The following is a 71,805-nucleotide window of genomic DNA, read 5'->3' on the forward strand; positions in this document are numbered from 1 at the left end:
TTACGTTACTCAATGACAGTAACGTATTCTGAATACTTTGGATTACTTAATATATTATCATGCTTTTTACAACAACGTGAATGTACTAATGCTGTGTGATTTATTACTATTACTGAAGGTCCGCGTCTCCGAACTGTAGTAAAGGGACCTCTGACTAATACGGCGGGGTCTCTGTCGGCTCGTAGCCGAAAAATAGCTTTACTTTGTTGTGTGGGTCAACTTTTCTTGCGAGAGACAGAGAGAGGCGTTGAAAGACTGCTCCAATTGTTTTCGGAGGAAAACACGAACACGGTGTACAGTCGAGTCTTAATAGTTTACTTACAACTGGGCTCGTCAGGCACTCTTCTTGGCTGAAGTGGTTGTTATTATATTTACATGCTTCCAGCTCCCGTTTTTCCTCGATGACAACTCGTACCTTTCCACTCCCCTTTTTCTCCCTCCTCGCTCACAGACCCATAACGTGTATGGCAGTCCATTCTCCCTGCAGCACGGACTACACTGCCCATGATGCTACATTCTTTAGAGCTATGCTTGTAGCATTCTGCCTATTAGCTTAGCACAACAACAACAACAACAACGAAAAGGCGCTCTCTCACCCAGGAAACACACAGTCGCAGAGAGAGAGAGAGAGCGTCGCCCTGTAACCATGGCAACCGTAACGCTGCCGCCTGGAACAACAGAACGCAGCTGTCAAACAAAACCCAAACAGTCCTGACCCGCGACAATATGAAACAGGAAAGTACCGCAGTGTAATCCATTTATTTCAACAAAGTAACTGTATTCTGAATACCACCTTTTTAAACGGTAACTGTAACGGAATACAGTTACTCATATTTTGTATTTTAAATACGTAACGGCGGTACATGTATTCCGTTACTCCCCAACACTGTGTGTACGCGATAGTCAATATTATGGGTTATCAAATTAATAAGACATAAAGAAAATATGGCTGAACTAATCTACCGATCCGCAGTAACTCGTTAACAGATTTGCCGCATTATGGCGTTAATGTCATTTTAAGGAGATTAACGCTGACAGCACTAGTGGGAATCCAATGAATATGACTGCACATTTACACCGACATCATCCTAGTGCAAAGGCAAATGGAAGCAGACAAAAACTACGGAGCCCCGCAGGGGACATGGGAGAAAAAAAAATTAAGACGGACTTTTGCGAGATCTCGCAAAACTACGGCGCCCCGCAGGGGACATGGGAGAAAAAAAATTAGGGAGAAAAAAAAAAATTAGGGAGAAAAAAAAAAATTAAGACGGACTTTTGCGAGATCTCGCAAAAGTATTGCGAGAGCTCGCAAAAGTATTGCGAGATCCCGAGTTTGTTTTGCGAGATCTCGCAAAACTCCAACAATGGCGGCAGCTACTTAGTTGTAATATTACTCTTTCTGGGTCACAAAATACACTTTTAAGATATTTTGAGGCGTGAATGTAGTTGTGTAAACGTCAGATACCTGCTCGGTTTACAAGACATCACATACTTGCAAAAGTGCTCCAACGTTTTTGGAGATCTGACACCCACTAGCTCGAAGCTAACGGGAGGTCGAGACCTACTACAGCCCGGAGGAACACCGCTTTCCCGGCACATCGTGCCTCGACCTCCCGGTCGGCTTCGAGCTGGCGGCCTCCGAAGAATGCGGCTAAAACTTTTGCGATACTTTTGCGAGCTCTCGCAATACTTTTGTGAGATCTCGCAAAAGTCCGTCTTAATTTTTTTTTTCTCCCTAATTTTTTTTTTCTCCCTAATTTTTTTTTCTCCCATGTCCCCTGCGGGGCTCCGTACAAAACAAACTCGGGATCTCGCAAAACTTTTGCGAGATCTCGCAAAACAAACTCGGGATCACGCAAAAGATCCTGCTCCTTTTTGATAGCGTTTCAGTTGAAGGGTGCGGTGCTACGGTACGGGGCTCCATACGGTGCGGACATGGAGGAGGATTTAGAACATTTCTTGCGGTCAAGAGAGGTCCCACACGACGACATCATGCACATGCAACAAGACAAAGTACGTATAAACAACAAAGCATTAAACACCGCGGTTCAAAAGGCGAGTAACTTGTTGAAAAACCGAGGTCATATATGCAGGCCTTTAATGTTAATTCTTGTAAATATTGTAACGTTCACAAGAACCAGACGGTTGGGGTCTCAGTTTGTCCGTTTATTCGGCACATAAGCCAGCGGGTTGTTAACTCAGGGGGAAGCGCTCTCGAACTACACCTCTCTTCAGCCTGGCACACACACAGAACAACCAGGTCCCCCCACCCCTTCCTGTACACCACCCTCACTACTTCCTGCAGCCCAACCAAACATGAATCTTAAAGGAACAACAACAGTGTGCAGAGAAAACCAACATGTCACTGTCCAGTAACACTTAACCATCGTTACACTGCCCCCCCAGCAATAAGTTCCTCGTCCCCGAGGGAACGACACAGTCTCTGAGGCGGGGCGGTAGCCTACGTTCCCTCCTTGACCTCCTGAGCCCCTGAGGAGGACGCGGAGCTTCGGGGCTTTGGGGTGAAGAGTCCGAGGGGGGGGAACGCAGCCCCGGTCGGGGGCCCCTCTGAGCAGGGTCATGGACGCTCTGTACACGTCCCTCTGGAAAGGAGGGGAGGGACTGTCCTCTGTAGGGGGCCATCCGGTCTCTGTGCAGCGCTACTATCCTCCCCCTAGGAGGCAACTGCACCCTGTAAACAACCTCCCCCACTCGCTCTAGGACGCTGCAAGGCCCCACCCAGCTGCTATCCAGTTTAGGACACCGTCCCTTCTTCCTCTTTGGGCTGTAGACCCACACCAGCTCCCCAGCACGGAAGTGCCTCCCTTTAGTGGTGATGTCGTAATTCCTCTTTTGGCGCAGGCCTGCCTTCGCCAGCTGCTCTCGGGCGTAGGAATGTGCAGAATCCAGCCGGTCCTGCAGCTTCCTTGCGTAGTCCCGGCCCGGTGGTGCCTCTGGCGCGTCCGGGGGTTTCCCAAAAGCCAACTCTGCAGGAGTTCTCAGCTCTCTCCCTAACATGAGCAGGGCAGGCGTACACTGGGTGGAGTCCTGCACTGCCGACCTGTAGGCCATGAGGGTAAGGGGAAGATGGTAATCCCAGTCCCGTTGGTGTTCTGAGGTAAGGATGGCTAGCTGCTGGGCCAGCGTCCTGTTAAACCTTTCCACCAGCCCATCGCTTTGGGGGTGAAGTGGGGTGGTGCGGGTTTTCTTAGTCCCAAGGCGTTCACACATGGCAGCAAATACCTTGGACTCAAAGTTACGCCCCTGGTCACTGTGGAGGGTCTCTGCTGTTCCAAAGCGGCTGAACATCCCCTCCACTAATACATCAGCGACCGTCTCAGCCTCCTGATCTGGGATGGCGTATGCTTCCGGCCACTTGGTAAAATAGTCCATGGCCACAAGAACATAGCGGTTTCCTCTGTCTGTGCGAGGAAATGGGCCCATGACGTCCACAGCTACTCGCTCCATTGGGGCTCCTGCTGGTTGCTGCTGAAGCTGAGCCCGGGACTGGTCTTGTGGCCCTTTGTGTGAGGAACATGCATCACAGCTGCGGCAAAAGTCCTCCACATCCCTCCACTGTTGACCCCAGTAATAGCCCTGGCGGAGGCGGCGAAGAGTCTTGGAGACCCCAAAGTGGCCAGAGCCAGTGCTCCCATGGCAGGCTCCCAGCACAGCTGACCTCAGCGACCTTGGCACCACAACCTGCCACCTCTCCTCCCCCGTGGCAGGATCCTTCCAGGCACGCTCCAACACCCCCTCCTTCAGCCTGAGAGCTGCAAACTTGGCCCACAGCCCCCTGGTACAGATGGAAAACCCAGTGACCTCATCCCAAAGGGGTTGCTCCCCCTTCTCCAGCCACTGCAGGACCGGCAGCAGGTCTGTGTCTTGTTCCTGCCGTGCCCTCCACTCCGCTGCATCCACCACCAGAAGAACCCTGCAGGCGAGCTGTGCTGCTCCGTCTATTGTCGTGAGTTCCCGCTCTATTTCCTCTCGCTTCTCACAGTAACGGCAGCCAGCTGCAGCACATGGGCGGCGAGAGAGGGCGTCTGCGTTAGAATGGTGCGTCCCTGCTCTGTGCTCCACGGTGAAATTGAAGGCTTGGAGCTCCTCCAGCCAGCGAGCCACCTGTCCCTCTGGCTCCCTGAAAGACATCAGCCACTGAAGGGCAGCATGATCAGTTCTGACAACAAATGCTGTGCCGCACAGGTAGTATTTAAAGTGTCTCACCCCCGCCACCACAGCCAACAGCTCTCGTCGTGTGACACAGTAGCGCCGCTCGCTCCTGTTCAGGACCCGGCTGAAGTACGCCACCACCTTCTCCCCTTCCGGTCCAACCTGCGACAACACCGCTCCCAGCCCCACATTACTTGCGTCAGTGTCCAGGACAAAAGGCAGGGCGGGGTCAGGGGGGGCAAGGACTGGGGACTCTGTCAGCGATCTGCGGAGGGTGTCGAACGCCTGCTGACAGTCCTGGGTCCAGATGAAGTCACGGTCCTTCTGCAGCAGGTGGAAGAGTGGTGCAGCTATGGAGGAAAAGCCCTTCACAAACCTCCTGTAATAAGACGCCAGTCCTAGGAAGCTTTTGAGCTGTTTCTGGTCTGCTGGTGTGGGCCACTCGGTAATGGTGTGAATTTTTTCCTCCAAAGTGCTGATGCCCTCACGACCCAGCTTGTGGCCCAGAAACTCCACCTCCCTCCTCATGAAGTGGCACTTGTCGGGATGCAGCTTCAGGCCTGCAGCCGCCACCCTCTCCAACACTTGTCTCAGGGCATCCAGGGCAGCATCAAAGGAGCTCCCGTGCACTAGAAGATCATCCAGGTAAACCAGACACCGTTGCCGTGGGACGCCAGCCAGCACACTGTCCATGAGCCTCTCGAAGGTCGCAGGAGCGTTGCAAAGGCCAAAACTCAGGACTTTGAACTGCCATAGTCCCCTGTTAGTGCAGAAGGCTGTCTTCGGTCTGGATTCCGGGGACAGTGGCACCTGCCAGTAGCCACTCCGCAGGTCCAGGGTGGAAAACCAGGAGGACCCGGCTACTAAGTCGAGGGACTCATCAATCCTGGGAAGGGGGTAAGAGTCTTTCTTCGTCACTTTGTTGAGTGGTCTGTAGTCCACACAGAAACGCATCCTAGGACTTTTTTTCTTAGGCACCATCACCACCGCGGAGGCCCACGGGCTATCAGATGGTTCTATGATGCCCGCCTTCATCATTTCACACAGCTCCCTGTCTGCAGCCTCCTGATGAGCCAGGGGCAGGCGGCGGGGGCGCACTTTAATAGGCTGGGCATCCCCGGTCTCAATGACGTGCTCTACCAAGTGTGTCAAGCCAACATCACTTTCTTTCAGGGCAAAAATGTCACTAAACTCTTTTAGTACCTGCCATAGACTCTCTTGCTGCTGTGGAGTCAGCCCCTCACAGTTCTTTGACCAGATACTCCTCACTGCTGAGAGCCTCTCCTCCTCCTCCTCCTCCGCTCGCTGTTCTGCTGGCGGGTCTGCAGGGGTCTCTGCGGTGGAGGTGGACGCCGCGGCAGATGCTGTGCAGACCGGGGGAGGAATAAGCGGCACCTTCTTCCCATCAGGGAGTACGAGGAGGCCTTTGCCTAAGTCCAGTACACCACCAATGGCTCGTAAAAAATCCAGCCCAAGGATGCAGGCGTCCTGCACGTCAGCCACCCAGGCAGCATAAGACACACCGAGGTCCCCCACCTTGAACTGGAACACTCCCTTCCCTCTCATTGGGGCCAGATCACCGGTCACAGTCTTAAGTTGCACGTTAGTCGGTTGTACAGCAGCTCCGGTTGGGACAATATCGGGTCGGACCAGCGTTGCATTGGATCCCGTGTCCAGCAGGGCCGTACAGGACACCCCCGCAATCGTCACTGGAACATGGCAAAAGCCGCCAACCTGGGTCCAGCCCACAGTGATGGCCGCACCGGGTGGAGGTGGCGGTGGTGTGGGGATGTCGTTCTCCCAGGCCCGTGTACTCCCGCCTACACGGGCCCGTGGGCGTTTCCCTGAACCGCTGCAAGCTTGGGGCACTGCCTGATGAGGTGTCCGACTTGTCCACATCCCCAGCAGCTCTGAGGTCGGCGGTGTGGGCCAGCCCGAGGGGAAGGCGACTGCAGCGAAGCTGTCTGCACCAAACTGCACAGGCCCGCTGGCGTCTCCATCTGTTCCACAGGTGCTGACACAGCCCTCACCACGTGTGCGTCGTCAGCGCCCCCAGAGGATCCTGCAAGCATCTCCCTCTCCAACGCTAGCTCCAGGGCTGCACTGAGTGTGGCCGGCCGAGCAAGCTGAGTTTGCATGCGGAGCTCTTTAGGGCTCAGGGCCTGCAGGAACTGGTCCCGAGCTAACTCCGCCTGCACTGATGGTGGCATGCTGTCATACGCCCTCCGGCAAAGGCACTCGACTTCATGGGCCAAAATGCGGAGGGGCTCACCTGGCAATCTGCGTCTGTTGTGGAACTCCGACCTCAGCAGCACTGGTTGGTTATACTGCCCGAAGCGCCTCTGAAGTGCTCCGACCAGAGCATTATAATCTCCCCTCTGCTCCTCGGTCAGCAGCAGCAGGCATGCAGCTGCATCCTCACACAGGCACAAAGCCAATTGGAGAGCTTTATGTTCCTCAGACCAGCCAGCTGCAACAGCTAACAGCTCGAACTGTGCGATAAACACTTCCCATGGCGTCTTGCCGCTGAACTTAGGCGTTTTTATATTTGCTGCAGCTTGCTGGGCGCCGCCATGTTTGTTTACATCACGTGACGGCGCGCCAAGCGAGGTCGACTCCTTCCCGCCGGAATCGCGGCCGCTGTGCGAACAGTTCCCGAGCCTAGTCAAACCTGGAGAAAATCCAGCCTCTGCAGACAGCCGCAGCGCCGTTTCCCTCACTCCATGGGCGGGCGAGCGCGGACGAACCTCCCTCTCCTCCCTCTCCTCCGTCTCCTTCTTAATCCTGCCCGGCAACATCCTCGTCTCGTAACGGCAAGCGTCGCCGGCAACAGGGTCTCGGGCGTTCTGGGGTTCTTTTTTCTTTCTTCACTTCTGACACCAATGTAACGTTCACAAGAACCAGACGGTTGGGGTCTCAGTTTGTCCGTTTATTCGGCACATAAGCCAGCGGGTTGTTAACTCAGGGGGAAGCGCTCTCGAACTACACCTCTCTTCAGCCTGGCACACACACAGAACAACCAGGTCCCCCCACCCCTTCCTGTACACCACCCTCACTACTTCCTGCAGCCCAACCAAACATGAATCTTAAAGGAACAACAACAGTGTGCAGAGAAAACCAACATGTCACTGTCCAGTAACACTTAACCATCGTTACAATATGTTCAGGTTCATTAAACATAACTCGTTAAGTGCACATATGTTTTGAAATTTCAAATCGTGTCCAAATTCATGGGCTGCATCCTCCCGAGGACTCGGGCTTCGTGGTCTACGTGGGCTGGGTCCTCAGAAGGTCGGGTAGGCCGGAAGTAAATGGCTGGGGAAATTGGACGGTCTAGCCTTCTGATTAGCGTCACCGCTGTCTCGGTGGAGTGTAATAAGCTCGTCCGTCTGCTCCTTTCTATCTAAAATATAAGACGACACTGGAGTAAATTCTCGACCATCTCACACTTCTGTTTAATCAGTTTTCTGTTTGACGTTGATTAAGCGGTGTAAAACCAAGGTGGAACCCACCTGGGGGATTAATAAAGTTTTATTTTATCGAATTTAATCTAATAACTTTAATCTCAGCCAAACCGTTTTACTCACGAACAAATGAAACACTGAAAAAAGCCAAACATTAACATTTTTAGGTTGTCTAAGTGTTTTATATATTACGTTTAGCCTGAGTAGCAAAAGTCCGTGGTGATCTGAAAATAATATGCCGGGAGTTGTGCCGTTCTCGGCGGCTTTAGTGACCCTTGAGCTCTTGGCTACCTATCGAGCTGGTGGGTAACAGACATCAAGGAAAACGTCGAAGCACTTTTGTAAATATGCGATATCTTGATAAACCGAGCAGATATTTCAAGTTTATATACCCACGTTCTCCCCTGAAATATGTTAAAAGTTTATTTTGTGACCCAGAAAGATTAATAACGGTCATTTTAAAACTTATTAACGGCTGCCATTACCGGAAACTGGAGTTTGGCTGGGCCGCACTTTGAATTCTGGGATATGGTGGGCCACGAAGCACACACCCGACCCATCCTTCAAATTCGGTGAAAAGTGAATGTTTGTAATTCTTTGTATTACACCCCCTGGCATATGTTAATTTTGTTCTGGTTGTATACATGTTCTGTATACTGTTTCTTAATAAAGTTCAATAATTAAAAAAAAAAAAAAATCGGTGAAAAGGAGGACGCATTTGTCCGCTGCATTCGGAGGAGTTTACGAATTTAAAATAGAATCTTTGTAGAGATTGCCATAATTGTTGTACATTTCTGTGCAAATTTTAAAAAAAAGGAGTCTATGAATTTGGATCGCATCGCTGTGACATAATCGGTCTACAAAAGCGTCCTCAGGAGGATGCAGCCCATGAATTTGGACAATGTGATAAATAAAGTTAAAAAAAAAGAGGTTGCAGCCCATGAATTTGGATGTTGTTATCTGGCTGTGCCATTACCATGGTAACATGGACACCATGGCACCAAATACTTGGTGGAACTTACCTTACTTATACCTTACTAGCAAAATATTTTTTAGTAACGTAGTATATAAATATCTACTACTATTACTATACTAATACTAACACAGCAACAGTAAAGTAATAAGACAGAAGTTGACAGAGTAACTTTTGATAATGATCATGAACAGTGATTAAGAACTCTATTCTAATACAGTTAGTATTCCATGTGTGCTAGTGTGGCTTCCTAGAGTAAAAGTATATTAATAGCATTTCTCTAATGTTTTATGTCTGCAGGTGGATAAGGCAGTGCTGTTCGTCATGACTGATGGACAAATGGCAAAATACATAAGGACATATGGTGACAGAGTAGCTGTCCAGTCCTTCTGTCAACAAACTAAGTACAGCACAGATAAAGAGACTCTTCTGCAGAACCTAAGAGATAAAATTGCGACACGGAAAGTAAGATCAAAAACCAAAGGAATGCTGTGTGGTTCATCAGGTGTGTTCCACAAGCAAAGTGAAGGGATGGCAAGACAGAGAAATAAAATACTGCAGGAGAGAAGACCTGCAGAAAAATTGAAATCGGATGGCTTCATTTAAGCAGTAATGAATACCGTCAAGTGAGAACCAGAAATGGTGGAGGAACAAGACATGCAAGAAAGATGAAACACTGTTAACAGTTCAGTCCTCATCTGAAGAGGATTTTTCTGTCAGCATAACTGAAGAAGATTCACCGGTGACATTACTTGGATTTGACAGTGAGACAGATGATTTTGTCCCAGATCTACTTGAACATGGGGATTCATCTGACAGTGACACTGGCAAACAGGTTTGTTAAAATAAGAAAGTTATTATTACAAATAATGATCACTTTAAAGTTACTGTATTTTGTCGTGTTTAGTAGTGCTCGGTGGTAACATGCGACATTTTCTAATTTTGTTGTACTATTGTACTAGGTATGACTGTGCAACTGCAATAAAGAGTTGTCTTATTCAAGTGCTTTATGTACATCTACGAATATTTGCACTTCTGTAGGATGAAATTATTCCAGGAATTTGTTGTTGACTTGTGTGGTAAGGTACATTTAATACATCTGTGAAAGACTTACAGCTTTGTATTCATTGACATGTACAAAATGACTGGCTGCTGAAAAAATAATTGAATTATTTTCGTTTGTGTCTTGTGTTTGTTTTCTGGTTCACAGATTCACAATTTCCAGATGGAACACAATCCAAAAAAACTGAAATCACTCTGTGAGGCAGTGACAACACAAAGTCCAGGAAAATCCCATCATATGCATTCAACCCCAACAGACATTAAAAACACTGTCGTGGGACAGCGGCAGCAGACTGACTCAAGTGATCATGATTTCCCTGACCACTGCTCTGAAATTATTGATCTGACCAGTATAGTTCCTAACAAATCCTTCAAACTAGAGTCCCGGGACAAACTTCCAAAAGATTTGGAATTTTGTTTTCCACACATAGACGAAGCGGATACGGTTGTATGGAATCCTGAAGAGGATCTTGTCAGAGCAGATGGTGATGACACAGTCGTGATAACCCTGAATTATGTCAACAGTGAGGATCTCAGACGGGTAAGACCATGGACAGTTGTGGTTGATATGGTTTAAGTGTGACAAAATATGGAAATTTATTAATAATCAAATTCAGTAACTTGCATAGTTCTGATTTTAAAAAAAGCTGATCATGCATTCCTGCTTGGACAAAATTTAAGTATGTGTGTTATTTTCTGTAATATTCTTTTAAAAGAAATAACTTACAGTACTGTGAAACAATTGCTCGATTTCTATTAATCAGAATTCATCTCTTGTTTGTTTAAAACTTGATTTTTTTTTGCAGCAATAATACAACATTTTAAGTAGTAAGAAGTACATCAAGATCTGATAAAAACCTGTGGAATTCCACTGTAATATGTCTTTTTACTCTTGTAAGTGAGACATGTAGGCTGAAAATAAAGAGGTGTATTTTTGTTCTATTTCTTAAGACCTATTGACATATTTTGCAGACTTTTTAAGAACATTCATGATTTAGAATAAGCCAAGGTAGAAGATTGAAGAAGAGTCTTCTAATCTTGAAGGGTTAAGGTGTCTGTTGTCAATTAATGCAATATATCCTTCTCAGAATGCTGACACAAATGGATTACCTATGGATGGTTTCCTGCTACCATTGTCTTCAGCTAATGGCTTGCCCACACCCCATATGCAGTCAATACAGGAGGAAGCACCCCAGATTGCACAGGTAAGATGGATCAATTCAGGCAACCATAAACACCTACCTTTACATACTGTAGAGATGCCAAAATGTCATGCTATTTTCTGAGGATATGGCAGTTTGTGGGTCCATTTGAATTAAAAGGATATTGTCAGTTGAGAGACAATTCCAGTGTTTTACATTAAGATAAGATTAAACAGGAAATTTAGTCTTGAAATCAAATTATTTACATAACACAGCAGTGAGACATTGTTTTGGTGTCACTATTGTGTTCTCTACCTATTTTGCACAGAAGTGAGTCTTCTCATACATGTAAAGAACACTTGTATAATTTTCTGTGAGGCATACAAGGACATCCATCAGGCCACAATGTTAATGTTATATATAAATTGTCAGTGCAACCATGGTTTGGGAATGTACAGCCCACTAAAATTAGACAAATAAATTTCAAACTTTTTCAGAACATTGATATTGTGTAATCTGTACAATTCATTTGCATTTCTTATGGAATGTGCATGTTTTGTCTTTTACTCAGGACCATGGACTGAATTTCATCGCACAAGGTTTGCCTTTAGATTCAAGCAACCAACTTTCCCCATCAAATTCAGGAGACCCACAGAGCCCCCTACATGTATCAATTCGCAGGATAAAAGTTGTTGATGATCTTTTGGCTGTATTTATGGACAGTCGCATTCTGAATGAGACTTTAAAGATGAACTTTGTAAATGAAAATGCTGTTGATGATGCTGGGGTGTCAAGGGAGGTTTACACTGCATTTTGGGAGCAATTTTTGGAACAGTGTGAAGGTGAAAATGAACGAGTTCCAAGGCTGAGGCCAGACTTTAGTGAGGCTGAATGGCAAGCTGTTGGGCAGATATGGGTGAAAGGCTTACTAGACCATGGTGTCTTTCCAGTGAGGCTGTCAAGGGCTTTCATTTTAGCTTGCATCCACGGAATGGACTCAGTTGATGTAGACATTCTGATTGCATTGTTTCTCAACTATCTCCCTCCTGTTGAGAGATCAGCTGTTGAGAAGGCGCTCCAAGGCACAATGGATGAAAATGATGAAGAGGACCTGCTTGACCTCTTTACAAGGATGGGTTCCCACTTCCTACCACCTAAGAACAACATGCAGCCTGCCATTGAAACAATGGCTCATAAGGCCATTCTCCAAGAGCCAAAGTATATAATGGATTGCTTCTCCACACCCATGGCACATCTGCAGCTAAAACTGGCAGACAAGGAAAGTGTGTTGTCTCTGTATGAGACAAAGAAGGCCACAGGCAAAAGACTAGTGCAGCTATTTCAAACAACAAAATTGATGCTGCCTCACGGAGAACAAATAACATTTAACCATCTTCAGCGTTATGTTAAAAACGCTGATGAAACCAAAGCTGAAAAAATCCTGCACTTCTGCACAGGATCTTCTGTGATATGTGTTGACAAAATTTTGGTGTGCTTTAATGCTGAAACTGGGCTCAACAGAAGGCCTGTTGCTCACACCTGTGGAGCTACCCTTGAAGTGCCATGCACTTACAGTTCTTATCCTGAATTTCGCACAGAGTTCAAGGTTCTTTATTTGTCACATGCATAGTTATACAAGTATAACACACAGTGAAATGTAGCCTGACATATATATATATATATATATATATATATATATATATATATATATATATATATATGTAGTATATACATTGGGTGAATGTGCAGTAGTAGCAGCAAGCAGGTGAATTCTGTACATTAATATGAATAGACATCTGACTATTTTACAGGATAGACAATATAAACATATTTAAAATTAAAGGAATTGAAATGTACATTGTGCCTTGGTTTAGTGTCTGGAAGAGTCCTGTCTCAGTCAATTATAGATGATGTGAGCGGGCGGGTGTGTGTGTTTAGGGCACGGATGGCTTGGGGATAGAAGCTCCTCTTGAGTCTCTCTGTCCTTGCCCAGAAGATGCGGAACCTTCTACCAGATTGCAGAAGTTGGAACAGTTTGTTGCCAGGATGGGACGGGTCCTTCAGTATCTGCGCTGCTCTAGTCCGGCATCTCCTGGTGTAGGTGTCCTGAAGCGGGGGGAGAGCAATCCTGCAGCAGCAGCAGAGTTCGACAATGTCCTTTCCAGCAATTACTTTGAAATGGACATCATTTGAACTTGATGAGTGTACTAATGGTTACAGCTGTAATTGTTATTTGTATGATTATCCTTGAGTTCATAAATTCTGTCTTGTTTCATTTTGTCATTGAAGCATTTGATATATTCAGCCGTATAACAAGCAGTCACAAATTTAATTTTCTGATGGTTTAGTTGTATGTTAGGTCAGATTTCACAAGGACTCTTTATTGTTTAAAATTCTTTGAAAATGACCGCATCTTTAACTTCTGTTGAAAACAAGGTTTGTGTTTAGCGTTAGAGAGACATATCACATCAAAATTTGCTGTACACATTGTCATTGTTTTCTTTTACTCCTGCCATCAGCCAGAATAAAGGCTCTCTTTTGTTTTAAGTTCATTGTCCTCTCTCTCTCCTTGTCTGCTTTTGGGTACGTTCTGTCAACACACCTGCATACCCCACAGTGACACACATTGGCTTGCTGTTTATCCATCTAGAATGTTTTGTTGTGAGTTGCCTAGTTTTGGGAGATATTAGCTGTAGAGATCTCTTCCTTGTTGAAAAACAACATGAAGCTACATAAGGTCTACATAAAGACATTGCTACTAAGCATTAAGTACCATGTGAAACAAGAGAAGGGTAGGCTTGTACAGTCAATATCTCTAAAATTGGGCAACTCACACTAAAGCAATGTGGATTAAGGAATACTACAGCTAGCGAACAGAAAAATGTGTAAATTTGATTTTAGGGTGAAAAGTCCATTAATATTAGTAAAGAATGTCACTATGGTTGCGAAAGAAGTTATTGAAAGTTAATGATAAGATCCTGTTTACAAATTCTTAAAGCTGATGTGGCCTATAAACATCTTGTAACAATAAGTCCTATTTTCCCTTGATTAGCTTCCAAAATGTTTACTAGTTGTTTTGTTAAAAATCATATTGCCATCACAAGTTATTTTTTTTGAAAGGACTTTGCCATAATGTGACATACAGATGATTCACAATTCTTTATACCGTCTTATATAATTACAAATTAACAAGCAATGATAATCAGATTTAACAGTTTCTTGGATAAACAAGATTGTAGGCCAGGATTTCTAATTAGATTAAATAGTATATATTGTTAATTATAAAATATTGCTACATTTTTGACAGATTATGCACTTCTGACTACCCTTCTCTGAAATTAAAGTGCCTGGGAACACAGGCAGTCAATACACAGATGTTGTCGATATGCTTTTGTCATTTGCAATTTTTTAGTTGTCTGTACTACATAGTCCAAAAAAAAATTAGAAATTGATTAGATTTCAGTTTATTTGTCCGGTAGTTCAACAACACATATCATCCTTTCAGAAGTGGTGAGTTTTGCAAAAATAGCATTCGAATGTAACAGAACAGGTGGGTGCAAAGAATTTGTTATTCAGCTGATAAAATAAGCTTCAGATAAATTCAGTGACCAAAAAAGAATGTTTATATCTATTAGAAATTCTAAGAGTTCAAAAGGTCTCAATTTAGTTCTTTATTTTTTCAGTTTTGTTTAACCAACATTAAAAAAACTAAAGCTCTTCTGGAATCAGAATAAATAGTTAAAAAAAAAGAAGCAAAAATGACATAAAATAATTATATTTTTAGCCAGAGAAACTTAGTTCAGAAAAATGCCAAGGTGTCCCCTCTCAGATTATGATGCCCCTTAGTACCATTTCATGTAGCCTGCCAATGTGACAGTTGGCGTTATAATATATATAAAGCAACAAGGCATAATAGCATATCTCTTCGATTTTAAACAGTATTCTAGCCAACATCAACAACTAAACATTCCCATCATTAACAAATAGAGATGGTGTAAATAAAAACTCAACTCAATTATTACAAAATACTCAACATAAACCACCATTATCTGAGTAAACACTGTACATTAAAACTCCTAACACATTAAATTAAGATGTGTCTTATGTTTTGATCCATGTATCAAGCCAAATACACAGTTAAAGTAATTCGAAGTAATACACATAGACATGGAACTTGATAACATTTGACAGAACATTACAATGTTTTTGTGCTAAAGAACACTCAGAATATCATTAACAGGCAGAGACTTCCCTTTATACTTTAGTTCACTGACCCTCCTGGAACACAACAATAAATATTTCTATATAAGATATTCTCATAAATGACTGTGTACTAGAAAGCTTACAGTTTACAGTCTGTTTAACATCCAGAAGTTAGCTTTCTCACATATAGCACAGGTCAATTTTGAGAAATGTTCTCTGCTGCAGTGTATGCAATTTACACTAATGCCATGATGTTCTCTCTTAAATGCATGTACAAGTTCACAGCCTGATATGGGTCTGTTGGTGGAGTCAGATGGGACTCAGTCATGATGATGTTGCACAGTTCATATACATCGGGGTCACATGGTTTGGTCAGTTGAAAAACACACTCAGTTTTACACATTTCAACATGTTCTTCTTCAGTGGGGCAAAGGAAGTCTCTTGTCCCGTAGAGCTCAGGTAATGTATACATTACATTAGGTCGACCACTGGGGATATTGATGTTTGTTGATGGCCTGATGGAGTGTGTATTCCAAACCTGTGCAGTGTCATCCAGCTCATCTGTTAAAAAGAATACAGAAATTTAAGAAATGCGATCGCATGTACGTATATACATATACGCGAATCACGATGAGACAACTCACTCACTGAGAGGAAGGTTTCTTATATTTATGCAATTTATTATTTTTAAACAATCGTGTGCATTTTTGTAATCATGTACTTTACCTAATGCCATCTGTACAAGTGTTTCACACACTAACTACGGTTACTGTTATGCTGTGATATCTTACATTAGTACTATTAGTCTTATTACTACCTGCTTGGCTCATCTACTCACCTCATAATAATCAATTTGTTTTATGTCACTGATCATTGTATTTTGTATTTGTAAGTTATTTTGATATCCCAATCAAAATAATTCCAAATTGTAAATAGTTAATATTATAGATAAGAAATTTTCATATGCCATGTCAACATAAACAACATAGATGTTAGGTCTGTGAAGGTTCTCAGTCATCCAGGTCATCGTAGTCAAAGGAGCTTGCAAAGAAAAGCATCTGGACTTCTATAAGTTGCTTGAAGACGTTTCACCTCTCATCCGAGAAGCTTCTTCAGTTCTAAGGTCAAATGGTGGAGAGTCCCAGATATAAACCTAGTGGGAGTAACCCCCCACAGAGGGACAAAAGGACCCCCTGATGATCCTCTAATCGCCTGAGCCAAGGTGTGAAACTGGGCCTGGGTCCCAATCAGCCAGTTTCGGGTGTGTTCATTGTGAAACCTGGCCCCACCTTATCATGCGAATTCCTGAGGTCAGATGGCCCAGGATGTGAGTGGGCGTTAAGGCGTCTGGGAAGGGATCTCAAAACTGGATTATAGATGGCAGAGAGTTGGTGTCGTAAACCCCCGCCTCTGTTCAAAGATGGTCGCTCACAGTGGACATAGATGGCTTCTTTCACTCCTCTTTCAAACCATCTGTCCTCTCTGTCCAAAATGTGAACATTGGCATCCTTGAAAGAGTGTCCTTTATCCTTAAGATGCAGATGGACTGCTGAGTCTTGTCCTGTGGAGGTGGCTCTTCTGTGTTGTGCCATGCGCTTGTGAAGTGGCTGTTTGGTCTCTCCAATGTAGAGGTCTGAGCATTCCTCGCTGCACTGTACAGCATACACCACATTGTTAAGTTTGTGTTTTGGCGTTTTGTCTTTCGGGTGAACCAGTTTCTGTCTGAGTGTGTTGCTGGGTCTGAAATACACTGGGATGTCATGCTTGGAGAAAACTCTCCTGAGTTTCTCTGATACACCGGCTACATAGGGGATGACAATGTTGTTGCGTCTGTCCTTCTTATCCTCCCTCGCTGGTGTCTGGTCTTCTTTTCTGTGCCTCTTTGCTGACTTTAAGAATGCCCATTTAGGATAGCCGCACGTTTTGAGTGCTTCTTTACATGTGTGTGTTCCTTCTTTTTTCCTTCAGGCTTAGAGGGAACATGTTCTGCCCGGTGGTGTAGGGTCCTAATTACTCCAAGTTTGTGTTCCAAAGGGTGATGGGAGTCAAAGAGGAGGTACTGGTCCGTGTGTGTGGGCTTCTGGTAAACTTCGATGTTGAGTTTGCCGTTCTCTTCAATGTGCACGGCGCAGTCCAGGAAAGGCAAACAGTTGTCCTTTGTGTCTTCCCTGGTGGACTTGATGTTTTTATCCACAGCGTTAATGTGCGCAGTGAAGGATTCCACTTCTTGTGTCTTGATTTTGACCCAGGTGTCGTCCACATATCTGTACCAGTGGCTGGGTACTCTTCCTTTGAAAGAGCCAAGAGCCTTCCTTTCCACTTCCTCCATGTAAAGGTTGGCTACAATAGGTGACACGGGGGAGCCCATGGCACAGCCATGTTTTTGTCTGTAAAAACCTTCGTTGTACTTGAAATATGTAGTGGTGAGGCAGAGGTCTAACAGTGTGCAGATCTGATCGGGTGTGAAGTTGGTCCTGTCCTCCAAGGAGCCGTCTTCTTGTCCTCCCTCTAAGCCTGAAGGAAAAAAGAAGGAACACACACATGTAAAGGAACTGAAGAAGCTTCTCGGATGAGAGGTGAAACGTCTTCAAGCAACTTAAAGAAGTCCAGACGCTTTTCTTTGCAAGCTCCTTTGACAACATAGATGTTACTGTAGTCTTGGTTGTTGAGCTCTTCCTTAAGGCGGCCGATTGCTTAAACCTAAATTATAGTATTTACACAATTTTTCATTTCATTTACTCCCTGCTCCTCTCAACCGCTTCTTCCTGTCTTGTCTCTTTCTTCCTGCAAGTCTCTCCATTCCCTAAACCTGGCACAGGTCTCATCTCTCACAATACTTCGTGTATTACCTCTCTATCACTTCCTCAGTTTCCTTTATCTCTCACTCACACACACATGCATCCATACACGCAACAAAACATATTTTATTAACTCACCTGGATGAGTCCCATGCAACAAAACTGAAGGAGGTTTTTGTCCAGAAACCCACCATCAAAGTACCCGTTGTCTCTGATGTCTGCAAATAAGGATAACCAGAACTCCAGACACTGGCTGCGAAGAAAACGCCACCAGTATTCAATCCTTTGATTGGCGGTACTTGCTCCCTCCAAGTAACTCTCAAGGGTGTCGTTAGGAGCCACGGGCACAAGGAAACGCTGAAAGCCTCTAACATGGCCATTTTCAGTTCCAAGATCGCCCCTCACAACTCTAGGGCAGCCTTTAAACGCTGCACCGCTTCTATGTAATACCCCCCGATCACTTTCGGATTACTATTTGTTGTGTATGCATTAAGCCAGATTATTTTTCTCGAGAAACCGTCAATACTACCATTGATACAGATACCATATGGCTTCAGTTTGTCGTAGGAGTCCATGTGCCAGATGAAATTCGGCCCTTTTGAAAAATAGTTCCTTCGCCTGAAACGTCTTGCTTGCCTCAGTGCGACGCCTCGGGGATCCAGCTCCTTCAAAACCAAGCGCACATCCTCTTTCCTCACGCGTAGTCCATGTTCCCTGCATTTAGCGTACATCCATCGGTATCCGTGAAGCTGCCCAGAGTACTGCAATTGGTTGTCTATAAATTCAACCAAGACGGCCAGGTCAGAGTACGCTTTGTGGCGAGTGTGTCCCCTTGCGCTAAGAACTCTCTTCAGATGTCTTTCGCTTATATGAAAACTGTGTCTACTGCAAAGCACAGTTTTAATGTCTTTATAGTTTAGTCCAAGCTCAAAGTAAAAATCTATGAATCGCTCAAATGGGTGTGTGTCCTCCATCGCTGTGGTTGTTTCTAAGGTTTCAGTGCTGATTTGGAGGTCCATGGTACAGACTTTTGCGAGATCTCGCAAAAGTTTTGCGAGATCCCGAGTTTGTTTTGCGAGATCTCGCAAAAGTTTTGCGAGATCCCGAGTTTGTTTTGCGAGATCTCGCAAAAGTTTTGCGAGATCCCGAGTTTGTTTTGCGAGATCTTGCAAAACTTTTGCGAGATCTCGCAAAAGTCCGTCTTAATTTTTTTTCTCCCATGTCCCCTGCGGGGCTCCGTAAAAAACAACAAGCACGCATGCTACAAACTTTACCCAAGTCATTTAGACAGCCGTTAGCACATGATTCTCCTTATGGGGACCTGATATGTTTAATATGTTGCTGAGAATATAGCCCAGAAGAAGCGTATAGTATAGCTTTTATTTTGGAAAGAACCATTTCTCTGTAATAAACTCTCTTTTCCAAAGATGAGTGATTCCTCAATCAGATAGATTTACTTTTTTTTATTATTATTTTTGTTGTTTCAGCAACATTAAATTTAAAAACTGTACTTTTGAGTTAAAATATATATTTATAATTTTAATAAATGACAAGTTAAAAAGGCATGAACATTTTTTGTATCGATAAAATATAAAACCGTGACACCAAAGTATCAAACCGAACCGAACTGTGAATTTTGTGTATCGTTGCACCCCTAGTATTCACATAGTGCATAAATAGAAAAGCCACAAAAAAACTATAAAGTGTAATTTGTACTATATACAAATGTACATGCTTGTATGTGTGTTTTAGAAGGTATTTATTGTGTGTATTGTTACGTGGTCAGTCACGTTTGTTTCCGTCATGGTCCAGGTGAGTTGGCTGTTTTTTTCATGTTCTCACTTCTGAGCAGAGCCTCTTCCCTGCCCCTGTTTGCTCAGGGGCTAACAACAGGCAGTATTTAGGACCCGTGTCCTTATCTATTTCTCAATAGTTTGTCAGCTTACAGGCTTGGTAACAGGCCACCTTTGCCCTTTGTAATTTATGTCTATGATTAACTTACATCCTTCTCCTTGTGCTCACAGTAGTTCCACAGTTTAGTATTTATTTATTTATTGTCATTGTCAAGAACAATGAAATTGCGTTTGGGGCTTCCATACAACCCAAAAAAAAGAAGAAAATAATAAATACCCCTTAAAACCCAAGTGTACATATTTAACCCAGTGTGACTCCAATGCAATAAGACAATCCTTAGCAATAATGTTCGTAGAAATTCAGACAAAGACCTGAGAAACATGACAAAATACAACAATGCAACCCATTCAATATTATTGTACTGTGAGATATGATATCAGATATGATAGTTATCTATTTAAGAAAGAGGGGGGGGGCAGGAGGGGGAAGAGAATAAAGATATGATGCACCAATGCAGACCAGTTCATTGCTATTAAGAAGTTGGATATGGTTATTGTCCGTGAGAGGGGGGCAGAGAGTTCAGGAGCCTCACAGCCTGTGGATACAGGCTGTTGGCCAGTCTGGATGTTCTGGCCTGTATAGACCTGTACCTTCTCCCTGAGGGCAGCAGATGGAAAAGGTGGCGCGCAGGGTGATGTTGGTCCCGCAGGATACTGTGCACCCTCCTCAGACAGCGAGTGGGGAAGATATTACTGATCTCTGGCAGACTTGTTCCAATAATTCTGCCAGCTTCTTTCACCACCCGCTGGAGTGCTTGCTGATCGGCCTTGGTGCAGCTGGGGAACCACACTAGAAATCCATACGTCAGAACGCTGCTGATGGCACAGTTGTAGAAGTTCAACATCAGAGATCTGGGAATGTGTGCGCTCCGCAGTCTCCTCAGGTAGTAGAGGCGCTGTTGGGCCTTCCGTACAACTGAGGTGATATGGTTGCCCCAGGACAGGTCCTCGGTCACAGTTACCCCCAAGAATTTAAAACTGCTCACCCTCTCCACCGCCTCACTGCCAATGAAGAGATGTAGATGGTTGTTATGACCCCTCTTCCGGAAATCTACAATGATCTCCTTGGTCTTTTTGGTGTTTAAGACCAAGTTATTGTCGTGGCACCATGACTCTAGTTGTTGCACCTCTGTCCTATAGTTTGTCTCATCATTGTTGGATATAAGTCCGAGCACTGTAGTGTCATCTGCAAACTTAACAATGAGATTGGACGCGCAGGAGGAAATACAGTCATGGGTGAAGAGAGTGTATAGCAGAGGGCTCAGAACACACCCCTGAGGGGCACCGGTGTTGACCACAAGGGTGGAAGAGGTGTTCTTACCCACTCTGACACTCTGTCTACGGTTAGTGAGGAAGTCCACAATCCAGTTGCACAGAGAGGAGTTAAGTCCCAGTTGGTGGAGTTTGGGACGGAGTTTGGGACGGAGTTTGTATGGCCGGATGGTATTAAAAGCCGAGCTGTAGTCTACAAAGAGGAGCCGTGCATAGGTGTTCCTGTGTTCCAAGTGCTTCAGTAATGTGTGCAGCACTGTGGCGATCGCATCCTCGGTTGACCGGTTCTCCCTGTATGCAAACTGGTGCGAGTCCAGGGATGGTGGAAAAGCAGCTCTGCCACTGTTCAGAACTGCCACTGTCTCCCCAGCCTTCTCCTTGCTGCACCTCCTCTAATATCTCTCTCCCTCTGTTCACAGTGCCACCTGTTTGAGACCTCCACACTCAGTAACTTCTCTAGTGTGCCCTTGTTTAAACTTCCACGCCATGCAACCTCTCCTTATGGCAATGTTTCATTTGACGTTTTTGCAGTAAAGCTTGTGTGAGAACAGTAACCTTGGCACTCATGATTGAATCTGCGTGTGGGTCCACGTTTGGCCTCCGGGCCCCGTTGTAACAGTTTCTCCTATAACAGAATCAGTCTGGGTTTTCACTTCGGGCTTAAACTGGACAACTGCACATTGATTTATTGAGAATCACCACACAAACTGATTGCATGGTTAGAGCATATTTTGCTGACATTTTAAACAGTGATCACTCATCTAAGAAAATCATTTACAAGTCTATTCATAAAAATCCAATTATTTGAAGTCCACCAATGATTCAGTGGTGGAATAATACAGTCTTGCCGAGGTGTCTGTCAACTATCTGATATCAAAATAAATGAAACATTTTAGTCAAGCTAGAACTGTTGCAGTGACTTAGCTGACAAGAACAGCACCTGGTGTGGTTTTCTGCTGCTGTAGCCTGCTCAATATCTGTTGTCAAGTGCCTCAAAAAGAACTAAACATATGAGATAGATATTAGTATCTTAACATGCTTATGCCTTAATACAACTTTCAGCATTCATTGGTGCTATCAGACCATATCATCACCATAAAAACTTCAATTAAAGTAATTATCTTGATAAATATGTAGTTCAATTTACTGATAGTTGACCTGTTTTATGAGGTGCAAATACAGATTTCTGGTTTTGTATTATCCTTGTAAAAAGAGTAGGGTAAATATGAAAGTGAAAAATATACCACTGAAAACTGGTGCCTGGTTTTTATTGATATATGCTGTAAGATAAAACATATGTGGCAATAACGGTTAAATAAATTTTGAGGGGTCGGTAGTATGAAGAGTTGGACAGCACCAGGCCCCAACATTGTTCACGCCTACTGGCTGAAGAAGCTGACTGCAATCCACGAGCAGCACAAATGAACCAACTGCTAGTTGACGAGAGACACCCAGATTGGCTTATCGAATGCCGGCCAGTCCTGATCCTCAAGGACCCCCAGAAGTGGCCGATCCCCTACCGACCATAACCTGCCTAAGCACCACATGGAAGCTCCTGTCAGGCATAGCGGCTAAGATGAACAGGCACATGGTTCAATGCATGAATGGGATGGGCAAGAATACCCGAAGCGCAAAGTGCTAAAGTGAATTGTTAAATGTTGTCATTTTTATGCTTACCATCTCTACATTGTTTTAACTCTGTGATGAAAGAAATTCCGTTGTCTCTGACCACTGGCTGGAGAGGCTTTTATTGCAGATACATTCTATCTGGAAGATCTGTTTCTTGTGATGTTGCTTCCTGCTTTTATGACCCTTTTGGTCAGCAGGAGGTCACACACACACACACACACACACACACATTCTTACCTGCATACACACACACACACACACACATATACATACAGTGCCTTGTCTTTGTAACCAAGGGGGGTTTATGAGGGGAGGTACTTTGTATTGTGTGAACTGTTTTCCCAATAAAAGGCAGCAAGCGGAGGCCGGATTCGGGGTCATTTTGTGGTAGACACCGACGAGGCCTCCCTTGCAAGTAAATCGATCGATCGCTGACTGTCTTGTTTTCTTCATGATGAATAAGTCTCTAAACTAGCGGGGCTTGTGGAAACACAAACCCAACACAAAGTGTACCCGAGGCGCAAAACACCAGCTACTGGTAGACCGAACAATCAGCTGAGACTGCAAGACCAGACTGACCAACCTGTGCACTGCCTGGATTGATTACAAGAAGGCCTATGACTCAATGCCCCACACATGGATCCTGGAATGCCTAGAACTGTACAAGATCAATGGGACCCTAAGAGCCTTCATCAAGAACTCAATGGGGATGTGGCGTACAACACTAGAGGCCAACTTCAAGCCCATAGCACAAGTCACCGTCAAGTGCGGGATCTACCAAGGAGAACAGTTGTCAGCCACCTCCTGTGCATTGATAACATCAAGCTGTATACCAAGAGTGAACGAGACATCGATTCACTGATCCAAACTACCAGGATATACAGCAATGACATCGGAATGTCGTTCGGACTGGAGAAGTGTAGTCGGATGATAACAAAGAGAGGGAAGGTAGTCAGAACTCAGGGGATCAAACTACCAGAAGGCAACATTGTAGTCATAGAGGACAGCTACAAGTACCTCGGCACCCACAGGCAAATGGGAACCATGAAGAGGCTGCTAGGAAACGTGCAACCACCAAGTACCTGCAGAGGGTCAGGCAAGTCCTGAGGAGTCAGCTGAACGGTAAGAACAAGATCCGTGCTATCAACACGTACGCCCTGCCCGTGATCAGGTACCCTGCTGGGGTAATAGGCTGGCCAAAGGAGGAGATAGAAGCCACTGACATGAAGACAAGAAAGCTCCTGACCATGCATAGAGGGTTTCACCCCATCCAGCACCCTGAGGCTGTACGCTAAGCAGAAGGAAGGAGGACGGGGACTGGTGAGTGTCAGCGCCACGTGCGTATTTACGACTGTGCGTAAATCCCCCCTAATATTGGTATGATCCGAGCTCAGCAACTGAGCGAGGGGGCAGGGGGAGCTGCTGCCTACGAGTTTGCTGTTGGAGAAGCGCAGCCAGGCAGACAGAGGAGAACTGAAGTTCGAGCACGTACCAAAGCAAATCATTCGTACTGTACAAATAATGTAAATATATGTGTATCACGAAAAGATTGATGTCAAACTGATCACTTGACCCATATTACATTACTTGCTCTTCAAGTGAATCAACAAATAGCGAAATGAAAAGCCAAAAAACAACAATGCTGTTTCTTTAGAGAGTCTTAGTTTACATGTATGTTTATTTCATATTTTCAGTTGTTACCCTCCACTGCTAAATAAATCGGTTTCAGTAATGTACTGATATAGAAGAATGGACATAAGGGGCTTCTTTCAAAGAAAAAACTCTGGTAGATGTTATTTTGTATATTATGCTTTGTATGTTGTTCAGTATATACCTCAAAACAAGAGGAATTTCAATACACAGCAGTATATTCACAGTTGAAACCAGATATTTACATACACTTTATGGAAAACACAAGAACATTTTTTTTACTGTACAACATCAATTTAGAGTAAACTTGTTTTGTTTTGGTTAAATAAATATTGAAATATCTTTTGAATTAGTTAAATGTCAGAATAAAGAGAGACAGAGCTGTCTATTTTAATCACTTTCATCAAATTTAGGAGTACATATACACTAAATTTATTGTTAATTAATAAGAAAACTCCAGACGATTCCATTCTGAGCTGAAGAAGCTTCTGATAGGTTAGTAGAGTCCATGTGAGTAAATTGGTGGCACAGCTGTGGATGCATATAAGGCAAAACACAGAGCCTGTTTCTTTGACATGGGAAAAATCCAAGAGTTATCACTCAAAACACCACGAAAATAATTGTGGAGCTCCATAAGTGTGGCTGAATTCTGAATACAAAATACAAAAGTTAACAAATATGTTTTTTATATTTATCAATCTAAAAAATTAAACATTTAGTCTGATTTGATGTTACAATTAAAAAAGTGTGTTTTTATCTGAAGAGTGTGTAAATATCTGGTTTCAACTGTATATTTGATGATGTTGGTGTTTGGCTTGATTGTCAGCACAAAGAGGGAGAGAGAGGAACAGAGAGGGAGATGGAGAATGAGGACAGAACAGAGATGGAACAAGAGCAGGTGAGACACATATGTTAGTCAAATGGTTGTTTGCCAAAACTCATCAGAACATGTATCCAGTACCTAGTGTAACTTTTTAGATACCATTTGTTACTTTTCAAATTCTATATTTATTAAGTTATGCAGGCTTATGAAGGCTAAATAATTATATAAACTTTTCTGAATCTAAATAGTGTACTTTGGTAGACTTAAAAAATAAGTGTAGTGCAGGTCTATGATGATTTTTAGTGCTACTATCATCTAGTTTTGATTCTGGTTCTGTTTTGTAGTCCTGATTTTGAACTGTTGTAGTCCTGTTTTAATTCCGGATCAGTTCTGGGTCTGGTTGAATTGGGGTTTAGTCCTCGTGTCTTGATACAGCCCGACTTTCTTCTGCCTTGCTGCTTAATTAAAAACTAGTTTAAGGTGATATTTATTTTTTCCTATATGAAGTCATTCTTTTTTGAACAAAACTCAAAACACAGCCTATTAATCTTTCAGTTATTTCTACCCCACTAAATTTCCTTTTGCTGCTCAGCTCTCACACAGTGGCTCAGTTATGCTCCAATCCCTCCATTAGTTACTTTTTAAAAACACGATTTACAACATGAATAGGTGATAAAGTGATAGATCTTTCAGCTCAATTCTACTTTTTCTGCATAATTCATAATACAATAGGGCTTTGGAGTTGACGTCACGCCGCAATGCATTATGGGAGCGCAGCGCCATTTTCGGGGTCTACGAATCAACACAAACACACTGTGTTGGAACGACGACTACAAGAAAGATGCTTAAAAGCAGCTCAAAAGAGAATGGACTGTATAGAGACCGATTGCGTCCAGAGGCGAAGCAGCGGTACTGGCAGAAAAGAGCGTGCATTGGAAATGTGGACCCGTATGAAATACGGCCGTGGAGTAGAAACCCTGAAGACCAACCGCTATTGACGTAGCCTGACCTGGCCTGTGGAGTCAGCGCGTTCAAGTCGTCATTCAAACAAAGGTAAGTCAGTTCGAGTACTGCGAGTGAAATGTGTTTGATTTCCCTGCAAACATTCAGATTAGTGCAGCATAAATTCATTCATGAGGGGAAATTACAGTGAGAACATGTGGAGGCTGTTAGAGGGATAACATAGTGAGTTCAGTGCATTGATGAGACATTGTCCTGAAGGATTGTTGTTCTTTATGGTTAAAGAAATTGCACTAATTTATTCATATTTATTATAAATAATCCTAATTATACATCTTGCTTCCATGTTTGTATCTTGTGTCACTAAAAATACATTTTATTTTTATACATTGATTAATGACCTGCAGAATCTCCTTATCATATTAAGTGATTCATAATTGTCACTTTATGCTTTCTCCATCTCTAAAGTGATGACATCCTTGCATTACATACTTTAGGTTCATTTTCTGCAGGCAGGTTTCTGACAGAACAGGCAGATTTACACTATAACATGCAGTGTTCTATAGATGGATACATAAAGAAATGAAAAATGACATGTATGTGCTAACTTTCTAAACACTTTGTTACATTTATGATAAAGTAGATAAAACACATTTGTGTCGACCTTGGCTCATTAGTTCTTGTCTTTAAATGAACTTTGTCTGTGTGTGTTTCAGGTCCTGCACTCTCAAAGACTGAATGAACCAGCATTGCAGCCATGGGTCACTGTGAGCATCACAGGGGAGGTTGAAACCGCCCACTGCAGCTGTATGGCTGGAGTCGCAGAGACCTGCAGCCATGTCGCTGCTCTTCTGTTTAATGTAGAAGCAACAGTGTTGATACGTGGCACAAGGACTGTTACAGATGAACCTGCATACTGGGCTTTGCTGGGCAATGTGACCAAGATACCGCCAGAGGTTGGCCATAAGATAGACTTCTCCTCTTCAGCTGCCCAAAAAAAGGCTCTCAATCAAAACATAAACAGACCATCTGTAGTGACAGGTAAAAGGAGCCGTCCTCAAAACAGAAAAATCCCACCTGCTACTGTGGAGGAGTTGTCACCGCTATTGGATACTTTGCTGGAACACAGTAAAGCTGTGGGTTGTGGGAATGACCCATAATGTTTTATCTAGGGGTCTAGATTTATGCCTGCAGTGCACTGCCGTGTAAATGATTTGCATTTACTGAATATGTACTGACTGAGTACCACTGTTCAAAAGTTGAATAAAGAAACAAACTAATTTTTGTCTCTTTTTTTTTTTATTATTAAAACCACCTTATAGAACATCACATCAGTTACAATGTAGAATCCATGTCATTTATAGTTTACAAATGACAAAATGTTTACACAAAATCATGAGTGTTTACATGATATCACCCACTACTAACATTACTTTATTTACTGTATCTTTTGAAAAAAATACAGCAATTTTAACAGACTTAAGAATATTTAACAGGAGCAGATTTCGTTTTTCCCTGGTTTTATTATCACACTGTTCACCAAACGCAGTAAACCTTCACCATCTTATCCAGGAGGGTCACCTCTTCACCCTCACATGGAAGAAGTAATCTGATTGGCATGGTGGTATGTTTGAAGCAGGTCCCTTGTGTAGCGCTGGAACCCAGTCACGATGTGTTTCATCCATTTCATAGGCTGGTTTGCTGCAATAATGCCAAATAATTAGCATCTCTATAAATAGAAGGTAGTTCTGCAAAATTACTCAGTAGGATGTTTGTTCTAATTTGCTATGAGCTCAGAGCGCATCGAAAATAAAACTAATAGGCTAAAAAGAGTGATATGAACATATTTAGAACTTACCGGAATGAAAATGTCAGGAGCACCAACAGATATTTGGAGATGGAAGAGAACAGGATATCAGCTTGTCTCACAGCTGCTATCCAGGCTAGACGCCTTCGTTTGGTAACATCGATACACGAGCTGCCTCAGGTTGCTTCCGGGTTGGGAAAGAATTAAAAGATAAACCCTTTTCAAGCTTATTCTCTTGCCGGCCGTGTGATCGAACATTGCAGCCGACCACACAGCAAATACGAACCATGGCTGTTGTGTGTGACTTCGCTCCCTTTTCACTTGCGCTAGACCCCCAAAATGGCGGATCGGGCCAAAATCCTTTCCACGCCCACCCCCGTGACATCACGCTCCAAAGCCCTATATGTAATCAAATGGAAAAGTCTCTTTTTTTAACTTGTTTTTTATCAGTTTTAATCTTTTAACTTTATGCATCAAGCAAAAATGTAATTATATGCAACATTCTCTGACTTGAAGAAATTAGTTTAACATTTAAACCTATTTTCTGCACATTCCAGCACATAAAATAAAATATTTTTTGTGTCTTACACTCACTCTTTCAAATAGATGCAAGTAAAACACAGCAGAAAATAAATAAAATCAAAGACTAGCAGTCCTATTGCTCTATTTTCACCTGTAAAGCAGGAGCAGGGTAGGCGGAGGTTTACCCTGGTGCAGGTGTGCCTCAGCGGTCAGTTGAAGAATCCGCGAGTTTTTCTGTGAATTTCCCATTACGTCATTGTGCACTCGGTGCTTGTTTAGGATTTTCTTTCGCTGTAAAAAAAGTTTTCTTCGCACGCACAACATCACTTTTTATGGAATCAAACTCAAAATAAGGTCAGTACTTCCACGCTTTAAACGCTGCACGCTCATACTCTCTCCCGCACTCGATATATTATACATTGTTGATCTGCACACAGCTGTTGTCACGAACGTCGCACTCACTTACGTCATTGTCATGAGACATTCTCTCAAAAAAATCACGGTTTTAGTAACGCAGTAACGCAGCATTCCAATGGGAAAGTAACAGTAATCTAAATACCGTTTTTGCAATAGTAATCCCTTACTTTACTCGTTACTTGAAAAAAGTAATCAGATTACAGATTACAAGTAACCATCTCTGCTTGTGACGTAGTTAGGAAGTGTCCTTATGAGCATCCTTCCCCTGAATTCGGACACAGCAATCGTTTCTATGGAGAAAAAAGGGGCTGTCCAAAGCCGCTCACTTCCTGACTGCCCGGCCGTCTAAGGACACTACCTTGTGACGTAGGTAGGTAGTGTCCTTATGAGCATCCTTCCCCTGAATTCAGACACAGCAAATTTTCCCTCTAAGCATGTGCAATTGCGCACTGCTGGCATGGTCTCTGCGCACAGAAAATCTGCGTTGGGCACAGAAAAAACAATCTAACCTGAATTGAAATTAAAATTAAAAGTTTAACAGTTCTGTTTTGCAGTGTTAGTCAGTAAGTGACTGGCTGCTCCCATATGGGATTAACCCGACGGACCAGTTGCATGAACCAAAACATGCTAACAAGTGCACTGGGACTGGGAGACACTTCAAAGAAGTGGAGGAGAGGTAAATGTGTTGTAATCATATGATTCTAAATAATACTACAGATATCTGGAATATAGGTTGTATCCCAATTCAGGGTCTGCAGCCTTAAAGGCCGCATTTTAAGGCCGATTAAAACATATCCCAGAATGCATAGCGCGGCAGTGGGTGTGGATAATTTTGCCGAAAAAAAACAATGGAAGCGGGGTGGCCAAAGAGTAAACTTTCAAAAGTAAGTACTGAATATTATGTCACTTATTTATGTGCAAATGTTTAATAATGAAGAACATTAAAACATTACTGTTAGCCATATGCCGGCAAAGTTATGTGACATTAGCGATGTTTGTACTTTCAGCGTTTTAAAGTCTTTACTTTATACGCCGTTCGATAGTTGACCTTAATCTTACAGAGAATCTGATGATTTTGTGGATAATTAAAGTCAGTCATATATCCACAAAGACAACAAGCTGAAAGTCAGTGAATGCTGCTCGGTTTGCAGTCCTGAATATCACGGCACAAGCAGGATCCACTGCATTGTTAATATTAGCTATGTTATATTGCTGCCTCTGTTCGGTGGTGTCGAGCCAAACGGACTTTAACGTGTGTTTGAACGAGCTGACGGTTCACTCGTTAAACTGAAAGAAAGATGCTTTAATCACAGGAGTCACACATGTGTCCACTGTACCATCTGTTTAGCACTCGTAATCAGTGTTGGTCAAGTTACTTGAAAAAAGTAATCAGTAACTAATTACTGATTACTTCCCCAAAAAGTAATCCTGTTACTTTACTGATTACTTATTTTCAAAAGTAATTAATTACTTAGTTACTTAGTTACTTTTTAAAAACACGATTTACAACCTGAATAGGTGATAAAGCGATAGATCTCTCAGCCCAATTCTACTTTTTCTGCATAATCCATCATACAAAATGTAATCAAATGGAAAAGTCCCTTTTTAAAAGTTGTTTTATTAGTTTTAATCTTTTAACTTTATGCATCAAGCAAAAATGTAATTATATGCAACATTCACTGACTGGAAGAAATTAGTTTAACATTTAAACCTATTTTCTGCACTTTCCAGCACATAAATTTTTTTTTTTGTGTGTTTACACTCAGTCTTTCAAATAGATGCAAGTAAAACACAGCAGAAAATAAATAAAATCAAAGACTAGCGGTCCTATTGCTCTATTTTCACCTGTAAAGCAGGAGCAGGGTAGGCGGAGGTTTACCCTGGTGCAGGTGTGCCGCAGCGGTCAGTGGAAGGATACGGCAGTTTCTCTGTGAATTTCCCATTACGTGGTAGCGCATTCGGAGCTTGCTTGGAAGTTTAGGGGTTTTTTTTCGCTGTAAAAAGAAGTTTTCTTCCCACGCACAATGCTAATGGACGCTAATGTTTTTGTCACTTTTTATGGAATCAAACTTAAAGTAAGGTCAGTACTTCCACGCTTTAAACGCTGCACGCTCATACTCTCTCCCGCACTCGATATATGATCCACTGTTGATCTGCACACAGCTGTTGTCACGAACGTTGCACTTGCTTACGTCACTGTCATGAGACATTCTCTCAAAAAAATCACGGTTTTAGTAACGCAGTAACGCAGCGTTCCTACGGGAAAGTAACGGTAATCTAATTACCGTTTTGCAATAGTAATCCCTTACTTTACTCGTTACTCGAAAAAAGTAATCGGATTACAGTAACGCGTTATGCCCATCTCTGCTTGTAATAACACAAACACTAAATCCTCCTTCTCTTGTGCTGTTTTGTAGCAGTGTGTACACCTGAGACTGTCACCTGTCTGTCTGTCCTGCACTCTCTCTCTTTTTCTTTCTCTCTGATTGTGGAATAAAATGAACATGTATTTATAAGTTACACTTGTGTTTGAATCCTGCAGAATTATCACACATTTCCATGTGTGACAACTTCAAGTGTCCAGAGTGAGGACAGACTCAGGGACCCACTGCTGCACATCATCTGTGAGGCTTTGCAACCCTGATTATCCACCAGGACAAACTCAACAGTGTGTGAGGAAGAGGGGGAGGAAGAGCCAGCAGCAGCTGACAGATGGAGAGAATAGACAGACTGTTCCCTGTTTGTGAAGGACTGCTAGAAAAGTTTAGAATAACTAATTGTCTGTCCTGAATCAGTCTTATTAAGTAATGTTCAAATAATTTTATCATTCCAGTGTGGCAGAAACAAGTTTAATATTCAGAAAACTAAAGTATGTATCAGCAGCAGAATGGACCTAAAAATAAATGTTTGTTTCAGTTCTATGAAGCTTTGAGTATTTTGGATCAGTAGCACTGCTGTGTTTGTTGCATCATATTGCTGTAATTGTTTATGTGCTTTATATATTCTGAGGTAAGTTGATCTATAGTGTTACATCATATTCTATAAGGATGTTATGTGTTTGGATACTTTCTGCCCAGTTTGACCCATTTAGCAGACGTCAGCCTGTTTAAGGCTCTGATATCTATTCTGTATGACTTAAAGCAGTTATTACATGGTATGATTTTCTCACCCAATAAAGGAATATTTAATATATCAGTCTACTCTTCATTCTATCAGAAACAGTTATCACAGCTCGTGCTTTTTACACATATATGTAAGCATTGAGCCAAATTTAGTAATCCCAACATATTAAAAGAACAATATTTGTCTCTTATATATAATACATCTATAGATACACTTTCAAAGATACTTGTCTTTGAGTGAAGATTTAAGGTGATAGGAAATATAAATAAATGCAACTTGAATCTTTACTGAAGCTCAGTATTTGACACAGAGTTCAAACTCACTGCTGTAATAACTAATAATGATTAATATAATAACTATAATATTGGCCATATTATATTTTCATTACCAAAGTGAGATGACTTTAGTCTCATGAACAACATTAGCTAATTGTTATTTACTAGCTAATCTTAAAATGACTGTTCAGTACAGAAATGAAGCCCAACAATCATGTTTTACAGTCCTGTGGTCTCAGCCTCAGATACTTATGAAATCACGCAAAGCTCATGTAGAAACAAATGTACAAAATATGTTCTCCTTCATTTCTGTCAAACAAAGCTGTATGAAACGTTTCCAGCTGTTAGTATCATGGTTGCTAGGCAACCTGGGCAGTGCAACGGAGGCTAGACCGTCCCATATCACAAGCCTACAAGCCCCGCACTTCTGCCCTTAGCGGTCTTTGAATACGCGGCCCTTGAGGACCGTTAAGGCTGCGTACTTTAAGGCTGCAGACCCTGAATTGGGATACAGCCATACATACATGTTTTGGTTTGTGCAACTGGTCCGTCAGGTTATTGTCTCCCCAGAAACATTTCCGTTGTGTCTTGTGTGCTTTTGCAGCGTTTTTCTTTTTGCAGCGTTTTTCTTTTTGCAGGTGATTTTCTTTTTGCAGCGTTTTTCTTTTTGCAGGTGTTTTCTGAAGTTGCAGTACAGCGTTTTTCTTTTTGCAGGTTTTTTTTTTGCAGCATTTTTCTTTTTGCAAGTGTTTTCTGAAGTTGCAGTCCGTTTGGCCTCTCAGGGCCACCGTAATGAGGGAGGCGACTGCTGAATGTTACAGGTGTTACAGGAGTGATACATCTCCTGTTGTCAGGCTTGCGGGTATCAGGCTGTTGTTCTCCTTTATCTCATAGTGGACAGAAATTATTTTTTGGAGTGGCACAAATAATTTGTGTGGCATCAAATATGATGCAGAACAGCTGAATGTTCTGTAAATAGTTTGAAATGTTTATTTAGAAAAACGCCTTGTCTGCATTTTTAGGTAAACAGCTGCAAAAAACGTTGTTGTTTGCAAAACTCAGTTACTTTTTTGAAGAAGTACCTATATAATTAATTGCCCTCTTTATATACCAGAGGTGTGGACTCGAGTCACATGACTTGGACTCGAGTCAGACTCGAGTCATTAATTTTATGACTTTAGACTTGACTTGAAAAAATGTTCTAAGACTTGTGACTTGACTTGGACTTTTACACCAATGACCTGGGACTTGAATTGGACTTGAACCGGTTTACTTGAAAAGACTTGATATTTCACCCCAAATATAAAATTTAACATGCATATTATATAGAGATTGAAAATGTGACCTCATTCAGGGGTAAACCGCAAAGGATTCTGGGAACCCGTGGCAAGAGGTACTAGCGCACGCAGGCTTTCAATTGAAATCAGTCACACAGCGATAAAAAGAGACACAAAAATGTCAAGAAGCCTTGTATTATTAACTGCAATAGCCGGTCGCATGACAGCCACGGGAAGCCGACGGGTAAAGAGATCGGTTGTTATCGGATTACGTCGTCGAAGAGAAATTGTTCAAGCCATGTTTCCGAAGTAACAAAGACGCGACGGATGGCCTGGATTGCAGCCATTCAAAGACCAAATATAACGTCCCAGAACACTCCAGCTCACAGGTTAGTCTGCTCCAAGCATTTACACAAAGGTCAGTGTTTTTTAGTAGTTAACACGTCATTTTCATAACATAATTGGTGATATAGGTTACAAGCAAGTCTGGCGCTGAACAGAAATTGTCGCGCTATGCTCCTTTATTTATTGTGCATAAATAGTGAATTGTCCTGACACAATATTGCGTTTCGCTTCTGTTATTATGGTACATTGACAAAAACATATACTTTTATTCACAGGATAAAACAGGTTTTTTGTATCACTAATTGCCCAGTACGATTACAGCATACAGTATTATTGTCACTGCTACATTTCTGTAACGCGTACCAGAAATTATTTCCACTGCTAATTAATTACCATTGAGCTCAAAGGTCCTATTAATAAATGGTTAATGAATGTGTATTTATGAAGACAATTTGTGAGACTGGTAAACTTATGATACGTACGATGGTCTTTACTTTCTACACGGTGCATTTCAAGGTCCTGCACCCATCCGTCAGTAAACTGTACCTGGGCTTGTTGCAGTGACCGGAAGTTACTAAACTTCATGAGTGTGTGCACTCACTCCAAGAACCATATGATTATAAATATGCATATAAATATGCTACGATGCGATAGCTGACTTCATCTAACTAGCAAATGTTGTCCAGGCTACGTTGGTGATAAAGTTTTTTTTTAATGTGTATGATATTTTTGTCATGCGATTTTAAAGCCGGTCCTACAACCGCATCCAAGAATAACATGCAGCTTATCTCAGAACTGTCGGTGAAAATTATTCTTGGAGCTAGGTTTAATTGAGCTGCATTTTAAAGAGGTGCAATTTCACAATTTGTGTATATTTTCTAAGTTCACTATTTTGTCATGTGTTGAGAAAAACACAGATTTTAAAATTACATGGTCTAATATTTACATTTAGCATAACTGCAACATTCTTTTTTCATTTTTTTTTGAAAGACTCGAAAGGACTTGAAATTCAAAGTTTCAGACTTGTGACTTGACTCGGACTTTTATACCAGTGACTTGAGACTCGACTCTGACTTGCCTGACATTACTTGAGACTTGACTTGAGACTTGAGGATAAAGACTTGAGACTTACTTGAGACTTGCAAAACAATGACTTGGTCCCACCTCTGTTATATACTGTATTTTGCAGACAGAGTTACAGGACTCTCTTCCAGACCACAGACTCATATACTCATAATACAAGTCAGAGCTTTATAAAAAAAAAAAAAAAAGGAAGTTGTCTTTTCAAAATTGGAGTTCAAGTTATTTTTTACTTCCAATAGTGTTAACATACTACACTGGTCATGAGTAAGATTTTTTTTTATTTTCATTGTAAGTGGGCTAAAGCAGTTAATTAAAAGTAGTTTAACATAAATGTTAATGATGTAATTTGATTATTTTAATAAACCATGTAACTTGGATGGATTTGATGCTTGTGTGACCACAGTGCACACATCTGCTGTTGCTCACAGTGGTCCACGGGACTGCTCAGGGAGTTTGTGTGTTCGCTCAGACATATGAAAAATTTAGAGGGAACATTGGTCACAGGTATCACAGATGGTTTATTTGAGGTTTTCTTTGGTGTGGGGAGATGTGGTAGGGGAGACCGGGGATAGTTGTAACGTGGGTCAGTTGTAACACTTCCAATTTCTCCAATCAGGGCTAAGTTTCAAATGATGTGATTCATCCTGTGCATGCCCAACTCAGTTCTGCTATCACATGTGAAAAATCAGTACATTTTGTCAAACACAAACAATTTAACACAAAAAAATGTAATTTGTATGCCAAAAAGTAAGTTTTTCTACTTTATTTCAATTTCAAATAGCATTATCTGCTTTGCAGTTAAACTCATCAAACTTAAATTATGTTATTTGTATGTCTATGGGGATATATTCTGTGTAGGTCTTTAGTGCTAAAGTTTTAGCCGTTGGCTGTAATGTTAGCTAGTTCATGGCTATAGGAGTCTGGGTCAGTTGTAACAGCAACAGTCTGGATTAGTTGTAACAATAATGCAGATGTTACAACTTACCACACTATTACTTTAACTTATATTACAGTTTTTTCTGATTGCTTAAGCGCATTTTTTTGTAACTTTTGGCTAATTTTGCAAAACTCTTCACACAAATAAGAAAACCTGTCACCCAATAATCAAAACATTGTAGTTCTCTTGTAAAAGCAAACACAGCTAGATTAACTCTTCACACCTTCGTAAAAATGGTCTTTCCGTATCAAACAGTACACACAAGCCATCATCTACTAAGCACACAATGCGCCAACTGCACACTGATGGTATGAATACAAAACACATCTGGCTTTTGCTTTCTCTGTGCACAAGGTAGGCTATGTCAGTTTGAGCTCATACTTCTGTCATAGATCCATAAGCATAGAGGGATCCAAACTTCAAGTACTGGTGTTTATTCAAACACATCAAAACAAACACAAGTGTTTATTTCCAAGTATAGGATTATTTGCAATCGCCATAATGACTATATGGGTTACTTGGTCTGCAGTGAACATGCTTCCTCTGCCCCCAGCATCTGGTCATCTAGCAATTCTGTAAAGTAACAATTTCAGTATTTTTACATCAATGGTATTGGTGTGTTTCTCATTGGCATATGGCAGTGCTACAAATCTTTGTGCGAAGTGACTGTACTAACCGATTCTCATTTCAAGATGTCCTTATGGTACTTGCTACAGTGTAGCGGCTCGAGTTAGGCTGGACCCGTTGGCCAGCTACCCTCAGGGTCATTCCACGGTTGATTACATGGTCCACTATTGTAGCTCTGATGTCATCAGCAATTCTATTTCTTACTCTTCCTACCCTTCCTCTCCCCCCCTCCTCGTCTTCCTCTTGCTCCTCCTTGTCCTTGTCGTCCTCTTCATCCTACTTCTTCACCTCCACGTCCTCTTCCTCGGCCTCCTCTACTTCTCACTCTTTCTGCTCCCTCCATTGTACTCCGCACACACAGCTTACCTGTATTATAGTGCTTAGGCTGATTGCAAAGTGGACTAATTATCTAAAACAGTCTTCACATGTGAAAGTGTGCCAGACAGTTGGCAAATTAGTGTTAATGATAGCCATACATGTGTATACTTTTGCTAGGAGTGTGTTGGAAATTTGGTAATTGAGTGTTGTGCAGTGAATTGTGCCTACAGTTTTGCAAAGTGTGTGTTACAAAATTGCAAACTGAGTGCAAAGCAGTTTTTGTGCTTTTAGTTTTGCAAACTCAGTGAGTGGTTTTGCTATAAGTCTGAATAGTTTTAGAGATTGTGCTACAGGAATCACAGTTAGGGTTTAAGCATTCAGAAAAAACTGTAAACAAGTTGGGGCAATGACATCAGCAGAGAGAGGTCCACTGGTCACTTTTGTATATGCGGTTAATGCCATTGGCAACACAATTCCTCCACTGTTTGTGTTCCCACACATACATTATGCAGACCACTGTGTCAGAGATGGACCAGTAGGAAGTACTGGTAGTGGAAATAAATCAGGATGGGTGTGAGAAACAGATTTCCTCATCTTCCTGAAGCACTTTGCAAACCACACCAAGGTAAGCCATGATAAAAAGTAATGGAATTGCGATGCTGGTGAACAACTACATTTTTTCAGCTTCATTGTTATGTTCAAAATTGGTGCAAGAGTTGTAGGTTATAATGCCCACTGAGCCAATGAGGCCAAACTCAAGAAAGACCAACCAAAATTAATGAAATATTCAGTTGCAGAAAATTCCATAATTTGTCTTTTTTGGGGGGTTGGAATATGTTCAAAAGCTAGATTTCTGCATTCTGTCACACACACACACAGCTACATAAATGGATGTAAGTGCATCCATGTGTTGAATAAACAAAGATTACATGTTAATGTTTTGTTAGTACCCTTATTTCATCGTGTTACATTTTACCCCAGGATATGTTACAACTAACCCAGACTATGGGGTTAATTGTAACATTTCACTCTTTGTGTCACTCTTTGGCATCCTCCTTGTGTAAGTCTCATTCTCTCGCTCATCTCAAACTTGCACTGTTGCTATATTTTTCTCTATCCAGGATTATATAAACTCATATTCCCAGCGCAGTGGGCCAGGTAGAAGATTTTCTGGTTGGTGGGGGTATATTGCCCACCCCTTGGCTGATAGTGTTCCTGTGAGTATATTTATTTATTTATTTCTTTTGCCTGTCCCGTTTGGCTCTTTTGCCATCAGAATTATTGTCTAAAGGCGAAGAAAGATGCCCAACGGATTTACTTTACCAAATGGACCATCCCAGCCTTGCCGTAATAGTCTATTTGATTCACCCTTTGTTGTTTATTTTATTTTTTATTTTCACTTGCTAGATACGGGACAGACTTGAATGAGGAAAAGAAAAGGGAGAAAGAAAGAGGGGGAAAAAACAGCGGAGAAGAGGGACGGGGATAAAGGGCAAAAAACAAAAACCAACAAAATAAGCAGACAAAAATACATATATCAATCACCTGGATCACCTGTTGAGAAAGAAAAAAGAAAACAAGCATTTAACAAGGGATAAACAACATCATGATGATCTATGGGAATATAACAGTAAATACTAAGTGTTAAACATTATTGTGCAGCACGTAAGATCGACAGCGCACAGTGTGCTTTAAGGTAGGAGCCAAAAAGGGTGTATTTTGTGTGTATGAGCACCGGTGTGTACAACTGTGAGCATGAACGCGCTTGTTTTTAAAAGGTTCCTTCATGTAATGATCTGCTAGAAGGTGTGGGGGGGCCACAGCCCCGTCCTCCAGGGCATGAAGCAGGTATGGAGGAGATCAAAACTCCAGACATCCAGAGGCCCTCAGAACACAAGAGACCACGGAAGACCAACAGAGGGGCAGCCGCGCCACTGTCCCAGAAAGAGATGAGGAGAGTCCCAGATGAGGGCTCACTCAGCAGCCGCGGAGCAGAAGCCACGGGGAGTTGCAGTGACGTGCCCGTGAGCTCCGCCGGCAGCCAGCTGTGCCAGAGTGACCAAGCCCCAGGCAGAGAGGCCGAGGGCACCCCACCCCCAAAGTGGCCCAAGCGAGCCCCAGGCTCCAGGCCCCGATAAGCAGCCACCAAGGAGTGAGCCGGTGTGTACCTGGACGCCCATCCCCGGACACAAAGACCCACCAACGCACCGATGTCTGAGGGCTGAGGGGAAGTGGTGGGGGGAGATAGGCCTCCATGCCTTGGAGGGCCTGAGATGTCCCTAGAGAGGTGGCGTCTGATACCCGACCTGATATATGGACACAGACATACAGGCACACACAGATACAAACATCCATTCCCACCCTCATGCTCTCATATGCAATTACTCAACACTCACCCAACGTGGAGACAGACATAAAGAGACGCTGTACACACGATCACACTCCCCAAGCGTACTCTGCCGATTACAAGATGAGCTGCCAACTCTTGAGCCATGATGTTGTTCAAAGGTTTTTAGTGAATGTGTTTCTTTTAGTAGTCCTGTATACAAAGCATTACGTCCGAAGTGGATTACAGTTTTTTCTGAATGCTTAAACCCTAACTGTGATTCCTGTAGCACAATCTCTAAAACTATTCAGACTTATAGCAAAACCACTCACTGAGTTTGCAAAACTAAAAGCACAAAAACTGCTTTGCACTCAGTTTGCAATTTTGTAACACACACTTTGCAAAACTGTAGGCACAATTCACTGCACAACACTCAATTACCAAATTTCCAACACACTCCTAGCAAAAGTATACACATGTATGGCTATCATTAACACTAATTTGCCAACTGTCTGGCACACTTTCACATGTGAAGACTGTTTTAGATAATTAGTCCACTTTGCAATCAGCCTAAGCACTATAATACAGGTAAGCTGTGTGTGCGGAGTACAATGGAGGGAGCAGAAAGAGTGAGAAGTAGAGGAGGCCGAGGAAGAGGACGTGGAGGTGAAGAAGTAGGATGAAGAGGACGACAAGGACAAGGAGGAGCAAGAGGAAGACGAGGAGGGGGGGGGAGGAAGGGTAGGAAGAGTAAGAAATAGAATTGCTGATGACATCAGAGCTACAATAGTGGACCATGTAATCAACCGTGGAATGACCCTGAGGGTAGCTGGCCAACGGGTCCAGCCTAACTCGAGCCGCTACACTGTAGCAAGTACCATAAGGACATCTTGAAATGAGAATCGGTTAGTACAGTCACTTCGCACAAAGATTTGTAGCACTGCCATATGCCAATGAGAAACACACCAATACCATTGATGTAAAAATACTGAAATTGTTACTTTACAGAATTGCTAGATGACCAGATGCTGGGGGCAGAGGAAGCATGTTCACTGCAGACCAAGTAACCCATATAGTCATTATGGCGATTGCAAATAATCCTATACTTGGAAATAAACACTTGTGTTTGTTTTGATGTGTTTGAATAAACACCAGTACTTGAAGTTTGGATCCCTCTATGCTTATGGATCTATGACAGAAGTATGAGCTCAAACTGACATAGCCTACCTTGTGCACAGAGAAAGCAAAAGCCAGATGTGTTTTGTATTCATACCATCAGTGTGCAGTTGGCGCATTGTGTGCTTAGTAGATGATGGCTTGTGTGTACTGTTTGATACGGAAAGACCATTTTTACGAAGGTGTGAAGAGTTAATCTAGCTGTGTTTGCTTTTACAAGAGAACTACAATGTTTTGATTATTGGGTGACAGGTTTTCTTATTTGTGTGAAGAGTTTTGCAAAATTAGCCAAAAGTTACAAAAAAATGTGCTTAAGCAATCAGAAAAAACTGTAACAGGCAAGCCACACCTATAACTCGTGTTTTTTTTTTTCTCAGTAACATTATCCATGCTCGACGGCAGTGTCTTCCCAGGCCTGGGGCAGGACTATCTGACAACCGAGGTCAATATGTTCTTGCTTCCTGTGCAGGAAAATGATGGGGAGGACCAAAGCAGGTTACAAAAAGATTTATTTTCACAAGGTAAACTCAAGTGACCTCTCATGTGTTGTGTGAAAAATAAATGAATATTTGTATGTTGTTTATGGTCAGGAACGTACCCACTGTTCTCTCTGCTCCCCGGCTATAGAGGACACCCGACCTTCTCCACCATGGGTTCAAAACTCTGCAGCCAAATACTGGCCATGCCCCGCTGTCAGCTGTCACACACTATTCTCACTGAGAAAAACTGGTAAACATCATATCAGTACTATTTATACGCAAACGATCCGTGGGAATAAAGCAAGACAACCAAGTATAAAAGAGGAAATACATCCTGCACTCAGGTTGAGAATCAATTTTACGTTTTAAACTGTTTTGCTCAACAAAGCCATCATAAATATAATTATTTTTGAACTCCCATAGAAACAGTTTCTATTCCCTGTGGAAGAAATGCCAAATTTCTATTAGAGATGAGGGGGTCTCTCTCTGTTCCCCTTTACTTTCAGTGACTACAACCTGCTGGGTTTTTTTACAACAGAAAATGAGCGCTGGTTGTTTGCTGTGAAATAGTTTTCTGAGGCATGGTGAAACCTGCTGCATGTACCTGCAAGCACAAAACTTTCAGAGTGGTGTAAAATATTTCTTGCTGTGGGATATCAGGGTTTTTTTTTCTCAACATGCTTAAAACAATATCAACTGAAAATTAAATACTACAGTGAAAAGAAACATATATTTCCAATCCATATAGGCATGGGAAGTAAAAGTGTTAATAAGTAAGGTTGTTGCAGAAATACATACTATTTGGATTTTTTTTTCTTTTTATTATGTCACCATAATTTTGTGAAATCTTGAGACATTGTTGGGATTTCGTTTAAGTTTATCCCTCTGTTTCCTGTCTTAACTTTCTTTGTTTTCACAGGTTTCACTATGCAGCTCGTATCTGGGATGGTGTGAAAAAGTCCTCTGCCCTCTCTGAATACAGTCGTCTGCTCTGCTGACACGTGTTTAACTGCTCTTATGTACAGTTTTATTTCACTGATCAGATCACACAAAGACGAAAGAAGTGCAGCTGAATGGGATGTTTGAAAAAAACATCACTGGGGCATAAAATAAATATAATTATTCAGACTTTGAGTCCTGCTTGTTCTATAGTGTCCTGGGACTCTCCTCAGGAATTCTGATAGTTACAGATAAAGTTACAGCCTGTGCAGAGGTGGTGAGCAGGAAAAGAAAGTGTCTTCTCTCAGCACATGTCTAATAAAAATGCGAGAATAGTTTTTAAATTCAAGTCATTCTTGACTGTGTTTCAGTTTTGATGCACTGATAGTTGAAAATACAGATTCCTGTCTTTTTTATTACCTTTTTTGAAAAGATAAGGGGAAACGTGCAAGTTAATAATATACCACTGAAAACTGGTGTGTCTGGTTTTGATTGATATATGCTGTAAGATAGAATGCATGTGGCAATAACGGTTACATACATTTTGTGTGGTCGTCGGTGACTTTCATTTCTCATGAATCACAGTCAGTTTTGTTTTTCATTCAGTGCAAGAAATTAAGCTGTCGTCAAGAACTACCACACAGAGTGATTACATGGTTAAAGCATACTCTGCTGACATTTGAAACAGTCACTGGTCATCAAAGACAAAAAAAACAAAACAAACATTTTACGTCTGTTCTTGAAGAAAATGATATGCAGCCTAAAATATTTCAGCAATAGAATTAAACAGCTTCACAGAATATTCCATTAAATATATGATACAAAAATCAATAAAGCAATATAATAACACTAAAATTTCAAACAAATACACAAAATTAAAACTGAAACAACATGTTTTCAAACTAGTTTTAATAGAATCCCATCAGGACTAAAAGAAAAATGCAGCATAGATGTTATTCTAATTTAACAGTGGAGATTTCTAACTAATACCAATTTAATTATTTAGACTCAAAAACACTGAGTTATAGGTTCTTTGATGTCTTTGCCCAGTTGGTTATTTAACTTTGCAAACAAAAGAAGAAAAGCTACATGGAACACAGAGGTCATATTATAACCTTTAAGAAGCAAAATACGGATGTGTTATAATGTTCACATGAAGAATTCAGCAGATTGCAATTCTGTAGTAGATTAGTGATGTTGGTACAGGATATTTGTACAACAGTTTCGTATCTGGATTTTAAGTCATTAAAAGCTAGTCAATCATTCAAGGTAACCAAACCATATTCAAAGTCTGAAAAGTTTTATTGTTGGACTAGCCTTCTCTTTGAAATAAAGACATGTTTGAACTATGCTTCCTTAGCTTTAATGAGATATCAGAAGCATCTCTAAAAAGAAATCTAAAAATCTCATTGAGGTCAATATGTTCTTGCTTCCTGTGCAGGAAAATGATGGGGAGGATAATTTTTCAAATTCAAATTCAAATTTTTATTTGTCACATACACAGTCATACACAGTACGATATGCAGTGAAATACTTACACAACTGCTCGTGACCTGAAGAAGAAAAAAAAAGGCTATGAATAAGATAGGAAATAAATATGAAAAATTAAAAAGGGTAAATTTAACAAGGAAGGAATAAAATAAAATATAAAAATTAAAGTTAAAAATGAAATAACTGTACAACAAATACACAATACACAGTATAGAAATATATAAGAATGTATGAAGAAATATAAATATATATATATACAATAACAGCAGCAAACAGTGCAAATATGCTTAAAGTGATTTAATGATGAAGTGATTATTGTAAACAATGTCCAGAATGTCTAGTGTGTGTGTGTGTGTGTGTGTGTGTGTGTGTGTGAAAACCATATGTGTGGGTCGGTACTATGTGGTGGTGTGATTGAGAGACCGTATTGCCTGCGGGAAGAAGCTCCTCCTCAGTCTCTCTGTGTTGGTCTTCAGGGAGCGGAATCGCTTTCCTGACCTCAACAGAGAGAACAGTCTGTTGTTGGGATGGCTGAGGTCCTTCACGATCTTCCTGGCCTTGGTCCAGCACCGCCGGGAAATTTGACCAAAGCAGGTTACAAAATCTTTTCTTCTGATAAGGTAAAACTTCTGAGGCCTGTTGTGTGACAAGTAAATAAATCTTTGTATATTGTTTAGGGTCAGGAACGTACCCACTGTTCTCTCTGCTCCCCGGCTATAGAGGACACCCGGCCTTTTCCACCATGGTTTCAAAACTCTGCAGCCAAACACCGGCCATGCCCCGCTGTCAGCTGTCACACACTATTCTCACTGAGAAAAACTGGTAAACATCATATCAGTACTATTTATATATAAATGAATAATTATTTTATTCACATTCCACTATTCAAAAAGTGTAGGTGACTAATCCATGGGAATAAAGCAAGACAACCAAGTATAAATGAGGAAATACATCCTGCACTCAGGTTGAGAATCAATTTTACGTTTTAAACTGTTTTGCTCAACAAAGCCATCATAAATATAATTATTTTTGAACTCCCATAGAAACAGTTTCTATTCCCTGTGGAAGAAATGCCAAATTTCTATTAGAGATGAGGGGGTCTCTCTCTGTTCCCCTTTACTTTCAGTGACTACAACCTGCTGGGTTTTTTTACAACAGAAAATGAGCGCTGGTTGTTTGCTGTGAAATAGTTTTCTGAGGCATGGTGAAACCTGCTGCATGTACCTGCAAGCACAAAACTTTCAGAGTGGTGTAAAATATTTCTTGCTGTGGGATATCAGGGTTTTTTTTTCTCAACATGCTTAAAACAATATCAACTGAAAATTAAATACTACAGTGAAAAGAAACATATATTTCCAATCCATATAGGCATGGGAAGTAAAAGTGTTAATAAGTAAGGTTGTTGCAGAAATACATACTATTTGGATTTTTTTTTCTTTTTATTATGTCACCATAATTTTGTGAAATCTTGAGACATTGTTGGGATTTCGTTTAAGTTTATCCCTCTGTTTCCTGTCTTAACTTTCTTTGCTTTCACAGGTTTCACTATGCAGCTCGTATCTGGGATGGTGTGAAAAAGTCCTCTGCCCTCTCTGAATACAGTCGTCTGCTCTGCTGACACGTGTTTAACTGCTCTTATGTACAGTTTTATTTCACTGATCAGATCACACAAAGACGAAAGAAGTGCAGCTGAATGGGATGTTTGAAAAAAACATCACTGGGGCATAAAATAAATATAATTATTCAGACTTTGAGTCCTGCTTGTTCTATAGTGTCCTGGGACTCTCCTCAGGAATTCTGATAGTTACAGATAAAGTTACAGCCTGTGCAGAGGTGGTGAGCGGGAAAAGAAAGTGTCTTCTCTCAGCACATGTCTAATAAAAATGCGAGAATAGTTTTTAAATTCAAGTCATTCTTGACTGTGTTTCAGTTTTGATGCACTGATAGTTGAAAATACAGATTTCTGTCTTTTTTATTACCTTTTTTGAAAAGATAAGGGGAAACGTGCAAGTTAATAATATACCACTGAAAACTGGTGTGTCTGGTTTTGATTGATATATGCTGTAAGATAGAATGCATGTGGCAATAACGGTTACATACCTTTTGTGTGGTTGTCGGTGACTTTCATTTCTCATGAATCACAGTCAGTTTTGTTTTTCATTCAGTGCAAGAAATTAAGCTGTCGTCAAGAACTACCACACAGAGTGATTACATGGTTAAAGCATACTCTGCTGACATTTGAAACAGTCACTGGTCATCAAAGACAAAAAAAACAAAACAAACATTTTACGTCTGTTCTTGAAGAAAATGATATGCAGCCTAAAATATTTCAGCAATAGAATTAAACAGCTTCACAGAATATTCCATTAAATATATGATACAAAAATCAATAAAGCAATATAATAACACTAAAATTTCAAACAAATACACAAAATTAAAACTGAAACAACATGTTTTCAAACTAGTTTTAATAGAATCCCATCAGGACTAAAAGAAAAATGCAGCATAGATGTTATTCTAATTTACAGTTTTTCTCAAATGTTAAAACACAAAAGCCAATCCTGTAACCCAAATGACCAGTAGTCTAAACACATTTACTAAATGTAGCCACCATATTCCAGTACCATAAACACATGTCACATGAAGACACAATTCACAAAACACAACCCTCTGTACTCATAAATCTAAACACATTTTTCCTTGCTAAAACACATGTTGCAAAACAACTCTGCTCATATCCTCAAATGAAAGCCCATGTGATGCAAAATGCTTGCCACAGTCACCAATCTTTGAACACAGGGAACACACCTGGCGTCATTCACTACACACAATGACTCAAAATTGAAGACACTTGTTGCTAATGCTGTACCCACATGTAAAAGCAAGTTCAGAGTGCACAGTATGCTGAAGGTTCCAAACAAACACAATGGATGAAGGCAGAGTCAGGGGAAGAGGAATTTGATGCAGAGGAGGGAGAAGAGCTGGCCCTGGAAGAAGAGGAGCAGGCCAATGAGGAAGAGGAGTTCAAATGAGAGGAGGAAGAGGAGCGACCAACGAGGAAGAGGAGAAGGCCAACATGGGAGAGGAGAAGGTCCAGGAGGGAGAGCAAGACAACCTCGTACCATCATTACGGACGAGATGCGAGCAACAGCTCAGCGACATGATGCCGCACAGTGATTGTGGTGTGTGTGGTGTGAATAACGTAAATAAAAAAACTTCACACCCTGTTCATGTTTTCAAGATTACTGTTGTGTGCAATAGATTCTGTTTTTGCATTGAGTTGTGTTACAGTAGTGTACGTACATGCAGGATTTTCTATAGATTTATACTACTCATATGAAACTCACAAATCTAAATGCCTAATCCTCTGCAGGGATCTACGACGATCCGTTACTGTATAGTTTCTAAAATATGCATTGGCAGTTATGAAACAAAGAACCTTCTCACAAATTGAGCATTGTGTTTTCAATTGTTTTGCTGTAGTGTGTAATGCTGTGTATAGTGTTTATAGTTTTGACAGCTTCGAGCTGCTCTCTTGGTGTGGGAGTTTGAGTTTTGCAGTGGGAAGGTGTGGTTGTGTTTATGTAGCTTTAGAGAAGGGTGTTGTGTTTGGACATTGGGGGACCTGGTGGTAACGTTTGTGACATGTGTTTTAGCATTTGAGAAAAACTGTAACAGTGGAGATTTCTAACTAATACCAATTTAATTATTTAGACTCAAAAACACTGAGTTATAGGTTCTTTGATGTCTTTGCCCAGTTGGTTATTTAACTTTGCAAACAAAAGAAGAAAAGCTACATGGAACACAGAGGTCATATTATAACCTTTAAGAAGCAAAATACGGATGTGTTATAATGTTCACATGAAGAATTCAGCAGATTGCAATTCTGTAGTAGATTAGTGATGTTGGTACAGGATATTTGTACAACAGTTTCGTATCTGGATTTTAAGTCATTAAAAGCTAGTCAATCATTCAAGGTAACCAAACCATATTCAAAGTCTGAAAAGTTTTATTGTTGGACTAGCCTTCTCTTTGAAATAAAGACATGTTTGAACTATGCTTCCTTAGCTTTAATGAGATATCAGAAGCATCTCTAAAAAGAAATCTAAAAATCTCATTGAGGTCAATATGTTCTTGCTTCCTGTGCAGGAAAATGATGGGGAGGATAATTTTTCAAATTCAAATTCAAATTTTTATTTGTCACATACACAGTCATACACAGTACGATATGCAGTGAAATACTTACACAACTGCTCGTGACCTGAAGAAGAAAAAAAAAGGCTATGAATAAGATAGGAAATAAATATGAAAAATTAAAAAGGGTAAATTTAACAAGGAAGGAATAAAATAAAATATAAAAATTAAAGTTAAAAATGAAATAACTGTACAACAAATACACAATACACAGTATAGAAATATATAAGAATGTATGAAGAAATATAAATATATATATATACAATAACAGCAGCAAACAGTGCAAATATGCTTAAAGTGATTTAATGATGAAGTGATTATTGTAAACAATGTCCAGAATGTCTAGTGTGTGTGTGTGTGTGTGTGTGTGTGTGTGTGTGTGTGTGTGTGTGTGTGTGAAAACCATATGTGTGGGTCGGTACTATGTGGTGGTGTGATTGAGAGACCGTATTGCCTGCGGGAAGAAGCTCCTCCTCAGTCTCTCTGTGTTGGTCTTCAGGGAGCGGAATCGCTTTCCTGACCTCAACAGAGAGAACAGTCTGTTGTTGGGATGGCTGAGGTCCTTCACGATCTTCCTGGCCTTGGTCCAGCACCGCCGGGAAATTTGACCAAAGCAGGTTACAAAATCTTTTCTTCTGATAAGGTAAAACTTCTGAGGCCTGTTGTGTGACAAGTAAATAAATCTTTGTATATTGTTTAGGGTCAGGAACGTACCCACTGTTCTCTCTGCTCCCCGGCTATAGAGGACACCCGGCCTTTTCCACCATGGTTTCAAAACTCTGCAGCCAAACACCGGCCATGCCCCGCTGTCAGCTGTCACACACTATTCTCACTGAGAAAAACTGGTAAACATCATATCAGTACTATTTATATATAAATGAATAATTATTTTATTCACATTCCACTATTCAAAAAGTGTAGGTGACTAATCCATGGGAATAAAGCAAGACAACCAAGTATAAATGAGGAAATACATCCTGCACTCAGGTTGAGAATCAATTTTACGTTTTAAACTGTTTTGCTCAACAAAGCCATCATAAATATAATTATTTTTGAACTCCCATAGAAACAGTTTCTATTCCCTGTGGAAGAAATGCCAAATTTCTATTAGAGATGAGGGGGTCTCTCTCTGTTCCCCTTTACTTTCAGTGACTACAACCTGCTGGGTTTTTTTACAACAGAAAATGAGCGCTGGTTGTTTGCTGTGAAATAGTTTTCTGAGGCATGGTGAAACCTGCTGCATGTACCTGCAAGCACAAAACTTTCAGAGTGGTGTAAAATATTTCTTGCTGTGGGATATCAGGGTTTTTTTTTCTCAACATGCTTAAAACAATATCAACTGAAAATTAAATACTACAGTGAAAAGAAACATATATTTCCAATCCATATAGGCATGGGAAGTAAAAGTGTTAATAAGTAAGGTTGTTGCAGAAATACATACTATTTGGATTTTTTTTTCTTTTTATTATGTCACCATAATTTTGTGAAATCTTGAGACATTGTTGGGATTTCGTTTAAGTTTATCCCTCTGTTTCCTGTCTTAACTTTCTTTGTTTTCACAGGTTTCACTATGCAGCTCGTATCTGGGATGGTGTGAAAAAGTCCTCTGCCCTCTCTGAATACAGTCGTCTGCTCTGCTGACACGTGTTTAACTGCTCTTATGTACAGTTTTATTTCACTGATCAGATCACACAAAGACGAAAGAAGTGCAGCTGAATGGGATGTTTGAAAAAAACATCACTGGGGCATAAAATAAATATAATTATTCAGACTTTGAGTCCTGCTTGTTCTATAGTGTCCTGGGACTCTCCTCAGGAATTCTGATAGTTACAGATAAAGTTACAGCCTGTGCAGAGGTGGTGAGCGGGAAAAGAAAGTGTCTTCTCTCAGCACATGTCTAATAAAAATGCGAGAATAGTTTTTAAATTCAAGTCATTCTTGACTGTGTTTCAGTTTTGATGCACTGATAGTTGAAAATACAGATTTCTGTCTTTTTTATTACCTTTTTTGAAAAGATAAGGGGAAACGTGCAAGTTAATAATATACCACTGAAAACTGGTGTGTCTGGTTTTGATTGATATATGCTGTAAGATAGAATGCATGTGGCAATAACGGTTACATACCTTTTGTGTGGTTGTCGGTGACTTTCATTTCTCATGAATCACAGTCAGTTTTGTTTTTCATTCAGTTCATTCAAGAAACAAACATTTTACGTCTGTTCTCAAAGAAAATGATTTGCAGCCTAAAAATATTTCAGCAGATAGAGAATTAAGCAATTTAAAAACTTTACCATTCACTTAACTTGAATTATGTGGAAAAAGAATTCAAATTCTTATTCAAAGGACTGTTTTTTGATAGTCAGGTTCCTTCACTGTCAAAGGCAGAATTAAGGAGTGGTCAGAGATAGGAGACCACTCCCCTCGATGAGAATTGCTTATAACCTGAACACAAACTAAAGTAGAATTCACTTATGTCTGACCGCTCCACAATGCAGAACCTTGTGCTGATCCTTGGGATCGTGCTGCTCCCTAGAGGCAAGTTTTTCTTCAGTTATCTGTTCTTTTGAAGAAAGTTCTGTAATATTCAATGAAACATTTTCTTTTTTAATGCTTCTACAACATGTTTTAGTACAACCCAGTAAACGTTTGTCTACGTTCTACAAATTATTATACTAATTACTGTACTGTTTGCCCTTTATTTTTTAAACGGTTCATTTTAGTGAATGTTTTAGAATATGTCCATGCATTGGAAGCAAGAAAAATTTCACTTATCTTTATCTTTGTTTTATCAGCCTGTGCCTTGAAATGTTTCGAATGCATACCGGACCTCTCTGGAAGCTGCGCTCAGACAACAAAAGAATGTCCTTCCAACACTCAGTGTGGATCAGTAAGAGTGACTTCATATGCAGGTTTGATATTTTATAGTTTTTATTTTATTCTTCTTTTGAACTGGTTCAGTTTTCAATGGTTCCTCTTTTTGTTGCAGGTAATTCAAAACTGGTTGATATTAAAGCGAAAAGTTGTGCTGCGGCTGAGGAGTGTGTTCAGGCCTCAATCAACTTTGGAGTTTCTCAAACTCTACTGACCAGCAAGTGTTGCACCTCTGATCTTTGCAACTCTCAAGATGCCCCTGGTAATTTCTATCACGCTTCTTGGTATTTTGAAATGTAATTTCCTGTCCTTGAAAGTAAAAAAAAAAAAGAAAAATTTATTTATTTTTATTAAATATGTTGAGAAAGTTTTGAAGTGGGTCAAAACCTTTCTTTCAATCGTCGTATTCGCTTGAACAGATGAGGTCAAAATTATCAATCTGTAAAAATTTCCTGATTAAAAAATCTCAAACAATAAACATATTAATAACATAAATGGTTTTTCTTTTGTTTTCTGTTGTTTTTTTTGTTTGTTTTATTGCTGATGTTTTTGGCACACAGTTAAAATAAGGAGGGGAACAAATATTACAAATATTTCTGTATTCAACAGAGGGCAGCATCTCATCTCCAAATGGGAAAAAGTGCTTCCAATGTGATGGAAACGATTGCACAAAAACTCTAAATTGCAATGGAGATGAGGACCACTGCATCTCAACAAGAGGTAACAGGCCGACAGCATTCAATGTCTGCATGTTTGTTCTTTTCTGCTCAGTGATTCAGTGATTCCCTCTTTTCATTTCCTCAGTGACTTCAGGAGGGCAAAAGGTGACTGTAAAGGGCTGCGCCTCCAAGGTGGTTTGCTCAAGCACACAATCTGCACAGATTGCAGGAATCATAGGAACAGAAATCAGCTGCTGCCAGGGTGACCTCTGCAACAGTGCCATCAGTACAACTGCTGGCCTTCTGCTCTTTGTGACACCGCTGATCTCTCTGGTCTTGTTCTCTTAGCTGATGGAAACAACAACATCACAGCCGAGCTTTTCTTATGACTGTCACAATGTTGCCTCTCATTTCACCAGAGCTTAAAAAATAACTACATTTTTGTAACTAAACATAATTTTTGGTTTGTGGAGAAAATAAATGAATACATTTCTTAAAGTCCTGTACATTTCTCTATTTTCTTTAAGTCAATATTATCGGCTATCAAATTAATAAGACATATACAAAAAATATGGTTGAAATAATCAACACTTGGCTGACTTTTATCATAGATATTAGCCAGTGATTTATTTTTCTAGAACGTAGATCATTCTGTCCCAATATTTAACTGCATTTGTTACTCACTGCTTTAAAGGTTAATGTTGGAAATGGGTAGAATTATATTTTATATTTTCTCCATCTAATGGACAAATCTTTTTATAGTATACAGTTTAAACATAGACTTTATTAACCCCACACTGGGGAAATTCACATGTTACAGCATCACATGTGTCAGGAAGAAAAGTGAATAAAAGATATAATATAAAAAAAATAAGAAAATATAGCACATCAAGAAAAAAGCCACAATAAACCTATAAAGACTAATTTGTACCATGTACAAATGTACATGCTTGTAAAATATACATGTGTATTTTAGAAGGTATCTATTATGTGTATGTGTGTATTGTTACGTGGTCAGTCACGTTTGTTTTGGTCATAATCCGGATGAGTTGGCTGTATTTTTCCATGTTCTCACCCCTGGGCGGAGCCTCATCACTACACCTGTTTGTTCACCTGTCAGTGATCCAGGGCTAACAACAGGCAGTATTTAAGGCCAGCTTCCTTATCTGTTCCACACCAGTTTGTCAGCTATCCTAGGTTGTTTGTTTGTGTTGTGTTGTGTTGTGTGTGGGTCCAGATCCATGCTTTGGCCTCCGGGCCCCATTGTTACAGTTTCTCCTAGAACAGAACCAGGCTGGGTTTTCACTTCGGGCTTAAACTGGACAACTGCACATTAAATTTTTGTGAATCACCACACAAACTGATTGCATGGTTAGAGCATACTCTGCTGACATTTTGAACAGTGTTCGGTCATCTAAGAAAATCATTTTCAAGTCTGTTTATAAAAATACAATTATTTGAAGTCCACAAATGCTTCAGTGGTGGGTCAACTATCTACTAGTGTTTGTCAACTATCTGACATCAAAATAAATGAAACATTTTAGTCAAGCAAGAAATGTTCCAGTGTCTTAGCTGACAAGAACAGCACCTGGTTTGGTTTTCTTCTGCTGCTGTAGCCTTTCTGCTCAATATCTGCTGTCAAATGCCTCAGAAAGAGCTAAACATATGATAGATATTAGATATTAGTCTCTTAACATGCTTATGCCTTAATACAACTTTCAGCTTTCATTGGTGCTATCAAATCAGATAATCAACATACAATTATAATTAAAGTAATAATTTTGATAAATATGTGTCCAAACCTTTGATTATAAAACTGTAACACTAAATCTACAGTTCACTGGCTGATTGGGTGTAATAGCAATATATTAAAAATGTATTAGATTGAACACCTCAGTATGTCTGAAGTATTGCAGTTATAATGTGTGGTTTAGTAAGACAGGAAAATGTTTGTGAGAGTGTACACATGAATGTTGCTGTGGTATTGTTGGCTAAGGGTAAACGTAAATACAGTAAAATCGTAATTCACGTCGACAGTAATGACACCCGGTTACGTCAATCGGAGGTCACTAAAATCAATATTGAATCGGTGTGCAACTTTGCCAAAACAATGTCGGACTCTGTAGTTTTCTCTGGTCCCCTCCCCAATCAGACCAGGAGTAACATGTTTAGCCGCATGTTCTCCTTAAATTGCTGGCTGTCTGAGTGGTGTCCAAGAAACGATGTGGGCTTCATAGATAATTGGCAAACCTTCTGGAGGAAACCTGGTCTTGTTAGGAGAGACGGCATCCATCCCACTTTGGATGGAGCAGCTCTCATTTCTAATAATAATAATAATGTGTTAATAGACCTCTCTGCATTGAATCATATCTGTTATTAATCCCTGTCTCTCTTCCACAGCATGTCTTTATCCTGTATTTCTTTTCTCATCCCAACCAGTCGCAGCAGATGTCCCCCCTTCCTGAGCCTGGTTCTGCTGGAGGTTTCTTCCTGTTAAAAGGAAGTTTTTCCTTTCCACTGTCGCCAAAGTGTCGCTCATACGGGGTCATATGATTGTTGAGTTTTTCTCTGTATCTATTATTGTATGACCTACTGTACAATATAAAGCCCCTTGAGGTGACTGCTGTTGTGATTTGGCCGTATATAAATAAAATTGAATTGAATGTTAACTGCAGTAAAAAGGTTAAAGTACCACATGTGCTGTCAGTGCAGTGTCTGATCTCAGACCTGCACAGCTTCCGTTTTAAACACTTGATGTACTCAGCTGCATGAAGAGCACATGAGATTTTCTCTGACACAATTAAATAAAACATGATGAAGGTCAAAGGTCATCACTTGTATGCTGAACAAAAAATTGGTAATCTGGAAATCTTTCACAGTTTTTTGCCAATAGTGTGTTATTTACCATAAAGTAATTCAGAGTCATTCACACCAGAGTAAGAGAGGATAATATATTTTTAAATATACTTTCTACAGAACTAAATATAATATCTTTATGTAAACGTCCAGAGCCTCTGTGGATTTGCCAAGTATTTATAACATAACGCAAAGCAACAGCCTCCATCACAGTGTTCATGAAATGCTGGGTTTATCAATCTTGTGGGGCGGGCATATTGTTGAGTTCAGAAGATTTCCCTGTAAAGGACCTGGTGGTGAACATTAGTCTTCCGTCCTTGCGATGAACTTCAGTCTTCCTGATGTTTCTGAAATGGTGCATCTCTCAGTAGGTTAACAGAACACCTTTCTGTGATAATAGAAAGGGAACAAGTTTCTCCAAACCTCTGGAACGAGGAAACCCAGCATGGTCTCCCTCACCAGTTTTCGCCCAGGATGGATGAAGTTGTTGATGATAATGTGGATAATCAAAAGAACAAATGACAGGTCTATGAAACAAGCTGCTGGTTTTATTTAAAGTTTCCATGTTAGCAGACCGTAGAGCAGGCTCCGGAGCCGCATGCGACTGTTTTGTCCTTATACTGCGGCTTCACATGGTTTGGGAAAATAAATTAGAAGTATTTAGCTGACGTGTATTTTATTTGTGTTTAGTTCTTTTTTTTTTAACTTGTAGTTCTAAATTGGAAGATTGTTGTGATATTGAAATAAAAATAATAAAATTATATTTTATTATTTTTCATCGCTCAAAATAAGCGTCACACTCGCAGAAGCCGGTATACCCGCCAAAACGCTGTGCATTTATCAAGACTTTCAACCCCAGATAGACCAATGGATCTTCGGATCCACATTATGTCAGCAGCTGTTCTCCACCGTGAACTATGTTAAAAACAAACACCGCTAACGCCTCACAGATGACAGCTTACAGTCCTGCGTAAAGATGAAAGTGACTTCAGCCCCGATTTGAGAGGCGGTGCCCAGAGGTTCAGGAGCAGAAGTTCCATTGTAAACATACCACGGCAGACCCGCTGCTTTTCAGCATCCCGTTATTGACCACTTGCTGTACGCATACAGTCGACGGTAGCTTTTCAGCTCACAGCCCGACAACACAACAGCAGAGAGCGTGATTGCAGGTGCCGCTCAGGCGCGTCCGACTCCCATGCAGCGGCACTGCAGACCACGCCCCGCCACACACATTAACCAGGTAAAATACATATTTAGGCAGAATTTTGCAAATATCTATTTTTCATTTTTTGGCAGCATAGTGCTCCCCCTCCCCCAATTTTTAAAAGTCAGATCAAGGCTCCAAAAGCCCAAAGGCGATAAAACAGTTTTTGTTTGCTACATGGATCATTTTAGTTCAGCTGGGTGTCTTTCCTTTTGTTATATTTCTTTAAGAGTTCAAAATGTGTTAATTACATAAATAAAATGTAATTTTCTCTGTAGCACTTCATGGATTTCATAAGCAACACATTTGCTCTGTGGATTCTTTTGAAAACCAGTTAAAAAACTTTTCTGTTCACACAAGCCTTTTGTTGATCTACGTATTTGATATTCTTTACATCATTTACACTTGATCTTGACTGCACCTCCAAGAACTCGGCTGTTAAACTCCTAACATTTGCAGATGACACCACTGTCATTGGCCTCATTCAGGATGGTGATGAGTCTGCATACCAGCAGGAAGTTGAGCGGCTGGCACTCTGGTACAGTCAGCACAATCTGGAGCTGAACAATCTTAAAACTGTAGAGATGACAGTGGACTTCAGGAGACATCCCTCAACTCTGCTACCCCCTTACGACATCAGACAGCCCTGTGTTGACTGTGAAGATCTTGAAGTTCCTGGGTACCACTATCTTGCAGGACCTGAAGTGGGAGACCAACATCAACTCCATCCTCAAAAAGACCCAGCAGAGGATGTACTAGGAAAGACAACTAGGAAAGTACAGTCTTCCACAAGAGTTGCTGATCCAGTTCTACATTGTGTCTGTCCTGTGCTCCTCCATCACAGTCTGATATGGTGCAGCCACTAAACAGGGCAGGAGCAGACTGCAGCGGACTGTACGGGCAACAGAAAGGATCATTGGCGCCCCCTTGCCCTCCATCCAGGATCTGTACCTCTCAAGAACCAGGAAACGGGCAGGGAAAATCATCACAGACCCCTCACACCCTGGACACAAACTTTTCTACCTGCTGCCCTCTGGCAGACGGTACAGAAGTGTGTGTATATATATACTTATATATATATATATATATATATATATATATATATATATATATATATATTACGGGTGCAACGATACACAAAATTCACGGTTCATTTCGATACTTTGGGGTCACGGTTCAATATTTTTTCGATACAAAAAAAAAATGTTCATGCCTTTTTAATTTGTCATTTATTAAATTTTCACGGCACATTCCGCACCACATCTCTGTGCGTTCATCATTTGTTTGAAGCCAGCTCACCTCCTGCAACTACTTTTCCGAGAATACGTGCTTCTTTTGTGGTTCGGACTCCTGACATTTCTTTGGAGGTGGAAGAAAACCAAAGTAATTGCTTAAAGGAGCTTGCTTCTTCGACATCTTTAAGAGTTCTAAACAAATGTCTGTCCTCCTCCTGAAAATCTTATGTACGCAAACACACGTTGCAGTTTTTTATTTTGACAGCGAATGCGCACCAGCGGACCACTTATGTGCACCCCTGGTTATTTAGCTCGTCATATTGCAGCCACAGAAATTCATTTGTCCATGAAACCATAAAGCTGCACTTTCTTTTTGCCTTATAGTCCGATTTGTCATAACTTTTCCGTTTTGTGGTAAGCTTTTCTTTGGCTGTCACTGCTTCACCCTGAATTGGTGCGCAAATTATCATCAGTCACCAATCAGTACTGTCGCTCTCTATACACAGTTCGCGTGATTGCAAAGTGAAAGCAAAAAACAAGCGCAAATTTAAACGCGATTTCAATATGTCACATATTGACAGTGGCTCACCGATGCCAATGACATAATTACCCAGCTACATTTCCGAAAGAATGCAAAAGCATTGACATATATTTTTCCTTCCTATGATAGGCCGACGGGCAGGGCAGAGATAGATTTTGGTAGCCCGACTGGAAATATCGCTAGCCCCGGGATGTCGGGCTAGCGATATTTCTATATATATATATATATATATATATATATATATATATAAAACAACAAACAACACCCAGCACGCCCCTGCGGGCGGTTTATCCTTCAAGCTCGGGTCCTCTACCAGAGGCCTGGGAGCTTGAGGGTCCTGCGCAGTATCTTAGCTGTTCCCAGAACTGCGCTCTTCTGGACAGAGATCTCCGATGTTGTTCCCGGGATCTGCTGGAGCCATTCGCCTAGCTTGGGAGTCACCGCACCTAGTGCTCCAATTACCACGGGGACCACCGTTACCTTCACCCTCCACATCCTCTCGAGCTCTTCTCTGAGCCCTTGGTATTTCTCCAGCTTCTCGTGTTCCTTCTTCCTGATATTGCTGTCATTCGGAACCGCTACATCGATCACTACGGCCGTCTTCTTCTGTTTGTCTACCACCACTATGTCCGGTTGGTTAGCCACCACCATTTTGTTCGTCTGTATCTGGAAGTCCCACTGGATCTTAGCTCGGTCATTCTCCACCACCCTTGGGGGCATCTCCCATTTTGACCTCGGGACTTCCAGTTTATACTCGGCACAGATGTTCCTGTACACTATGCCGGCCACTTGGTTATGGCGTTCCATGTATTCCTTGCCTGCTAGCATCTTGCACCCTGCTGTTATGTGCTGGATTGTCTCTGGGGCATCTTTACACAGCTTGCACCTGGGGTCTTGCCTGGTGTGATAGACCCCAGCCTCTATGGATCTTGTGCTCAGAGCTTGTTCTTGTGCTGCCATGATTAGTGCCTCTGTGCTGTCTTTCAGTCCAGCTTTGTCCAGCCACTGGTAGGATTTCTGGATATCAGCCACCTCCTCTATCTGCCGGTGGTACATACCGTGCAGGGGCCTGTCCTTCCATGATGGTTCCTCGTCTCCCTCCTCTTTCTTGGGTTTCTGCTGCCTGAGGTATTCACTGAGCACTCGGTCAGTTGGGGCCATCTTCCCAATGTATTCTTGGATGTTCCTTGTCTCATCCTGGACTGTGGTGCTGACACTCACCAGTCCCCGGCCCCCTTCCTTCCGCTTAGCGTACAGCCTCAGGGTGCTGGACTTGGGGTGAAACCCTCCATGCATGGTAAGGAGCTTTCTTGTCTTTATGTCAGTGGCTTCTATCTCCTCCTTTGGCCAGCCTATTACCCCAGCAGGGTACCTGATCACGGGCAGGGCGTACGTGTTGATGGCCCGGATCTTGTTCTTACCATTCAGCTGACTCCTCAGGACTTGCCTGACCCTCTGCAGGTACTTGGTGGTTGCAGCTTTTCTAGCGGTCTCTTCATGGTTCCCATTCGCCTGCGGGATCCCCAGGTACTTGTAACTGTCCTCTATGTCTGCAATGTTGCCTTCTGGTAGTTCAATCCCCTCAGTTCTGACTACCTTCCCTCTCTTTGTTACCATCCGACTACACTTCTCCAGTCCGAACGACATTCCAATGTCATTGCTGTATAGCCTGGTAGTGTGGATCAGTGAATCAATGTCTCGTTCACTTTTGGCATACAGCTTGATGTCATCCATGTACAGGAGGTGGCTGACAACTGCTCCGTTCCGTAGTCGGTATCCGTAGCCAGTCTTGTTAATGATCTCACTGAGGGGGTTCAGGCCTATGCAGAACAGCAGTGGGGACAGAGCATCTCCTTGGTAGATCCCGCACTTGATGGTGACTTGTGCTATGGGCTTGGAGTTGGCCTCTAGTGTTGTACGCCACATCCCCATTGAGTTCCTGATGAAGGCTCTTAGGGTCCCATTGATCTTGTACAATTCTAGGCATTCCAGTATCCAGGTGTGGGGCATTGAGTCATAGGCCTTGTAATCAATCCAGGCAGTGCACAGGTTGGTCAGTCTGGTCTTGCAGTCTCGGCTGACTGTTCTGTCTACCAGTAGCTGGTGTTTTGCGCCTCTGGTATTCTTGCCAATTCCTTTCTGTGTCCCGCTCATGTATTGACCCATGTGCCTGTTCATCTTAGCCGATATGATGCCTGACAGGAGCTTCCATGTAGTACTGAGGCAGGTTATTGGTCGGTAGTTGGAGGGGACCGGTCCCTTCTTGGGGTCCTTGGGGATCAGGACCGTCCGACCTTCGGTTAGCCATTCCGGGTGTGTCTCGTTAACTAACAGCTGGTTCATTTGTGCTGCCAGACGCTCGTGGAGTGCAGTCAGCTTCTTTAGCCAGTAGGCGTGAACCATGTCGGGCCCTGGTGCTGTCCAACTCTTCATACTGGAGACCCTTTCTTGGATATCTGCCACTGTGATGGTTACTGGACCCTGTTCAGGGAGGTCTGCCCTCAGATCCACTAGCCACTGAGCATTGCCGTTATGGGTTGCGTCCTTCTCCCATATGCTCTTCCAGTATTGCTCCGTCTCCAGCCTTGGTGGTGCTGTTCTCTTATTATTATTGTTCCCTTGCCACTGAGAGTACACCTTTGCTGGTTCTGTGGAGAACAGCTGGTTTATTCTCCTGCCTTCTATCTCTCTGGTGTACCTCCTCAAGCGGCTGGCCAAGGCTGTGAGTCTTTGCTTGGCAGTTTCCAAGGCCTCAGGTATGGACAGCTTGCTGTATTTCTTATGCACCTTCTTTGTCGCACCTTTCTGCAACTCCGTTAGTTGGCTAACCTCCCTCCGTGCTACTTTGATCTTGCCCTCTAGCCTCTTTCTCCATGGAGGGTACTGCCCCTTGTGGCTGTTCAACTTGTAGCCAAGCATCTCACTGATCACTGCTGCCGTATTGTAGATCAGCTTGTTAGTATCGGTAATCGTGGTTGTAGGTATTGTCCGTAGTGCTGCATTAACATCATCTAGCAGACCTTCTGAGGGTACTTCACGTAATCTTGGTAACCGGCTACGGGGGATCCAGGTTTCAAGCTTGGCCATGATCCTATTTTTCAGGTCAGTTCCTCTCGCACTCAACGATCCTTCTCCTGTCGCACTTGGGGCTATGTACCCAATCTCGGGTGGGGGTGATGATATCTCCCCCCTGACCTGGCGTCCTGACTCCTCCTTGCCGTAGCATTTGTGTTGTACCTCGTCAATCTCTAGCTGTGAGAGCAGTCCCTTCTTCATATATATATATATATATATATATATATATATATATAAATATAAAAATAATGGTATCTATGGGATTTTTGTAAGGTGAGAACCTGTAGGTTTTTACAAAGGAATCTCTGAACAAACATGCAGAACCTGATTGACTTAACGCTGTATGCCTGTTACCTTCTGATGAGACGTGTTTGCAAGACAGGAATAATGAGTACATTTTCCTTTTTCTTTTCTTGAGATTTTTTTTAATAATAAATCAGCTGAATTTAATTCTCCCACACTGTTCTTCTCTTTTTTCTTCCCATATTTATACTGCACACTGAAAAAGTGTGTATAATGAAAGAAAACAGGTTTGAATTCTGCCCCCACTCCCTCCCCCAACCACATCTATCAATATGTACCCTCTACACACCCCTTGAATCTGTGTCATATTGTCATGATCCTGGGTCCTTTTGACCCAGCGTTTTGTGTTTTCTCTTCGTGATTTTGGTTCTGTTCTTCCTCTGGTTAGTGTTTACTCTGTTCTGCCCATGTGTTCCTGTATCTAGTCCACGTTTCTTAGTTTGTGTCCTTTCATGTGTAAGTTCCTGTTTTATTGTGAAGGTCTGTGTCTTATGTGAGTGTTTTCAGTTTGCCTCCCTAGTCTCGTCATGTTAATTACTCCCAGCTGTGTTCCCACCTGTATGTAACCCCCCTGTGTTCTCTGAGTGTATTTAAGTTGTCTTCTGTCATAGTAGTTGCTGGTTCGTCTGTGTTGTTTCCCCTCGGTCTCCCTGCGTCTCTCCGTATGTATTTCCCCGGACCTCCCTGCATCTTCGTTTCTGGTTTGTCTTATTAGTTTACCCAGTTTAGGTTTCTAGTTTCATGTTTTGCCACCCTAGCTGTTTGTATTGACCCACTATTATAAATAAACACTCACCTGCACCAGAACTGCCGCCCTTTTGGTCCTTACTACAAATCCACACGGCTTGCCCCGCAAACCGTGACACATATAGCCCCCATGACCAGTCACACTCCTTCCCCTTCAACCTGATCATTCCATATCTCACATCCACTTTTCATCTTTCTGTGCTTTAATTATTGCCTTTCCCCTTTGTCACCTTATACCATCCTCTCCTTGACTCCTGATCATGTGAGGAAGGAGCTGGAGAAGCTCAAGACCAAAAAAGCAACAAGCCCAGATCACATCATCTCCAGATTTCACTGGAACTGTGCAGATTCGCTATGTGAGGTGATCATGCCCATGTTTATTCAGAGCCTGGAAATCCTAAACGATCACCACAGTGACGCCTATTGGCCACTGAATGTAATAAACAATGTGCTTCAGAAAATAGTATTTTCTCCCTCTGTTACCTAACACATGTGAGGCTGTTTCACTTCCTGAGTAATTTAGTACAATGCACACTAAGCCAAATCGTAAAGTATATTGAGCAAACACTGCTATGTTGTTGTGTTAAACACATAGGTTTTCCAGTGGTTTCGGGACGGAGTCAGCTTCATTTTATGCAAGTTACCTGCCCAGTTTTGCAACCCTCAAGGAATTGTTTGACTGAAGCTTTGGCTACGTTCACACTGCAGGCGAAAGCGCATCAAATCCGATTTTTTTGACCCTATGCGACCCATATCCGATCATGGTATGACAGTGTGAACGGCACAAATCCGATATTTTCAAATCCGATCTGGGTCACTTTCATATGTGGTACTGAATCCGATACATATCCGATGTTTTAGAAAGCGACTGCTGTTTGAACGGTCAGGTCGCATTAAATCCGTCTTTTACGTCACCGACACAAGACAGACGCCAATTATCAGCGCCAGAGAAGCGCCAGAGAAGACATCGCGAACGCTTCTCTGGCCATCCCGTGTAGATATCAGTGAAACTGTTGGGAAGACAATGTTGGAGAAACGTGAACATTTTATTTGTACTGTATAATCTGCAGATTCTGACAGAAATCTGCAACTATCCTTTGAAGCACCGCTCCTCTCTAAAACAGCAATAAGGATCATTATTAGGTTATTTACATTATTATGTAAATAACAAAATAACTTAAAGCAAAAATTGGGAAATGTAAAGTCCGAACTCTTTATATTAAGGGTCATCTATCAAACAATACTGTTTGCTCTGGGTCTAAACAGAGCGCGTTGTGTGTGAAGTCTTCTTTTGCGCATGCGGGCCGCTTTGAGCGTTCACACTAGAGCGCGTTTGCTGTCGCATTTTATTTGTAGTGTGAACACGCAGACAAAAAAATCGGATTTGATCAAAAAATCGGAATTGAGCATTAAGACCTGCAGTGTGAACGTAGCCTTAATGTGAATGTCATTAGGTCTGTTCTACATGCTGTTACAGGTAGAAACTGCTGGGACATTAGGTTTTATTTTTAAATAATTCAAAGGTGAATATACATGTAAACAAGACTAAATGTTCTTTCTTCTAAATAACTAAAAGATAAGAGCTCATTTCACATTGGCCCATGTCTTTTTGAATCTTGACATGTCTTGGTTTACAAGTTGCTCAGTGGCAGACAAGGAACCTTTCCTAAACTTTATTTGTAATCTATACTGCTGTGGATGACACAACTTGTGAAATGGATATGATGTCTGTCTGACAGGTTTGGATTACATTAAACGTGCATGCCTTTTGTTCTGTTGTAAATGCAGCCACCCTGGATGTTAACAGTCAATTCAATCATCACAACTCTGCTGATATGAGTTTGCGATTTTCTGCTGGGAAGCAGCACAGAGAGGGACAGGAAACGAGTTAATTGTTGTAGAGGGCCAGCTCTCTCATGGCCAGTCCCTTAGACCCCATAGAGGAGTTTAATGAGAGGAGGGTGTTAGCCAAGCAAATGTCCATCATGGACAACACTCAAACTCATCACCTGCATGTGGAGGATTATATTAGGCTGTATAACAAAACATGTTGTAAAGACCCCTTGTTAGGTTTTGTATTGTTGATTGTCATTTATGCTTAGAAATATTTACTCACATATGCTTAGCAGTGTATAATCATTTGTAGATTGAAAGAATGTCTCATCCTAGGAGGTCTGTAACGGCTCTGTGTAGCATGAAGGGGGAGTGCGTTCACTCCCTCTACAGAGTGTTCTGGCGTAGATCACACCTCCTAGGAGAGGTCGTATCTTCTCTTGCTGATATATGGTATAGCAAACACACGTATATCTGTTTAAGTATAAGAGCCTTTTGTTCAGATGGACCCGCTCCTGGCACCAGCGTTTGGGGAGTCTTCACAGGGTCACACCTTGACCCCACACACACACACACACACACACACACACACACACACACACACACACACACACAGGCAAGGTACTCTTTGTGTGTATGTAGACGTCATATGTTAATGAACCTATGCATATTCATGTAACCTCAATAAAAGAACAGTGGTACGGGAGAACGAAGGAGAGCGACTGGGGTCAAGCGAAGGAACGGCGCCTGTCCGATTTTCTCTCCCGTGCACGAGAAACATGAAGAAGCTTGCCTACTTGTGTCTTGCTTTGCAGTGTAATTATATTGTCTTCTTTTTTTTTTTTTTTTTTTTTTTTTAAATGTATTTTTTTTTTAATTATATTGTCTTCAACGTTCCAGCGGATGGGTTCAAGGACAATAGGCCTATTTTGTGTTGTTGTCGTTGTTGTCATTGTTGTTGTTGTTGTTGTTGTTGTTGTTGTTGTGTGAGTGTGTGCGGAGCAGAACACGTGGTCTGTGACACCGACTGTTGTTGTTATCATGGGTTCCTAGGCAACCAAGAGTGAGTCAGAGGGTGACAGACGTTTGCTCCTGGCAGCACAAAGTATTTCAAAAAAAAAAAAAAAGAGAGAGAGCGACGGCTCCTTAGCTGCGCGCGTTCACGCGAGCACGGTCGCGCGGGTTTCACGCGGACCTGAGCCGTACGGTTAATCGCAGGCTTATAAATGGAAGAGATTCAAATGTTAGAAGTTTTCAGAAAACACACCAGCCTTGAAGAGCGTGTGGAGAAGGCCTGCCACATCAGCAGCACTTAAGATGTGCTGTGGTGAATGGCTTTCCCCCACCCCCTTGCTGACACGAAATGTTTATTCTTTAGCTTGCCCTGATCGACAACAGCCTGTGTGCCAGACCATAGATTTAATTGAGGTGGATAGTTGTTAAAAGTAATCTACATTAAGCTTGTGGTTGCTCAAATTCAGTACAATGACATATGAGGTGAAGTGATATAGATAAATATTTAAACTAATGAAGTGTGCCGGGTGGCGGCCAGGAGCGGAGGCCCTGGCGGACTGACCCCCGGCTGCCAAGACTGGCAATAGGGACATGGAATGTCACCTCTCTGGTGGGGAAGGAGCCTGAGTTAGTGCGTGAGGTTGAGAGGTACCGGCTAGATATAGTCGGGCTTCACCTCTACGCATGGCTTGGGCTCTGGAACCAGTCTCCTGGAGAGGGACTGGACTCTGTCTCAGACTGGAGTTGTCCCTGGTGAGAGGCGGCGGTCTGGGGTGGGTATTCTAATATCCCCTCGGCTTGCTGCCGGTATGTTGGGGTTCTTCCCGGTGGTTGAGAGGGTTTGTTCCCTGCGCCTTAGGGTCAGGGAACGGATCCTGACTGTCATGTGCGCTTATGCACCAAGTGGCAGTTCAGAGTACCCAGCCTTCTTAGAGTCCCTGGGTGGGGTGCTCGAAGGTGCTCCACCTGGAGACTCCGTTGTCCTACTGGGACTTCAATGCTCACATGGGTAACAACAGCGAGACCTGGAGGGGAGTAATTGGGAAGAACGGCCTCCCTGATCTGAACCCGAGTGGTGTTTTGTTATTGGACTTGTGTGCAAATCACAGTTTGGCCATAACGAACACCTTGTTCGAACATAAGAGTGTCCATAAGTGCACGTGGCACCAGGACTCTCTAGTCCGTAGGTCGATGATCGATTTTGTAATCGTATCACCAGACCTGCGACCATATTTTCTGGACACTCGGGTAAAGAGAGGGGCTGAGCTGTCAACTGATCACCACCTGGTGGTGAGTTGGATCAGGTGGCGGGGGAGGACACTAGACAGACCCGGTGCACCTAAGTGAGGGTGTGCTGGGAACGTCTAGCAGAGGCCCCGGTCCGCCTCCGGCAGAGCTTCAACAGCATTCCGAGGGAGACTGGGAACATTGATTCCGAATGGACCATGTTTAGCATCTCCATTGCCAACGCTGCTGCATTGAGCTGCAGCCGCAAGGTGGTTGGTGCCTGTCATGGTGGTAATCCCTGAACCAAATAGTGGACACCAGAGGTGAAGGAGCCACCAGGCAGAAGAAGGTGTCCTAACGGGCTTGGTTAGCCTGTGGGACTTTGGAGGCAGCTGACAGGTATCGACGGGCCAAGCGGAATGCGGCTCGGGCAGTGGCTGAAGCAAAAACTCGGGTGTGGGAGGAGTTCAGAGAGGCCATGGAAAAAGACTTTCGGACTGCCTCCAAGAGATTCTGGCGAGCCGTCAGGCGTCTCAGGAGGGGAAAGCGGTTCTCTACCTGCACTGTGTATAGTGCTCGGGGAGCGCTGCGGAAGGAATACTTCGAGGACCTTCTTAATCCCACTGACACGTCTTCCGAGGAGGAAGCAGAGTCTGGGGATGAGGGGGATGACCCACCGTCTGGCCCATTGTTACAGGTCATTCGATCCCTATACAACCGTTGCAAGAGCTTGGTTTGCATTTCTGGCAATAAGTCGGACTCGTTTCTGGTGGGTGATGGGCACCACCAGGGCTGCCCTTTGTCACTGATTCTGTTCATAATTTTTATGGACAGGATTTATAGGCGCAGCCAAGTGGCGGAGGGCTTTCACTTCGGTGGCCTCAGAATCTCATCTCTCCTTTTCGCGGATGATGTGGTTCTGTTGGCTTCATCGGGTAATGGCCTCCAGCTCACACTGGAACAATTCGAAGCCAAGTGTGAAGCAGCGGGAATGAGGATCAGCACCTCCAAATCTGAGGCCATGGTTCTCAGCCGGAAAAGGGTGGAGTGCCCACTCCGGGTCGGGGATGAGTTCCTGCCCCAAGTGGAGGAGTTCAAGTATCTCGGGGTCTTGTTCGCCAGTGGGAGAAGGGAGCTGGAGATCGACAGACGGATTGCTGCTGCGGCCGCAGTGATACGGACGCTGCACTGGTCCGTCTTGTGGAAGAGGGAGCTGATTGTAAAAGCGAAGCTCTCAATTTACCAAGAGCTTGACTCTTGTGAAATCTCAGGAAAGCTGTCACAGCAAAACTTTTTTTCTTTCATAATAACAAGCTTAATGTTATGCCATTCAGTCCATCCAAAACATGTTTGTGCATATGTCAGGACCAACCTGATACATAAAGTTCTGCTGGAGGACATTTATTAGTGGCAAAACTTTAGTCTGATTGAACTGATTGGTTTTTCTGAACTCACTCAGCCTGTGGAGTCAGTGTAATGGTCTCAGTCATATACACTACCATCACTTATATTTGTATGTTAGTTTTATCATAGCATTGCTCTGTGGCTTCAGCCATGTAAAATTCATAGTAAAATCTGCAGATTAAATTTTGAGTGATATCTGGCAGATTTTTTGACACGTTATAGAAAGCTGTCCACTGTTTCATAGTCTTTCCTGCATACAAAAAATATCTGGCACTCTTGCCAAATGGTTTCAGTCTCCAATAGAAGGAAAATTGTAATACAAAATTTACTCACATTAAGACAGTGTTTAATTTATCCCATAAAATATATTTCTGAATGTCAAATTGCAAGAAAGAACAGCAAAATACACAAGCGAGGTGGCACAGATTTTGTGGCTTTTAAATATATTTTCTCCCTCTGCTGGTAATGGACCTTCTGGGAAAAGAAAGATTGAAATATCTATAATTTTTTTATAAAAAAGAAGAGGAGGAAGAGAAAACCTGTGGCTCAAAACTAACTTCAAATCAAGTCTCATCCTCCTTTTTCCTTCTTCATCACTACAGAGTCATCACAACACAGTTACAACACTGCTTAGTTAACTCATAATCAGTGTTGGGCAAGTTACTTTGAAAAAGTAATTAATTATAGTTACTAGTTAGTAACTGAGTTACCAGGTTTAAAAACTCTTTACTTTGCCTTGTTTGGTATCATTCTTTTCAGCACAACCTCACGTGTCTGAATTTACAGTTATGTTTTCATTTTGACATACTGTATTAACACAATTTATCTAAAATCAGACAAAAAACATGAAATCTGTGTAGAAAAAGTTATATTTTTGTACTGTAACAACCACACACATGTTTAATGACTCATATTTCAAAATGTTAAATGCAAATAAAAACTGTCAATGTTAAAATCATATGCACAAGTTTTTCAAACAACAAAGTTATTTGCAGCCATTTACCTTTTACCCTTTTTTTTATAACCTTTTCAAATTATTTACATAACAATCAGGTGTTTTGCATTTAATACGATGCCACACAAATTATTTGTGCAACTCCAAAAAAACAATTTCTGTCAACATCACAGCCTGATACCTGCAGGTCTGACAGCAGCAGGCGTATCACTCCTGTTTTCTACCTGGAGACAGCAGTCGCCTCATTGTTCTGACACACAACACAAACCTATCCACAACACTACACACTAACTACACAAGACAACACATTAACTACACACTCCAAACACCCTAAACGTCACAAATCTCTCACATCTCAAAACTCGCTCTCTCTCTTTTCCTGCTTTCTCTCTCTCTCTCTCTCTCGCTCTCTCTCTCTCTCTCTCTCTCGCGCGCGCCGTCACTCCTAAAACTTCCCCCTCTCCCTAAACAACCAATGTCATGTTGCCATATCATTTTGTGATTGGTTGACATGGTACATTTTTCTGTACATTTCTGCTATTTGTTTTGTTTTTTTATTTTTTGCTCATAAGCAGAGAGTGCTTGCTAGCGCTGTTCTTAGACAGTAAACGTGACGAAACTATTGCGGAAAAAACGCCGCATATGTATTGTTTATCATGACTGACGTGACATGACGTGGCCTATCAGCACAATTTAAAAACTGGTATATATCACCTTGTTGCTTTTTCATCTTAAATTGGTTGTTTTATTTGGCTTACCACGATTACTATATTCTTCCTCAGTCAAACAGCAGCACTCATGCAAATGTTTTGCCCCCTGAGCTCCAGGTGCTGTGCCAAAAAGTGATCGTCGGGCAGAAAGTGATTGCCGCCCGCGGGAGCGCGCGCTGCTGCTTAAAGCTGCAGCGCCCCGATTACTTACATAGACAGCTACTTCCGTACAACTGATATAAGGTGCGCTAAGCTGAAGACAGCTTCAGCTGTCTGTTTGTTGAAAAATAGTAACGTGGCCGCACCGCGTTTTTTTGTTAGTAACGGTAACGGCGTTGTAACGATAGAAATAGTAACTCGTTAGATTACTCATTACTGAAAAAAGTAACGCTGTTACTGCTCATAATTCATATTTTCCAAGTGGAAAAATGTCTCAAAGCAGAAAAAAGAACAAAACAACTGATCAACTTGTTAGATTAACTGCTGTGATATTCTGCAGATTCTGTTCACACAACATTTGAAAACACAGCTGGCTGAAGCAAAATTAAAATTGTACTGACCTCATTTTACTGAGGCAGTGTACAAAGATGAGACAGGCCCTGATTAAGATTAACACTAGTGAGATGCATGCTACAACACTACACAGAGTGTAGAGACTGTTAATAATGATGATTTCTGAAAGAAACTGGGGGCATTTGCATGTAGGACATTGATCTAAATGTACTGGGGTACATTTAGATCAACGACTGAATCTATTTTTTAGCAGTGTACAGACAGAGAGGGACATTCAATAACAAGAGACCAAAAACTGGACCTTGCATGAAGTCAATGTAATATAAACATGATAAGTTGGTGAATTTGAGCAAAATACATAAATAAATAAAACCCTGTGCCGATCATAAGTGAGTCAAATTAGTCTTGAAAGGATAAAAACCTCAGTCCTCTTCTGTGGCACCTGGTGGCCAAAAATATGAAGAGCAGCTTGAATCTACAACTTGTACTGAACAGCTTAATTATGATTGCCCTTTCTACATATTGAATAAAGTGTAAGTATTAGATTTTTAAAAATATTGTTTGCTAGTTTATAAATAATTCTTCCCCCAGCTCCAGTTATTGCTAACTTCGTAGTTAAGTCATCTTGCTTTTGGGGATTTTTCTATCTGTGTGCATCTCTGTAATGTTTTTTATTGAGAACCTTTGGCAGCTAGGTCAGCCATAAAACTTTGCATATTTTGAATGTGATTTGGTTAACTTGAATGACTAAGCACTCAGTGGATATCTTGGGATACTTGTGGATAAGTCACTAACCAAATTTAATCCATCCATCTTCTTTTGCTTATCCAGGGACTGTCACCAATCAAATTTAATGAGCAGGAGAAAAAAAATTGTACATGTGAGGACAAGAAATGACAAAAAAAGAAGACATTAACAAAAAAAAGACACCCTTCCCCCATAATCTTTTATTTACAATATTGTATTTGGTGAAAATGTTCTGATTGTTCACGCACACATTGTTGTAAAATAATGTGTGCGTCAGTCTCCAACGAGACATAGCGCTGGAAGAGTAGTTATTCTCCGTTACACCACAAGAGGGAGTATCTCCTGAAATGAGCAGCTGAAGTGGGAGTAAACGAGCCAGGCCACTCACCTAATGCAGTGCGCCTAACAAAAGCTGTGTGAAAGTGTGTACAAGCGTGTAACAATATACTACTATGGCTATATATTTGCACTTAAGCAGATAAAAATAGTAAATAACTTGACCTTGGTCTTAAGATAAGTCCACATGGTTGCAGGGAATGTAGGAAAGTTGGCTGTTAATTCCCATCATGTGTGGTTAGTGTATATTTATTGTTAGCAATGTAGATTAGCCATGAAGCTACCGGTTAGCAGCTACAGCTAATTTGCCAGTTTGTGTGAAAACCTCGTGGCACTGTGGTTGATGTCTACCTGTACTGGGCTGTAATCACAGTTAATTCAGACCTGGGAATCAGACTTTTGTTTAGGGTTATTTCGTTTATGCTACTGTAAGAAGTATTGGTGTTTTGAGTTTGAAACAAGCCAGGCCACTCACCATAATACAGTGCGCCTAACAAAAGCTATGTCAGATGGTGTACAAGTGTATAAAAATGTCTATATATTTGCAGAAGTTACAGTAAAGGCGGACTCACAACGCTATGCTGGTTTCAATTCCTTTTAATCTAAGTGTGCAACATACAACAAGAATTGCATTTTACAGAATTCTTCATGTGAAAGTTATCCATGTTTTGTTTGTGTAACACAAAGTCACTCATAATGTGACCTCTGCTAAATGTAGCAATGTAGTTTTCATCTGTTGTTTGCAAAGTTAAACAACCAACTGGGCAAAGATCTAAGGCTAGGGTCCATAGCTCAGTGCTATCTGGGTCTAGATAATTAAATACATACTAATTAGAAGTCTCCACGATTAAAGAAGAATAACAACTATGCTGCATTGTTCTTTTAATCCTGATGCTGCTCAAGGCCTTTTTAAAGCTTCTTTAAATAACTGAATTGTTGTAGTTTTGAGTTCATTTGATTGATATTTCTGTTTTATTAAAGTGATTTGTTTCTTTTTATTTTTGAATCAGTTCATTTACTGAATCCTCTTTAAGATTGTTTTATTTCATTGCTGAAGCATTATTAAGCTGCAAATAATTGTTTTCATAGGACAGACTTGTAAATTATTTATTTATGTATTTTTATGATCAGTGACTTTTTAGTAGAATATGCTTTGCAATCAGTTTGTGTGGTGGTTCTCAAAGTAAATTTCAATACAGTTTAAGTACAGATTAACTGTGATGGATATTTTAGATATATACGTATAATTACGTACACATGTTAACAATGACATGCACCTGTAACCAGATGATGTTTGAAGCCTTTTAATTATCTTCCTGATCTGATTTATTTCTCTGTCTGTCTGTCTCTCTCTCTCTATATATATATATAAATATAAAAGATCTAAAGGAAGACTGAAGTTGTCACATTCAAATGAAAACTGACTGTACATCTGCATCATCAATGTTCGTGTCATTCCTGGAAGGACACTAGCTGCTGGGAGATTTCAAGTGACATAATAATGAGTATACATACTTTGCACTTTTTGACACTATTTTTATGCATTTGTTTCATTTACAAGATTTGCCTGATGTTTTTTTTTTTTCATTTTAACCTTCGAGTATCAGTTCAAAATGTTTTAGAAATGTTAAAGAAAGCACAAATCCATAAAGTACATTTTTTTAAAGGAGCAAATTTTAAAATATTTGAGAAAAAATAAAAAGACTGTTGTTTATGAAACTTTATATTTTTTGAGCGAACTCTTGGTGAATATGTGGAAGTATTGTGAAGGTTTAAAGAAAAACTGGGCTGTGCTATTTTTTTTTCATCAGCTAAGAGAACAAGACCAAAGCGATCAGTGGTGCCACAAAGCATACAAGGATGGTACTTGTTGATTTGCCAGCAGTTGTGCTGCTGGGCTGTGATCCTGTTGTTGTGCCAGCAGTTGTGCTGCTGGGCTGTGATCCTGTTGTTGTGCCAGCAGTTGTGCTGCTGGGCTTTGATGCTGTTGTTGTGCCAGCAGTTGTGCTGCTGGGCTGTGATCCTGTTGTTGTGCCAGCAGTTGTGCTGCTGGGCTTTGATGCTGTTGTTGTGCCAGCAGTTGTGCTGCTGGGCTGTGACGCTGTTGTTGTATCACTGTTGCAGAGGTCACCCTGGCAGCAGCTGACTTCTCCTCCAATGATTCCTGAGAGCTGTGCA

At 41.7% G+C, this 71,805-nt stretch overlaps 3 protein-coding genes, 3 long non-coding RNA genes and 1 pseudogene across 6 annotated transcripts in view; 5 read left to right on the forward strand and 2 right to left on the reverse strand.

Annotated features, from left to right (window-relative positions):
* The first annotated feature begins 9,231 nt into the window (after window positions 1-9,231).
* On the forward strand, window positions 9,232-12,444 carry LOC146698392 (uncharacterized). The gene is made up of 4 exons (XM_085472792.1): window positions 9,232-9,445; window positions 9,821-10,213; window positions 10,761-10,877; window positions 11,386-12,444. Exons 2-4 carry the CDS (start codon window positions 9,836-9,838, stop codon window positions 12,442-12,444), a joined length of 1,554 nt encoding a protein of 517 aa, XP_085328918.1. The 5' UTR covers window positions 9,232-9,445; window positions 9,821-9,835.
* Window positions 12,445-14,661: 2,217 nt separating this feature from the next.
* LOC146698393 (uncharacterized) lies at window positions 14,662-18,829 on the reverse strand (annotated as a pseudogene).
* Window positions 18,830-40,678: 21,849 nt separating this feature from the next.
* LOC146698394 (uncharacterized) lies at window positions 40,679-42,057 on the forward strand. Its single transcript, XR_014922905.1, has 3 exons — window positions 40,679-40,790; window positions 40,886-41,024; window positions 41,694-42,057. It is a non-coding gene; the product is annotated as an uncharacterized LOC146698394 (long non-coding RNA).
* A 1,725-nt stretch (window positions 42,058-43,782) lies between these two features.
* Window positions 43,783-45,107, forward strand: LOC146698395 (uncharacterized). The gene is made up of 3 exons (XR_014922906.1): window positions 43,783-43,798; window positions 43,882-44,026; window positions 44,744-45,107. It is a non-coding gene; the product is annotated as an uncharacterized LOC146698395 (long non-coding RNA).
* Window positions 45,108-47,999: 2,892 nt separating this feature from the next.
* Window positions 48,000-49,175, forward strand: LOC146698396 (uncharacterized). Its single transcript, XR_014923025.1, has 3 exons — window positions 48,000-48,015; window positions 48,099-48,243; window positions 48,961-49,175. It is a non-coding gene; the product is annotated as an uncharacterized LOC146698396 (long non-coding RNA).
* Window positions 49,176-49,868: 693 nt separating this feature from the next.
* Window positions 49,869-51,429, forward strand: LOC146698397 (urokinase plasminogen activator surface receptor-like). Its single transcript, XM_085473490.1, has 5 exons — window positions 49,869-49,932; window positions 50,190-50,306; window positions 50,384-50,530; window positions 50,878-50,988; window positions 51,073-51,429. The coding sequence occupies exons 1-5, from the start codon at window positions 49,869-49,871 to the stop codon at window positions 51,273-51,275; spliced, it is 642 nt and encodes a 213-aa protein (XP_085329616.1). The 3' UTR covers window positions 51,276-51,429.
* An 18,779-nt stretch (window positions 51,430-70,208) lies between these two features.
* The window catches only part of LOC146698398 (phospholipase A2 inhibitor and Ly6/PLAUR domain-containing protein-like), a 2,894-nt gene continuing 1,297 nt past the window's right edge, over window positions 70,209-71,805 (reverse strand). Inside the window, exon 5 of the mRNA XM_085473488.1 lies at window positions 70,209-71,805. This exon is cut by the window's right edge and continues 70 nt beyond it. Within this exon, the coding sequence (XP_085329614.1) occupies window positions 71,439-71,805 (367 nt within the window). The 3' untranslated portion in view covers window positions 70,209-71,438.

The sequence above is a fragment of the Copadichromis virginalis genome, linkage group LG11, assembly GCF_057382275.1.
Source record: "Copadichromis virginalis isolate Kocher_CV1m ecotype Utaka linkage group LG11, C_Virginalis_male_GT1.1, whole genome shotgun sequence".
NCBI classification, from domain to species: domain Eukaryota; kingdom Metazoa; phylum Chordata; class Actinopteri; order Cichliformes; family Cichlidae; genus Copadichromis; species Copadichromis virginalis.

Coding starts and splice junctions, on each gene's coding strand:
- LOC146698392 (XM_085472792.1), top strand. CDS start 9,836: ATGGAACACAATCCAAAAAAACTGAAATCACTCTGTGAGGCAGTGACA. Junction 10,214..10,760: donor ACAGTGAGGATCTCAGACGG/GTAAGACCATGG, acceptor TATCCTTCTCAG/AATGCTGACACAAATGGATT. Junction 10,878..11,385: donor AAGCACCCCAGATTGCACAG/GTAAGATGGATC, acceptor TCTTTTACTCAG/GACCATGGACTGAATTTCAT.
- LOC146698397 (XM_085473490.1), top strand. CDS start 49,869: ATGTCTGACCGCTCCACAATGCAGAACCTTGTGCTGATCCTTGGGATC. Junction 50,307..50,383: donor AAGAGTGACTTCATATGCAG/GTTTGATATTTT, acceptor TTTTTGTTGCAG/GTAATTCAAAACTGGTTGAT. Junction 50,989..51,072: donor CCACTGCATCTCAACAAGAG/GTAACAGGCCGA, acceptor TCATTTCCTCAG/TGACTTCAGGAGGGCAAAAG.